Source organism: Ictalurus punctatus, chromosome 3, assembly GCF_001660625.3.
Source record: "Ictalurus punctatus breed USDA103 chromosome 3, Coco_2.0, whole genome shotgun sequence".
NCBI lineage: Eukaryota > Metazoa > Chordata > Actinopteri > Siluriformes > Ictaluridae > Ictalurus > Ictalurus punctatus.
The window spans coordinates 16,784,717-16,845,664 of NC_030418.2; the positions used below are offsets into that span (position 1 = coordinate 16,784,717).

General features: G+C 40.5%; 2 protein-coding genes across 17 annotated transcripts in view; both read right to left on the reverse strand.

Moving 5' to 3' along the window:
- kcnma1a (potassium large conductance calcium-activated channel, subfamily M, alpha member 1a) overlaps window positions 1-8,792 on the reverse strand; it is a 157,774-nt gene extending 148,982 nt beyond the window's left edge. For 5 of the 8 annotated variants that reach the window (XM_053679671.1, XM_053679668.1, XM_053679667.1 and 2 more), the window contains exon 1: window positions 7,849-8,792. In XM_053679671.1, the coding sequence (XP_053535646.1) occupies window positions 7,849-8,139 (291 nt within the window). In that variant the 5' untranslated portion in view covers window positions 8,140-8,792. The remainder of the gene's footprint in view (window positions 1-7,848) is intronic. The other 3 variants (XM_017464831.3, XM_053679670.1, XM_053679669.1) reach the window with 2 other exon arrangements.
- Window positions 8,793-14,158: 5,366 nt separating this feature from the next.
- dlg5a (discs, large homolog 5a (Drosophila)) lies at window positions 14,159-58,277 on the reverse strand. Of its 9 annotated transcripts, none has more exons than XM_053679672.1 (34): window positions 57,489-58,277; window positions 43,015-43,083; window positions 41,617-41,779; window positions 40,613-40,756; window positions 39,522-39,705; window positions 36,650-36,906; window positions 35,198-35,510; window positions 33,287-33,517; window positions 32,428-32,612; window positions 32,161-32,286; window positions 30,090-30,222; window positions 29,850-29,980; window positions 29,583-29,758; window positions 29,378-29,481; window positions 28,349-28,441; window positions 27,254-28,090; window positions 26,958-27,078; window positions 26,397-26,541; window positions 25,384-25,508; window positions 25,188-25,277; window positions 24,815-24,977; window positions 24,349-24,426; window positions 23,174-23,336; window positions 22,910-23,043; window positions 22,673-22,837; window positions 22,349-22,532; window positions 21,733-21,881; window positions 21,047-21,217; window positions 20,698-20,894; window positions 20,293-20,436; window positions 19,685-19,812; window positions 18,588-18,697; window positions 16,208-16,317; window positions 14,159-16,045 (listed from the first exon to the last, which is right to left on the reverse strand). In XM_053679672.1, the coding sequence occupies exons 1-34, from the start codon at window positions 57,784-57,786 to the stop codon at window positions 15,942-15,944; spliced, it is 5,925 nt and encodes a 1,974-aa protein (XP_053535647.1). In that variant the 5' UTR covers window positions 57,787-58,277; the 3' UTR covers window positions 14,159-15,941. The 9 variants fall into 9 exon arrangements, with proteins under 9 accessions (XP_053535647.1, XP_053535653.1, XP_053535652.1 ...); XM_053679678.1 differs by having other exon boundaries at window positions 41,617-41,770; window positions 58,074-58,276; XM_053679677.1 differs by having other exon boundaries at window positions 58,074-58,276.
- Between the last annotated feature and the right edge of the window lie 2,671 nt (window positions 58,278-60,948).

The window sequence follows — 60,948 nt, forward strand, 5'->3', positions numbered from 1 at the left end:
TGCTTTGATGTGTGACTTCGTTAAAATTACATTTGGTCCCCAGCTGAAAAAAAAAGAAAACGGTTGTAGTTTGAATCCTGGCCAAGATGAACAAGATTTAAAATGGGAGGTTTCCTTTTAGTGTATCTTATATTATACACTAATGAATCCGGAGTGTACAACCCAGTCACTGGCTTCAATGCCAGGAATCAGCAGTGGAAACTGGTCAAGCTTTGCCCTGCGTTCAGTGCATGCTCATACCAGGCAACAATGCATGACTGAAATGCAAGAGCTTAGCTGCACAGCAACCCACAGCCAACCCACGGGCTTCTTACACAAATGTCACCACCAAATGAGCTCTGGCCACTGCACTATAACACAGCCACCCATTACTGCTCCATCCTGTTCATTGTAGACTACACTTAACTAAACAGCTAGACATGCATCTACACAAGGGCTACAGAATAAGCATGCCAATGCACTATCACAGTTCCATGGGAGTGTAGCAGACCTCAACAAGTTTATTACACAAAGCAGTCTGATATACAAATATGCATGAAATGATACAGTATAAACCACACAACTGCACCTATAGTGAAGTATCAATTGTATAAATAAAGTTAAGCAAATCAATAGTCTGGGCACGCAGAACTGGCAGATTTCATGTCCGAGCTATTAGTTCTTAATTTGTAGTTGCCTGAGGGACAAGTTGGTTCACCATGGAGAAAAAGCAATAAAACCCTACCCCTTAATTAATACAAAATACAAGTTTTGATTTGGTATGTTTAAAAATATTGCGGTTCATGGTGATGCGACGGACCTCGATGCTGGAATTTGTAACACGTGCTGCGATTACAACCGCCTTCTGCACTACGTGTACTGGCTGAGGCATGATTTGGCTGTCTGTTTTCACTAGGTGCACTACTTTGCCCTCATGGATGCCAAACCATCTCTTCTGAATCAGGAACACACAGGTATGTGGGAACACTGACGAAACTGAGGAAAAAATGTTCAATCAAAGCGGTCATATAACTCTCCTACACACGGTCACTTCATGGTTAAACAACTTTTAGGTGAGAACAGAACACCAATTCTTGTAGCTGAAACCTTGACCTGCTTGATCTTGACCTGCTGACTGTTTGTCAAGGGTCCTTGTAGTGTTTTTGTTTTGTTTTTTTAAGTATGTGTTAAGCCCCACACATGCAGGAGCACTTTAGTGATACTATGTTCGCTCATTAGGGGTCCAAGCACTAAATATAGGAGCCCTCTATTCCTTGTATGTTTAAGTAGAGGTCTAAGTACACAATCTCAAAGTGCCTGAAGATATAGGGCCTTCAAACTGATTGTATGTTTTCTCTGTTTGCGAAGTTTTGTGTTAGCCTAGTTAGTTATGCTTCCAAGAAACCAAACAATGGGAGTGAGAAAGCACACTGGAGCTTTTAGCTGGCCAGTTGTCTAGCACATTTATGATTAAAAAAAAAAATCAGTCAGTGGATCATGATATTCTTAAACTCAGGATCGTGGGTTTGAGCCCCACTCTGGGCACCAAACCCAGCCACTGTTTGCCATTGAGTTGCATAAGTTAGGGCACTCAGTGCCGATCCCAAGCCCGGATAAAATGTGAGGGTTGTGTCAGGAAGGCTATCTGGCGTACTGTAAAACCTGTACCAAATCAAATGTGTGTATAATAAGCCAGATTTCCATAATGGAAAGAGATGATCTGCTGTGGCGTCCCCTATGCAGACGAAAGAAGGAGAAGAAGAGCAGCAAAGAGCTGCACTAAGAGCACACTATAAAACCAAGTCCAACCCTCCAACCCTATAAGTCCAACCCTCTGTCCTGCAGGTTTTTTATGTTTCCTAGCTGCTTACATGTTTCTGAATACACCTGACCCAACATGTCAGCTACATATTAAGCCCTCCAGGAGTTGGGTCAGGTGTGCTGGGAGCTAGAGGAACTTGAAACTGTGCCAGGCAGTGGGTTTCCAGGACAAGAGTTGAGAAACCAAGTCATAAGCAATCAGACCCCATGGGCTCTGTGCAGGACACACTGAGGAGGTGTTAAAGAGGGACAGCTGATCTTTGGGGGTGTGCTGTTCGCCTGTCGGCTCAATGGCAGCCGTTGCGTTGCCAAGCATGAGAGGGTACAAACATATACACAAGACCCTCCGAACACATATCTGCCATCCTGTCTGCATTAAAGGAAAGCAAACATCATCCCTCGGACACAGAAACATCTCTCTGTGCTTATTATAGATGCTGTAGGAAAAAAGCACTTGGTTGTATCAGCTCTGAGGGGATTGGAAACATTAGATAATATTTCTTTCAAATTGTGTTGTTTCTTTTAAACAAAAATTGTGCAATCCACCTAAGCGTAACAAGGTAGAATTAACTTTGGGGGTGGGAAAATCAGTCTAATTGCAGTGGGATTTGCCTTTTTAACTACCTACAAACAATGACTGCTGGCAGAATAAGCTGTCATTTTCATTTACAATTCTTGAAACTTGCTTACGAATGGTCATCTGGAAAATATGAGGTTTCCGCACAGATGTTCACAGTTTTCTCTACTCCAGTGATAAAGTGAAGGTGCTCTGTTTTACACACATTCTTGCTGAGGGAAAAGCAAATGGCCTAAATCAAAGCGGTGTTAACTGTAAACTCATGTGTCCCTTATGTTTCATAACAAGGCTAACCAGCATGTAAACACCAGCTAGACAAGACCCTGTAAGTGTAGCTCATTGTCTCTAACTTGGCAAGTGCTTTTAACAGGACCTAACTCTAATCATTTCAAAGCTGTTTACACCATTACTAGGTCAAAAATGCTACACACTACATGAATATTTGATCCAACACAGTTGGTGCTATATGACAAACACTGCAAAGTTATGACATGCAACAGAATCTGTCTCACGTCTCATGTTGCACCCTGCCTCCTGTTACTAGCAACATACCAAGAGACCAGACTAGTCTCCACATTCAGCCTCTTAATGCTCCTAATAAGTACTGGGTGTAAAAGCCTAGACCCAAAAGTCTCCCTGCCAGAATCGCCAGCACGCCACCATCTGTGATTATCCTCCTCAGCACCGTTCTCATATCTGAAAGGAAACCAAATACTGTAAGAGAATCTCAATAGCACAGTCATGAATTACCATCGGATACACATTTAGCAATCATTAGCACACCTAATTTACAAAGTGAATGGCAGGTGTTGTCCTTGTTTGTAACATGGCTCTCAAGGAGTCTGGCCGAATGAAGTGAAGAGTTTTAATTCCAGTGCTCCCAGTTGCTAAAGATCCAGACACAGGCCTGACTGTGTTTCAACAACTTCCCTCTGAAGAGGCAGAGGCACCGTGTCAGTGTCGAATAGGCTGCTTGCTCTGTCGGAACGCTTGTTCATGTAGGTAATTAAAAGGTAATGAATACTGGAGACTTCACAGACGTCATTAACCCTTTTCATTTAAATAAATAACAAGCCTGGCACACTCATACTGAGAGAATGATTCAAATAAATGAAATGTAACACCATGACATCATCACATCTTTCACAAACTGTTAACAAGGACTTATTAAACTCACAAACATTCAGTACGTTTACATGGACAACAATAATCTGATATTAATCCAATTAAGACAATACTCTGATTAAGAGACTATCATGTAAAAAGCTATTTTTGATTACCTTAATCCGACTAAAGTCATACTCGAGGTAAACACAAATCGAATTAAGACATGTGGAGCATTCCTGTTTTAGTCGCATTATCGAAGTGCATTACAGACATGCACACACCTTAATCACACTATTAACTTCGTGTGGGTGTTTACACCGCATTTTGTGACAGGACACGTACACACACGGCAGTGCTCAACCGTTTGACGGCAAACAAGAGAGCACAGCTTACCTACTATATAGTAGGTGAAATACATGTACTACATAGTAGGTAAGTACGTGGTTTGGGACGCGGCACACAGCTTCAAGCAGTCGTCTATTTGCACGTACAGCATGACAAATAATAACTGCACTTGAAGCTTTCATAATATTAAAAATAGAGACACCCAAAACTGTATACGGTACCATGACGAAGACGAACTGTATGTTGATACGTGAAATTCTGGAGGGAACGTCAGACAGCGTGGCACGGTGACGTAATGACGTGTGATGTTAATCAGTCTATGTTCTATAACATGTAAAACAGGAACATGAAAGGAGTATTCTAAAAGCAACTCATGTAAACACCTTAATCACAATATTGTCTTATTCAGAATAAGGTTAATAATTAGATTACTGCTGTCCATGTAAATGTAGTCAATGACAGACAGTTTAAAACAAATAAACTGCATGTAAAAATGTCAAGATCTGTATCATATTGTCAAATGATTAGATACCACCTTATTGGCAAAAATATATTCAAATCTTCTATAATCCAGCTACTAGAGAAACAAAAAAAACAAAAAAAAAATTTGTTTCCATGTGTACATGGTTACGGTTCATTTTAAGCATCTAAGATATTGTAAAATAACTTACACTTTCATCCCATTCATCAGTCATTCCTCTGCTTTATATTGGTCAGGCTCATAGTGAATCCAGAATCTATCCTGGGTACACTAGGTGCAAAGTGGGACTACACCCTGAATAAGATGCCAGTCCATGGCAGGGTGTCACACACGCGCTTGCACACTCATTCACACCTAGGGCAAATACACCTACTGAAATATTTTTGAGAAGAGGAAGGAAACCAGAGAAATCTGAGAAAGCCCACAATGGAGAGAACATGTGAATCTTTGCACATAACCAAAATAAATGAATAAAACAAATAAAAAAAACTAAAAACATTTTATGCCACATTTTTTATGAGGACTAGTCACTGTGCAATGCATCTAGGACCATTTTTACATGGCCAACCACTTACAGACCTGATGAAATGAACAGCTGTGTAAATCCCTGTGAGTCTGTAGGTTACTTTATGGTGTGCCTGTTTAGAGCCACCAGCTGCAGAGAGTGTACGTCATTAGACAGGATCACTGCCCACGTGAGAGAAGCACCAATACGTACAGCCAAACATGGCTTTCCCCACTGCTGACTCGCACCACATGACTTTACCAAATAGCATTTTACTGAAACCACTTCAGCTATAAAGGAATTTTATTAACACATCTTACCTAATGATACTGAGAGAAGGCAGAACTTCGATGATTTTGGATATAAAAAAATAAAGAACCTCCCTATAACATTACACATGGGTCAAAAAGAGTGCTCATGAGCACCCTCTATGTGCCCTTAACCGCCCAGTCATGAAACCCATACTGACATGGACTGAACAGTGGTCTTGAAATCAAAATCCTGGCAGTTATTAGCAAGGACCAATTACACACAGCGATGAGGCTGCTGAAAGCACTTTAGAACCCACAGTTGTTAAAAAGATATTAAAATAAACTTAAAGTCCAGTGGACTGCATTAATAATATAAACGAAATAAAATGACTCATTAAACTTTATACATTCGATTAGCTGATTTCATGTATCGATTGTGCCATGGTTATTCATATGTTTTAGTGTGGTCATTTTAGTGTTGAGCATTTTATCTTTTGGTGAAACTGACAAAATGGCTCTAAATGAAAAATATGACCAAATAAATTTTGTCAGCCTCATCACCAAAACAGAAAATGTTTCATGGTCATTAGCCACGTTTCCATCCAAGGGTTTTTTTTTTGCAATAAAAGGTTTAGTGCACTGAAATGTTTACCGATACAGCTGATGGAAATGCAAATTATCGATAACATTTCACAAGTGTCATCATTTTTTTCATTTAACTTTAGCGGATAAACTCTATGTTGATACTTTAAATGGTGTGAAAAAATTGTTTGGAAACAGTTTCCAATGGCAAAAAAATGGCACTCACGCAAAAAAAGTGTCACATGACAGAATTTATCCATCAGTCGGGGGAAGAACAGGGATGTGTGTGCCATGCAGTGCGCTGCAAACCTGTGACAAGATGCAGCAAAGAATTACGGTATGCAATATCATTGGCCTCCGCTTCATTCAGAAGCCTTTTCTTTAAAAGTTATGCATACAGCATATAAACGTCAATGGACAGTCGTTTTACTAACCCTGAAATTTTCCCCCACTACACTGTACTTGGCACAGACTGACAACTTGAACAGGACGAGAGCGATCAGCTTTCTGGTCAGAAAGCTCTCCAACACTACCTCCACCATGGGCAGGGTCGGAGTGGGACCCCATTTCAGATCGGGAGTTTAATGCCCAAGACCAGCCCATTTTTTCCATGGTGGAGGAAGTTTGAAGGTGACAGTTCAGTTCTTACTATCTAGTTATATTTATTACTGACATGTTTCAACAAATATATGAAGATAGATAATATGACATACTGAGTATTATTTTCTGCTACAAAAAGTCCAACCATAACATTGTGAAAAATCTTTTGCCTTTAAACAAATATAAAGTATTTCAGTAAGAAATATACTTTTCAGCTACCTCGCGCCACGACATATGACGACGGTTTGTTTATCTCTCCACGGTAACGACGCGAGTACGCACACGTGTATGTGTGTGTCTGTAAGTGTGAGAGAGAGAGAGCGAGCATGTGTGCTGAACCAAGTGGCGTGAGAAAACAGCACTTTTTAATGCATAAGTAATACAAATGTATTGTAATTCATTACTTTAGTCACACAATAATGTAACATATTATTAAAAGGTACACAATTTGCGATATACACAAAATTATCTCAAGGGAAATTATCTAAAGGGCTCAAGGGAAGATTTCTTTTGCGATACACCAAAGTAATATATGCGGCAATTTTTTTTTTTTTTAAGGATGGCATCATCACGCACACAATTTTATCACTAAAAGGCTAATTGGATGGAAACAGGCAGGAGACAGCAAATACCGCAAACTTTTTTTTAAGCACTTTGACTTTGTTGATAACAGAAACGTGCAAAAAGTGGATGGAAACTTGGCTAATGTAAACAACCACACAGACAGTTGAGTAAGCAGTGGCAATGCAAGATGGTGAATCTCTGTTGGTATTGCTGAATGGCTTCATGCTTAAAACAACAACAGGTAAAATGTGAGTATGTGAAAGTCTGGAGGACAGTACCAAATGTTGGCATTCACACTACCGACTGAGCCTTCAATGACTCACACAAATCCCAATGTTGCCAAAAGGAGATCCACAGTGTTTAGGGCACCATTTGGTGGAGTAAGGCCCTAGATGAGGATGCCTAAATTTTCTCAATTGGACAGCAACATGACTGATTGGAGGCTCACATTAGTTATTTTTCTGATGTTTGCAGAGCATACTATGCCAAAGAGACTGGTTTCTCCTTTCACCAGGTATTCTACTGATATATGGCTGAATATAACAACAACTTACATATTGTTTATTAAAAATATCCCCAGGCTGTTGTTCATTACACCATATCTCTGTATAAAGCATATTTACCATTGTAAGCCAAAGCTCTTCTGAAAAACATGCAAATGTGCGGAAAGATAATTACATAAGCAAAAGATAAGATGTGCAAATAAGCAACGTTTATGACATGCTGTGTGTACATCTATTTTTAAACTCGTACACAGAACAGAGCATTTGATACACTGATGAAATGAAATCAGTCACATTTCTAGATCCTTCGCAGTGAAATTAAAGACCAGGCCTAATCAGCAGTGGCTCTAGTGCTGAAAACGTCCAGCATTTACAAATGTGTTTGCAAAGCCCTGTCATCTTCCCTCTCCCAATATGGCAACTCTGAATATGCCCCATGTATGCTATTAAGCACTGCTTCCGATTAGATCATGTGTGCTCTACATTTTCTGCGTGTAAACGGAAAGCAGGGTGAGCAGGACAGTCGGGGTTACCTTGGTTTTGATGCTACAATGGCAGCAGACAGTCCACAGGTACTTGAGGGTCCTCCACAGGAGGATGATAAAGAGACCCCCGAAGAACGTCACCATGGACGAGGCGAGGAAAGCCCACCACATGCGCTGGCCATTGTTATCGCACGGCACGTCTGGGGAGAAGGGGATGATCACATCCATCCTGGATATGGAGACAGAAGAGTCCGAGTTTTTATTGTAGTTGATATTATTAGTCATTCTAGAGCTGCCGTCGCCGCCGCGGGAAAGGTTGCGATCTGCCACAGCTAGCATCGGGTAGCTTTGGAGAGCTCCTGCCAGCGCCCCCAGCCCCAGCCATCAGCCATATTGCTTCAAAAAGCCCTCTCTGCGCAACAGTGGCGTTCTCTAGCCCACAATTTCTCCTCGGTATGAACGATGATTTTTAACCCAACACGTCGCTTCGCGTGAGATCAGAATCAGAGAAACAGGAGGTCGGCGTCCTTCTGCGCGACGCATTTAAATCCGCATTAACGACGACTTTTCACTGCGCTTTTCACAAAATATTTGAAATGAACGCCAAACATGAGCCATGAAGGCATTTTATCTCGGTTGTTTTGCTGACTTTCCCAGAACTGAAGCTTTCTTTATAAGAGCAGAATAAACGGAGCTCTTCCATCAGCTCGAGCGACTCCAAGATCAAGGTCCTCCATCCAGGGACAGCGGCGACAACCCGATATTTCTCTCAGAGACGTCAAAACTTAATAATGAATGTCCGCCAAAAACAACAACAACAAAGGGTTTCAAACTCTTCACATGTTAGATGTTCTGCGACTCGAATAAGAAACGGCGTTATTACTATTCAATGTTCTGCGCTCAGTAGGAGCTGCTGACGGGGTGAACGCACGGTGCTGTCCCTGTCACCTGCTCCGCTTCCCTCACCGAGAGAGCGCGCGCGCACACACAGGCACACACATACACACGCTCGCGAGCGCGCACACACACAAGCGCGCGCGCACTGCTAGGCAGATTTACAGGTAAGAAGGCGGAGCCAAAGCACAGTATTAAAGATGGCCATGGTGGTTAAGAACAGTTAGGCGGGTAGGCTGTGTGTGCGTTGAGGTTGTGTGTTCTGGCTGAATCATTTCTGCAGTGCATACAGGCGACATGACGCACAAGTCGTTTCAATACAAATTCGTGTACATGACGAAAGCTTGCTCTTTGTTGCTCCTTCGCCCAAAATGCCAGTAAGAAAGCTCGTCTCTGACAACAAGGTGCACCAGACAGACCGGGTGCTGTCTCATCCTGGCGGTGAGGGGGTATTTCAGCGTCACGATTCTGCTCAAAAACAGCAGTCATTATAAATCTGATGGACTGAGATACAGAAGATCCTGTACTCTATAGCAACATGTCCGCTTCCCCGAGCCTTTAACGCGAATATACAGCTTCATACAGGTTGTCATGATCGTTTTGGGATATATAATATTTACCTACCAACCAAAACGTATTTTGACTGATAAAATGCTTCATTATTAGTAAATAAACGGAGGATTACCCCGTGTGTGGCCTCCGAGCCGTTAAGTACAATTCTAGCTTAGTTTACTAGTTTTTACTGGCGTTATGGTTTCCATCTGCTTTCTGGAAGATATTATGTTGCTTAAAGCAAAATAACCTCAAACAAAATATTTTAGAGGATGGATTTTGAAGAGTTAATCATTAGACAGACCACCACTTTGAAATAAAAAACAATGTCAAGTGTTTATACTGATAGTCTGCAGTAGGACAGACTAAATCCCTAACCTCTACAACAGGCTCTATCCACGACCATAAGTTCGCGCATGTGCGTGTTAATTATAGTGATATAGCCTAGTAATTTTGGACAGTACAATATAAATTTTGATTAGATTTAGGTCGTTTTTAATGGTAGTGAAATATAATAGCACATGCCGAGGTCATACTATGGTTAAACCTGATCAGAACTGTACTATAGCCTAGTGCTGTACAGTCTATATTATAATAATAATAATAATAATAATAATAATAATAATAATAATAATAATAAATTTGGTCTTAAAGCTCTAAAGCAAACCACAGACCAGCCTAACCTCTGGAGAAACCAGACCGCAGATCTTATTTCAGAGGTTTTATTAACCTCCCATTCATCTAGAGGGCAGATGAACTGCTGGACCACAGTTGAGAGGCTCTGGTTATTTCGCCTCCTGGTGGTAGACGAAGGAAATGCAATGTTAAATTGCGGAAGGTGTCTCGCTTTGTCATGAAAGTAATGTGGAAACTCAGAGATTGGGTTAGGATGTTGACCACCCTGCAGGATTGAGTTTTTTCTTTTAAAACCAGAAACGTGTGTGTGTTAAAATGACCACATTACTGGACTTTAGACTCGAGCTGATGTTTAGGGGGGGGGGGGGGGGGGGGGGGAACGCGGGGTAATTTACCGTTAAGAGTTATGTAGCAACCTCAAATGAGCTAACTCGGTGTTAGCTGTAAATATAATTATGTAAGACTTGAACCTAATCTTTAAGAATGATAAAAGTCTTACAAACAATACCATGTGTGTGTTTATTACAAGAAGCTAAGGTCAGCCATATTTCCCCTCAAATAACGTTAGTTAGTATACTTTTAACAGAAGGCTAACATTGGCTATCAAGCCAGACTAAAAAAAATATTGCTTTCAAAGGTTCACTTAAATTATAAATGATGTTAAATATCCGTACATTGAATGCAGTTTCAGTTGATTTCTTTGACTTCAGAAATGTTCGGGTTGTGCTGTGTCTCCTCAGACGAAGTGGAAAATTCTAGAAGGTGGATGTTGACGCACCGTGCCTGTTCCCTTTCAGGTCCGCATCCCCAGATTTTTCCCGTTATCAAACTGATTTCAGTCACGTTGACCCGACTACCTGACCCACAGAACTAAACCCACAGAGCTAAATCAATGAATGGTGATGTACTTTGTGGAAATTTATTACATTTAGTTCTGATTATTTGCAAAATATTGCCCGTCAGAGTATTCTTAAATTAGCCCAATTTGTTGTAAATTTGACAACCATGTCATTAACTGTCTGGTCCTTTACTCCACTGCAAATATTCATAGAGCAAGCACGGACCTCTATTAAGATGCAAACATACTTCACTTATACCAGGCGTGGGTATGTACACGCTCACACAGCTGCAACATGAGCAGCATCGCTGGCATACTCGCTTGCGTACCTTATGTACATCTGGAGGATTAAAAGCGTGTCCACTGGATGGTATGTCAGAGCCAAAATATCTCTGTCCATCTGGTTTCCAAGTTGAACTGTAATGTTTAGCATTTTCATGCACAGTGATTAAAGAGAGACGAGCTGTGTTTTTCTTCAAAACTTTCTGCCATGGCCATAATTGTTGCCACGGCCTCACCATACAGATGCAGCCCAAAAAATGGGAATATCGTGGAAAAGTAAAAAAGTTTTCCATAATTTAATTAAAAAAGTGAAACTTTCATATATTCTAGATTCATTACAGAAAGTGAAATATTTCATGCCCTTTTTTTTTTGTTTGTTTTAATCTTGATGCTTATGGCTTACAGCTCATGGAAATCAAAAATCCAGTATCTCAAAATATTACAGTAAAGAATCTATAATACAGAAATGTCCACCTTCTGAAAAGTATGTTAATTTATGCACTCAATACTTGGTCAAGGCTGCTTTTGCACGAATTACTGCATCAATGCGGCGTGGCATGGAGGCAATCAGCCTGTGGCACTGCTGAGGTGTTATGGAAGCCCAGGTTGCTTTGATAGTGACCTTCAGCTCGTCTGTATTGTTGGGTCTGTTGTCTCTCACAGATTCTCTATGGGGTTCAGGTCAGGCGAGATGGCTGGCCGATCAAGCGCAGTAATACCACGGTCAGCAAACCAGTTACTGGTAGTTTTGGCACTGTGGGCAGGTGCTGAGTCCTGCTGGAAAAGGAAATCAGCATCTCCATAAAGCTCGTCAGCAGATGGAAGTATGAAGTGCTCTAAAATCTCCTGTTAGACGCTGCATCGACTCTCGACTTGAGAAAACACAGTGGATCAACACCAGCAGATGACATGACACCCCAAATCATCACTGACTGTAGAAACTTCACACTGGACTTCAAGCAGCTTGGATTCTGGTCCTCTCCACTCTTCCTCCAGACTCTGGGACCTTGATTTCCAATTTAACTGCAAAATTTGCTTTCATCTGAAAACTGATTGTGTACTGAACCAGACAGAGATTAAAGGTGAGTAGCTGATTAGAGTTCTTCTCAGGTCAACATTTCTGTATTATAAATTCTTTATTGTAACATTTTGAGATACTGGATTTTTTGATAGTGAAGCATGATTCATCCATGTAGAAAATACGTTTCCACTGCTCCAGAGTCGCTTGTCATTTCAACAGGTACACTTAGTGAACTACTATGAGGATGAATTTATTGATATCTCTATCAATAATATGTTTATAAATGTAACTCTTAAGCTTATGTGCAGCTGCATGTGTGGAAACCCAGTTCATGAAGGTCCTGACAAACAGTTTTTGTGCTGATGTTGCTTCTGGAGGCAGTTTGGAACTCTGTAGCAAGTGATACGACAGAGGATATGCGATTTGTACGCACTTCAGCAGCACTCGGAGTTTATATTTGCTACCACTTTGTGGCTGAGCTGTTGTTGCTCCTAAATGCTTCCATTTCCCCATAACAGCACTTACAGTTGACTGGGACAGATCTAGCAGGGCAGGAATTTCATGAACTGACTTGTGCCAAAGGTAGCATTCTATGACACTGCTATGTTTAAAGTAATTGAGCTCTCCAGTACAACCCATAGCATGGTCAATGGTTGTCTATGGAGATTGCATGGTTATATGCTTGATTTTATGCACCTTGTTAGCAATGAGTGTGGCTGAAACACTCAGTAATTAGGTGCAGTATCCACATGCCTTTGGCCATATAGTACATCTTAGTAGGTTACTAATTAGTGGAGAGGGCATGTGTGGAGATGTTTATGGGCGGAAAAGCAATCCAGAATTGACCATCTTGCCACACACTTTGTCCAACTGTTAAGATTAGAGGCAAAGTAACAGATTTTAAGAATTTTACAGATACAGACTTTGCAAGGTGGGAAAATTCACACAGAATGAAGTCATATGTGAAGGACAGGGAAAAGCAGAGACTTCACGTAATGTTTTCGCTAAAGATGAAAGGCCCTATTAACTAGAAAGATCAGTGTCAGACAGTCTTGCATCTACTTAAGCTTAGATAAGCTGGTGGCAGCTGTCCAAACAGATAACCCACCAGGAGCGTAAAGTGACTTGTATAGTGCCAAAGCAGCACATGTAGGACATTTATATGCAGCAGTAGCTAGAGGCCAAAAATGAGCAAATAAAGAAAAGATGGAGCTTAGGGGAGGAGTCATCTCCTCTTTGACTGAAGTCTGCTAATCAGTACTGGTATATCCAACAGCAGTCAAACTACTGCATACACTGAAAGAGCTAACATACTTTGTTGGTATACATTATAACAGAGGTAAATGGCGAACACAAACCAGTCATCTGTTCAAAAAGAAACAAAGCCAAGATTTGATTTGCTGTTCTATTATGCAGCACCATGAAGAATAAATTGTCTTCATAGCAAGACCTAGAATACGTATGGCTGACTTCAGGTTAGGATTATAAGGCTTTTGCATGAACTGAAATATATGAAGGCCAGTTTGTCTTCTATACTAAACCAAACTGCATTAATTCTTTACTCTCTCTCAGTCTCACAAAGATAACACACAGTGCGAGTCAAATGAAAACTTTTTTTTTTTTTTAAACCACAGCTGGCTCAATTCATTAAGTGTTTAATAATTATGTGACAAACATAATGTGTGTTGGAAGTGGGGGAAAACTTGTAGTAGTGGGGTGCATATGGACTGGAGTTGGAAAACCCTGTGTATCTTTACAAAGAAAACCCCCCAAAAAAGTTCTTTGTGTGATATTTTAGTGGTAAATTCCAAATAAAACTACTTCAGTGGAAATGTAGCTCAGTTTAACCATTTCTAATTTAATTAAAAAGAGGGACAAATAAGGGTAAAATATTAGTCTGGCCGGTCTTCCTAATAAGCCCAAGAGGAGTTTTAAACCTCAGTTCCAATAATTAATACCTCATATTCCAGGTTTCCCTCTTAGTATTACTGATAGCTTCATCGGCATAACAGTGAAGCTAGCAATAAAAGCACTCAATGCTCAATTATGTCACCTGTCAATTGACTGGATGCCAACACTTGTTAGTTCACAGCAGGATGGAAACACCTTTCAAACAACACCCTCACTTGATAATATAGTGTGATACAGAAAATGACTTTTATTCTCATGTTAATTTGTTGAACATTATTTCATACAAATCACATTCTTTTGTAATATTGAAAATCCCAATCAATAACAGTACCTGTCATCTAGTCATTCTTCTTAAAACAAAAATGTATTGGCAGAATCCCTCTCATTTAATACCATATGCTACTTATTTAGGAAAAAAACAAAAACAAAAAACACCTAGATATGAATAGTACTTGAAAAAAAAAGTCTAATTTCAACCCAATAGACAAGACTGGGACTGCTTTTCCTTTGAGAAAACTGTGCAATAAGAAATCCCTTTTTTAAATGAGTGTAAATAATGCAAGGTTTCTCTTCTAATATAAGAATAGAGGCAATTAATGAAATGTATGGAACATGAACGATATTACTTTTGTGATTTAATATTAATTTGTATAAGTATAGTACCTATTTTGAACCTCTACTGAAAACCTAAGAACAGCTATTGTTTAGGGTCCATAATATTGCAAGTGCAAAACAAAAATAAAAGAAATGGACACATTGAATTTTGGCACAACATTAACTGGTGGGATTACTTGTGTGAATAAAGTATGCAACTGTGCCTGTTGAATAAAAAAAAACTTAAATATACATGGAAAAACGACTATCATTTCAACAGAGTTCGCATAAGAGACCCAATTATATTTACCCTGCACAATCTTCCTTCCATGGTGTTTCTCAGTGGGTACATATAAAAGTGACTGACGAACAAAAAAAAACAACAAGAAGAAACATACAAAAGGAACATGCTTATATCTGCTAAGACCTGACTGGACACCTGCTGCACTCCCCTAGGCCAGTAGCCTAGTCAAAAATACCTTTAATATATTCATTTATATATATTTATATTTTATTTTTATATATATATATATATATATATATATATATATATATATATATATATATATATATATATATATATATATATATATATTTAGTTTGCATACATACAGGTTAAGTGAGTGCCTCTACTTCAGAACTGTATTAGTGTTAGATTTCATGTTCTCTCAAACATTTTCCTCTATGAGAATGTTACCACAGTGGTCTGTCTAGCCCTGGAGTGCAATCTGAGGAGTTTCAAACACCAGACTTTCAATATGCCATTGTCATACGCTCAGGAGATCTCCAAAGGCACTTCCATTTGGCCCGTAAAATACTTAGTTACTGTTCACTTCAACCCCAAAACCATTACATTTACATAAGCAAGCTTACCAAAGCTTATTCTTTTATCTACAATGAATTTTCAGGCCCCTTACTGTTGTAGAAAACACATACACACATGCGGGTCATTTTGGTAGAACAGGGTTGGGATAGAGGGCTGAATTTGGGTTTGGAGTAGGGAGAGGTGACTTGGGATTTGACTTCATAAGATCAAAGGGAGAGGACACATTCAAGCAGACATTAAATAACAATTCACGGACTGACTCATCTGTAAACAAGTGTTTTAGATGCAGCATTACTAATCGTTGGATGTCTGTCAGGAAGACCAAAGGAAAACAATGAAAACTTCAGTGCTATAATCCTGCATTTGCGAGCACACACACACGTGCGCACAAATGAGAGGCTCCATTACAATTAGACATAAAATTTTACAATTAAACAGTTACAATTAAACATAAAGGAATAATAAAAGAAAAAAAAATGATGCAATGCTCACTGTAGTGTACCTTTGTGTGTAGTGCGAGTGTAAAAGCATAGTGTTTGTAAGCTCATGTGTGTGAGGCAGTAGGAGGAGAGGACTGGCTCAGCCACCTAAGGCGAGCCCAGCGGAGTCCACAGAACTTTACTCTGCTCCTGATCCACTATAGTCACGATTTGAGTGCAAATGTAGGGCAACGTGCCTCCTTGGACAATACCTGCAAGAGAAACCATCTTCAGTGTAGGTTTACGACAAGTCTACAAGTCTAATGCTGAACAGAACCATCTCCATCACAAACTTTGAAACAAATAAACAAACAAACAAACAAACAAACAAACAAACAAACAAACAGAGAAAAGACCTAAGTCAATACGCAAACCTGTGAAGAATTTGCTGTACTCTTGCTCAATCTTCTGTGCAACCTCAAACTGCTCCTTGGAATGTTTTTGAGAAACTTTATCCCGCAGATACACTGGATCTTTCAGTTCCCTATACAAGGCACAGGGGGGGGGGGGGGGGGGGGGGGGGGGGATCACGTCATGTACCAACATGATTATAACTATTTACAGGTATGAACACTAGCCATTAATACTGCTAGCTTCAAAAAACACAGGGAAAAAAATAAATTCTGCAACCTCTAAATGCTGTACTCGTTTGGTGATCTAGTTAGTGATACTGAGCATGCCAAGGATCCCGACAGGAGGCACGGCATTTACAGCTCCAGCTCCTGGGAATCCTTCAATTTATGGTGCTCTACTGGGATGATTTCATCATTAGTTATCTGTGTCATGCTTCACATAAATCTAATGACATTTAAAACCACACTTATTCAGCCCTACTGGGGTCTGTGCAGTTCTACGTGTAGTGTGAGAAGCAGTAAAACATATATTAAGATATATTGTCAGCTCCCATTCTCTTCATTCATTTGAATCACTGCAAAACAAACAGTGCATAGTCTATAGACCATCCATCTGCTACCACCCCACCCCCAGCTTTAAAAAAAAGGGTATATATCGTTCACAGAATACTGGAGCTCAGATAATAACCATCTGCACAAGAGTAGCAGCTTTCAGCCAAGTAGGGTGAACTGCTGCAGTCCGCGGTACAGAAGGCTCTCCATTTCACAAATGACTCCATGGGTCTCATTTATCAAAGCGTGCATGGAACATTTTCTAATTCTGTGCATAAGGACCACCAGTATGTGCTAGAAAATTGCCATATTACTTGTGTGTATGCACAGTTGTACGCTATGGACGTTGATAAATCCACCAGATTCTAAAGTGCTCTGCTTGTGCATAGCCATACTCATTTACATCAAGAAACTACACCAAGTGGCATATATGGTAAAAATTGTCCCTTTATAAGGGTGACTATGGATATGTGTGTGTGTGTGTGTGTGTGTGTGTGTGTGTGTGTGTGCAATTTTATCTGGAAAACTTGCAATGGCAGAAAAATCCTTCACTTTGTTGTCTTTTCTGCTGGCATACACTCACCGGTCACTTTAACACGAACACCTGTACATTTATCCAATCATCCAATCAACCAATCATACAGCAGCAGTGCAATGCATAAAATCGTGCAGATACTTTAGTTAAAATCAAGTTTTAATTCACATCAATCATCAGAATCGGGAGAAAATGTGATCTCAGTGACTTTAACCGACATGGCTGTTGATGTCAGATGGGCTGGTTTGAGTATTTCTATAACTGCTGATGACCTGGGAATTTCACACACACACACAACAGTCTCTAGAGTTTACATAGAATGGTGGGGAAAACAAAACACATCCTCTGTGCAGAGTCTGCAGACTGAAACACCTTGTTGATGAGAGAGATTAGAGGAGAATGAGTAGACTGGTCTGAGCTGACAGGAAGTCTGTAGTAACTCGAACAATCTTTATAAACGTGGTGAGCAGAAAAGCATCACAGAATGCTCAACACATCAAACCTTGAGTTGGATGGGCTACAACAGCAGAAGACAACATCAGTTTCCACTCCTGTCAGCCAAGAACAAGAATCTGAGGCTATTGTGGGCACAGACTCACCCGAAGTGGACAGCTGAAGACTGGAGAACACACACTTCAGGTCAGTCTGTGCCCATAATAACCTCAGATTCCTGTTCTTGGCTGACAGGAGTATTGTAGTCCATCCACCTCAAAATTCTATGTTTTGTGCATGCTCGGGTGCTTTTCTGCTGACATAACCGACAATAAGTGAGATGGGAGCTCCTCAGTTTACACGCAATTACACTTTCCAACCACTAGAAAGTCTAACCACTTTCTGCATATTCACGGCCAGTAGTTCTAAATATACTCTCATCCTCACACACAAGAATAACTTCATAGATCCCATTCTGTGCATAGAAACACGTATAGAATCGCGTGTAGAAACCTGTACAGAGAAGCGTGTAGAAACCTGTACAGGAGACGCGTGTAGAAACCTGTACAGAGACGCGTGTAGAAACGCATGTAGAAACCTGTACAGAATCATGAGCATGCCTCATTTACACACTAAACTACTCATGCACATGGCTGATGAATGAGACCCCTGGTCTCTGTGGAATATTTCTGAGTCTGTCAGGGATAAATCAGCCCAACAGGGTTTTGAGCAGAATTCAGGCAGCTCATTTGTTATTTGTGAAGACTGTAGAAATACCAAAAGACACACAAAACAGCAAAACTCCTGATACCACAATTAGTTATTTGTACTCTATTGTACAAACAAAAAGAAGGGTGTATGAAAAAGGATTTGGACACTTACTTTATTTGCTTTGCATTTTTGTAGCGAATGAAAATGACGATTGGATATATGTGAACGCTGTGAAGCCTTTCGATTGCATGGGGTGCAATGTCGAGCAAACAGTGACAGTCCTAAGAAAGAAAAATACAAGCAGAAAAGCAACTTCAAAGTTGTTCAAAGTTACATGAACAATAAATAGTTACAAACAGTGGAAAAATTGTCTCTAGCTGGTTTCATGAACATGACAATGAGTTTGGTGTTCTTCAGTGGCCTTCCCAGTCACCGGATCTGCATCCAATAAAACACCTTTGGGATGCGGTACAACGAGAGGTTCACAGCATGAAAGTGCACCTGAAAAATCTACAGGAACTGCATGATGCAATCGTGTCAACATGGACCAGAATCTCGAAGGAATGTTTCCAACATCTTGTAGAATCCATGCCATGAAGAATTGAGGTTGTTTTGAGAGAGCAGGGAGGCCCTATCCAGTATTGGTATAGTGTTCCTAATTAAGTGCTCCATGAGTTTAAGAATCAGCAAAAAAATAATGAGGATCTGCATATTTTAGTTCGGAACAGTTTGCACACATTTCCTCTAAAGTTTCTTTAATAGGTTAACACAAGTTACTAGCTAATGATTGTTAATTGAACTGACAGTGTAAAATTATGAAAAATATAGTGTCATTAAAAATAATATTTTTAAATTATTAAATTACTTGAAAATAATATAAAACTTGTAATAAAGAATTTTGCATCAATGCCTTGTGCATTTCTTTAAACAAACAAAGCAAGATAATAACGCAACTATAATTAGTTTCCATCCAGTCTGTCTTTAAGCTGTGTACTGTATGTCAATATTATTGCCATATTTGGACAAGAAAAACGTATCTCCATCATCACTGACAATCGGAAAATTATACATTACAATAAGCCTATAAGCAATGCATTTTCCATAATATTCATGCCTATTTTGCATGGCCAAAAATATGGATACTGACTATAAAGTCTGTTCATCACAGTCACAGCTTCATGGAGAAAAACATTATGTAAACCTAACCAAAGTTTAAAAGGTTTGTTTTGGGTCCTGTCTCACATATTTAACTGAAAAACAGGATAGACCTTGTCTGTGATCTCCTTGATGGAAGCAACAGTCGTGACATCGAAGTGGCCGCTCCTTCGTTTGTAGTCAATGAAAAGGCAGTCCTTCACTCCTCGCTCAATGGCTTGCTGAGAGGCCTTCATTACCTCTGAATCAACACAGAACAACAGATACAAAAAGTAAGCTTTTGGTCTTACCTGTAGAGGAACATTTTATGCTTGTTAGCAATATTAATATTAACATTACAGGCATGGGTCTGAGAAAATAAAAATCCATTTAAAGAAGAAGCTTATGAGTAAGGCTACATGTCCACTTGCAACTTCACCACGCTGCATCCTATTTATTTCAGTGGAGAGGTCTGCTGCATCTGAACATTGCAGACAGTTACGGAGGAACGAGATAATCTGCCATCTGCCTTGCTGTGTGGCAAAGGTTTGGCAAATATTTTTGCAAATGAGTGTGTCGGTCACATTTCGATTAATCGGGTGAAAGCTTTGTTAGATGGAAAATATCACTATAACCAAATCCATGTAAACCTCACAAAAACAAGCGGCAGCATGAGGCAACATAATGCAACGAGACACGTACAAGTAATACTGTGGGTTACTGTGTGCCAGTGTCAACTCACCGAGTACACATCTGCTGAATTTCCCTGGAGACTCTTTGACCAGCATGTCTTTAACCGGGTCCACTAGCGGGCCCAGCAGCAGCACTGGCCTAGGAGACGTGCAGTCCACCTTCTGCACTCTCTGATAGGCAAGGCTCACGCAGTCTAACCAAACATCACAAAACACGACACTTTATCATCTGAAACTGGAAACCTTGGATCAAACTTAAAGCTGAAGTAGGAAAAACGTATAGTTCAGAGAAACTACACAATATTCACTCATCTACTCTGAAAGATTAATTAACCAATATGAACTATTGATTGAATTACTGGAGTTAATAGTGATTTCCTGGATTATTCACGTGCCAGACATACAGCATACAATTGACGCACAGGCACAACACATCAACCTAGACATCATCTTACCCTCTAAAAACGGGATGGAGTCTGTGCTAATGGCATCCAGGGCTAGCAGGTCTTTGCCATCTTTGGAGCTGCTACGTTTGTGCTTCTGTTTCCTGCGAAAGAAAGATCTGCGCGCAGCTGCAGAGAGTGTTTTACTCGAACCGGTTTCATCTTTCAATTCAGTCATGCTGTGTCTACGATAGAATTCCTGATCCATCCTGCAACACATTGAAACCGGACCAGTTCGACCACCAATCTACAACTCTAATACAAATAAGATCTCTACATCATGCCCACATGGTGCACCATAGTTCACTTTAAACATAGAATAATCAAAATGGACCAAAACATATGCTATGGCTTCACTAACATGTATTTACTGGGAATTTGCCCCCTTTGCATCTTTTGTGCATTTTCATCAAGTTGCCAGGCCATCCAGGTGCCGAAGTTGCCGTTCGGTAGCGTGTCATCCACATAAAGAATGTCATCCTTCTTAAAGGAAAGATCCTGTTCTGTCTCAGCCACTCGGTCATAAAGTGCTCTGAGAGAACGAGAAATACAAAAAGAGAACGTGTGAGTGTGTTAAATCAAAGAGTATCAGCTTTTAGTGGGGACGCTAATGCTCCTCGGCCCTGTTCATTCAGATCGTATGGCTAGGTGGAGATTGCTCACTGCAGATCAACAAAGCAATTATAGGACAAGCCCCTGCAACAGCTGCACAACGAAAAGTTTGACTTATAAAAACAAACCAATCTATTTCTGAACAGCACACTGCTGTTCCCTTCATTGCCACTACAGATACTCAATCCCTTTTTGGACCATCTCATTAAAAGAGCCACTATTAGAATCGACAAATGGCAGACACTTACATAAAGTGTTTATAGAGGATGTCATTTCTAACTCAAACACACATATAATTAGAAATTATTAAGAGCTTTCCTTTACAGAGCTTCAACATTTTGTAACCATATTTAGACCAGTCCATATCAGAGACATTTGTCTATATGAAATTGATTAGTAATGAGTAAATATACAGGGGACGATGGTCCACAGTACCTGATGTAAAATCCATCACCAGCAGTATCTTTAAGCTGGTTAAATTCATCCACACGTTGCTGGACTTTCAATGTGGCTATTTCTGCAGGCTTGAGCATTTCCAGGTAAGCCTCTTCTGCAGTCTTATTCTTCATAACCAACGAGTTATACTAAACAAACAGAGGAGCGACACACACTCAGACAGAGGGATAAAATACGATGAAAAACAGTCAAATCTTTCATCTCCTAAACTCTAGACATTTCAAGACTATGACACCTGTGGAATGAAAACCATTCTGTATATTATCTGCCCCACAATCAATTACCATCGGTGCCAAAAGTGAATGTGCTGCTAGATGAGATGGTTTGTCTGGATGAGCACGAGCTGCAGAGCGTGCTCCACTCATTTGTCAGAGGGCAAAAGGCGACGGTGTCCGGGATGCTAGCAATTCACTTTCCTTCCTCAGAAAGATTACTCAAGTTCAATAAGAGTGGAAAGGAACAGAAGATCAATATTGAACAATAGAAAGTCATAGAGTTGCACGGAGATTGGAATAGGAGAAGAACAAAACAGCCTGGGAGAGGAGTTTTGCACTCGACTATACTGCAGATGCTTATAAGACCAAGGGCAGCTCACCTCCAAGATCATGTCTCCAGGCATTAGGACATCTGCCAACTTAGCAGGACTGTCCTCCTCCAGATTCTCCACAAAGATCCCACACAGATTCCCTCCACAAATCTGAACACCCAGCTCCACCTGAGTCTTCCTCACAGACACCACTCGGGGCTCTGGAATCTTCTTACTGCCCTCCGATGACATTCTGAGACAGAAGCATCAAACTTGATTTATTTATTTTTTTGCATCATTTATATAGAACTTTTTTTTTGACCATTTTAGTCGTCTTTTGGTTTGGGTATTGTCTTTGTGTGTTTGTTTTGGGGGGGGATGGGGCACCCTTACCTGATGAAGCTGTGTGGGCTGGTGGTAGGTGTGGTCTGTTTGGATGACGGAGTGAGGGTTCCTTCATCCTGCTCACTGAGTGTGTCTATGGTTGAGTGGTTATCTGGTGTGGTAGCTCCGCTGCCCTGAGGAGTGGACTGGCTGCTCACTGGCTCCATCCGAGAACTACGGCCAAGAGATCGGACTTAAACACGTGTCTATATGCAACCACATTAAACTCAGTTTCATGATGTATACCTTGAGCGGGAGTGGTTGCCCAGCTGGTACATGTGTGGGTTGTACTGTGCCATGATTGTGATGGTGTCACACTGCTGACCTATGACAAGACGCGCCTGCTGCTCGGTGGCATTACGCAGGTTTATCCCATTATACTGAGGCAGATTAAACACAGGAAGGTCACTAAACAGCCACAACTCAAATCACCAACACTCAGCAGTGAACAGAAATTATGCATTCAGAATCACTGCAAATGATGGATCACTTCTGATAACTTGTACTGACCTCAAGTAGCTGGTCTCCATACTCCAGGCCTGCCTGGTGAGCAATGCTGCCTCCAGTCACCTTGGATACAAAGATACCGCCATTCTCACCACTGACGATGGAGATGCCCAGAGGTTCGGCGCCTTTGTGAACAATCACGTTCCTGGGCTCCTCCAGATACGGCCTTTCGGAGCACAGACGTTACATCAGGTGTCACGATCAGATATCAGCTCTTCCACTTAGAACAGTGAATACCGACCCCAGTCGTGCAAAGTGTCTGATACTCCCCACTGATCTAAATGTCACAGACTGCACTGTACCCTAACAATGCAATGCATTATGGAATTTCAGGAGTGCACTGGATATTCAGACACGATTATAAACATGGTGCACTTAATAGGGAATGAGGTGTGGTTTATGTACTACTGGAGAACTATACACTGTCTTGGCTTCAGCTCACACAACTCAAGTGAGGATAATATGCTGATTTGAGGTGTTTCAGACATAAAACCAAATTAAGCTGTTTAGGAGTGCTTCAAGACTGGAGTTGGGAAACGCTGCCCCATAGAATGTGGTTCGCATTGTCTGCCTTGACAGACAAATGACCAGTGTGCGTCTTCATGCAACTGGCATAAAGGGATAGAACGTTAAGCAGACTAGATATACGGCACTAAAGTTACAAGGATATACAGCAACAACTCAAAAACAAATCAAGAGGGACATAAGCAAAGATCCAAAAAGGTGGGGATTTGTAGCTATAAACTCAAAAAGACCTGCAATGAGACCCATGCAAAAATGCCTTGAATAAAGGTTAGCTTACAAAGGTAAAAATATTCGGGGGGGGGGGGGGGGGGGGTACCACCAGTAATAAAGTTTTGTTTTGTTTTTTTAAGGAAAGAAAGAAGAAAATGAGAACATTTCAGATTCACCATTCAGTAAAATATTTATTGTATACATTTAATAAGAACAAACCTTTATACTACAAATAGCAAACACTTTGTCCTATATCCAAACCTGATCAACTTCTTTATATTAACTCATTTAACAAAAATGATCACTTCAGTCAACCAACTTCCATTCGATCTCTACAACACACAAGCAGGGATTTCCAAAGCCAGTCACACAGAATGCAGGTCTTTATTGCAAAGAAGCAGGTCAATCAAGCATTCCCTGTGCATGACTGACAAGAAACAAACCTCAGACTCCTGAGAGAGGAGAACCTAGGCCTAGCAGCCAGAGGGATTCTCAGAAATGATCTGTTACGGTACAGAGATCTGAAAGATTCATAGGAAGCAAAGAACAGAGGCAGAACAGACACTGTGTGAAAATCTACAAAGATGCAGAGAGACTCAGACTGAAGGAAGACAAATTTAAACAGATGAATGCAGCAAGAGATGTTGAAAACTTCATAAAGGAATTAAACAGAGAATGGAAGGAATGGCTGAAATAATGATCACATTTGAACTGACCTTAGAAAAAAAAAGGGGGGGGGGGGGGGGGGTGAGGTGTAATTTCTATCCACACATTCTGATCAGGTTTCTGAGTGAGCTGTTGCTGGGCAAGCGCTTGAGTGAACTGAACGGAGAGCTACACATACTTTAGACATATGAAAGTGAGCTGTTGCTGGGCAACAGTGCATTAGAATTGATGGGAGGGCCGTACCTGTCTTTCCTCTGGTCCCCTGTGGGTACGGGACTGACGGAGATCCGTGTGGAGATGGAGTTCTGGGACTGGCTGGAAGCAAACGAGGACGTCTCAAGATTGTGTGGGGACAGGGGCGGTGTGATGAGACTGGGACTGCTGCACTCGGAGTGGGACACAGACCCTAACAAACACACACACAGTCAACACAACTAGCCTTTTAACATTTGAAGAGATCCCAAATGAGTCCAAAAATGAATCGATAATCTTTGATTTAGTATAAAAATGTGGCTGTATTAGTCATTTTAATTTTTGTCAAGGTCAAAATACTGCAGTAATGTGCAATATCAATAAAGATCTCTTCAAAAGACCATTAATGTGCAGAGATGCATACCTCTGTCAGAGCCCAACATTGAACGTGGATACCGCGGTGTGGGAGGGATTTTTATCCTTTCTGTGCAATACTGTACATTACTGGATGAACCTGCAAAGCAGACAGAACCACTCAGGCACATGAAAGAATGCATGAATTATGTCCAAAAACTAGCCCAGATGGAGACAGATGAGAGTAATGAAAAGTAGAGACTGACCAAGTCTGGCACTGGACGGCAGCGAGTTGGTGCCATGAGAGGTTCGGCTGCTGCGGGAGGACTCCGAGTACTCAGCAGAACGCTTCTGGCTAAGGTCCAGACTCAGACGCCCTTGATGTTGGGGGCTGAGTCAAGACACAGAGACAGATGGAGTGTGTGTGAGTGAGTGAGTGAGAGAGAGAGAAAGAAAGAAAGAAAAAAAAAAAAAGTGTGAGAGAGAGAGTCACACACAGAAGAAAAAGGGTTAATGGGAACAACACAATTCAGCACTGAGGACTGCAGAACATTTTCACCCTCTTGAGATTATAAAATGGCCTTTGCGTAACCTGAATCTTTTTGTGACCTACTCTACACAATTAAAATTTTGCAGCCAGTGTTTGGAGTTATAAGTGTAAAGCTTTTAATGAACATAGTCTAATATATGACTGCAAATGATGCCTTGAAATAAAACGAATTACATTTAAAGCACTACTGTTAATGACACTTAAGTTTTTTTACACAGGTAATTCCTGCAGAATTATAGGTCCTGTATGCATCATTTCAGGTTGTTGAGCAGCTTTTTGCAGTGTCAATGTTTCTGCTGCAATAAAAGGTGAGAAGTTATTTATTTAAATTAATAGTCCTGTGTGTGTGTGCTGTGTCCACACATTCCTATGAAATACATTAGACTGGTGTTGGGTGGACCTAAAGCCAGCCTAATTATAAAGAGCTGGGCTTCCTTTGGCTTCGTAGCTTGCTTACTTGAAGCAGACAATTGTCCACAAGGGGGAGCTATTAACACTAGTGCCATCATAAGAGACCATTCTTAAAAATGCACATATTTCTGATGCTGACAAATACTCAACCAGCCCAACCCCACAGTTCAGCTAGGTTCTGAAAATAACCACAGGAGCACAAAGCACTTTGTTTTACAGAATGTGTATCCGTGCATTGCAGCACCTTAAAAGAGGTGTTTAGTGTATTCTGACAGAGGTGCACCAATTACAATGCAGCATGTGTAAGCCCTACAGTACCTGGGATGTGTGTGTTGATGGCAGATCTGGTTGATGACAGAGGGGCAGTTGCTGGTGTGCACTCTGTGACTGCGGACAGTGTAAACAGGGTTCCTCATAACTGCGGTCACCGCTGTGCATGGGGCCAGACCTCGATGTACTGAATCTGGAGTAAAGCCCAAACATTTCTCAATAAAGAAAACAAACTCTGTATTGGCTGCACTGTGCATTTCTGCCTGTGATTTTAGTGAAAAGTTTAATTCTGCAATCTAACGTCCAAGGTCAAGAGGACACAGTTAAGCCCTGGTCATGGGCTCCTTTGTCATAAATCCAACTGCTCCAGGCAACACATGAACAAAATCATATGGCAGTTCTGAAATCAGTTATGATGAATATTGATGTCTTGATTTTACATATACCTCTCCTTAGAAATGTACCTGAAAATTAAATTGTTTCATTTATTGATGGGATAGTGTATGCAGTAAATAAAGTGTATTGACTGCAACTGTTAATATGCAAGGATGAAAGCAGAAATGTATTCAGGCACTATCTGGAGCACTGCATTAGAACGGAGTGACTTACTGGGTGGCAGGGTCCCGTTATAGAGCGTGGGAACAAACCCTACGCTGTGTCTGTAAGGGCGGCTAGGAGATGAGCGCAACACATCCCTCTGGTCTAAACTGTCCCCATCGTTAGAGTAGCTCTGTTCAACACACACCCATGCAAGAAACATGAATTTGGAATAAATTATAGAAAATTAGACAAACATACACAGAAAATGAACAGTAAATCAGACGTATACCCCTCCCCCAACGCCCCACACCTCAATCTCAGGTTGTGAGGCTAACTGAAGCAGGTGTTAAAGCTTCCAAATTTACCTGAAAGCTCTGGAGGGGGATGGACTGAGGTGTCATCCTGCGCCTGAGAGCTGGGGCCGATTTGGGACGTGGCCGCTTGACCTCAGGCTCGTCAAGCCGTGTGCGTCCGATGTCCTCTTCACATGACTTCCTAGAGCTGAGCACCCTGCTCTCATTCCCGACCTCAGTGAAGCACAAATTCCCGTTACACTCTTCCTGCTGGCTCTCAGTAATGGTGGAGTCAGAGGCCGAGCTGCCCTGCTGCTTCGGCTTGAACTTGAATGAATCGCTACGCGTAGGTGGGGTTGGGGGTGTGGTCATAGTGTCTGTTTTGGATGGTTGTGGCGAATGGCTGGTTAGGAACTCCATTTTGGAGGGTGTGTCCGGCCTCTTGAAGGTGTCTGCATCAAAAATGGACTTCCTTTGCTTCGGAGACTTGTAGATGGATAGCTGGGCTGGGCTTTCTGCTACCATGGGAACTCCAACCACCATTTTGGGCCAGGTGCCACCGCTGTGCTTGGTGTCAGTTGCTGGCTCCAGGGTGCTGCATTCAGGCCCAGCTGACTCGGAGCGAGTGTAGCAAATCTCCTGGAAGGCGCTGGGACCATATCGGGCACACAGTGTGCTGGGGTGCAGAGTAGAGGGAGAGAAGGGCTTCCTCTCCTCAGAGTCAGCCCTCTGCTTCCTCCTTTCTCCTCCCGCCTCACCACTGTAAATGTCTGTCTGGGTGGAGCTATTGTGCTTCAAGTTCCGGCTATTACGAGAGTGGACCTCTGATATGTGAATTCTGCCATTGCACTTCTCTGCCTCCCTCAGGCTCTCAAATATGTTGTGGCCTGATGTGCTCTGGGGAAAGAACTGGTCAGGATACAGAGGTTAAATAGCTCGGGGTTTCTCTACACAAGACTTCTTAAGAACTCAATATTTTCATGAAATGTTAAAATGCAGCAAGCAACTGGCATGAGCGGCAAAAGCCTGACTGATTACAAAATACATCAGAGTTTGTATTTTAATTCACTTGCAGCACCTGTGAAGCTCTACAACATGTGGAAGTAGGATCTCCACATTTAGAAATGAGATCACACACACACACACAGAGCACAGAAATACACTCACCTTCATGAGGGAGAGGCTGAGTGAGTCCCTGCAGCCCCTTAGCAGAGCCTCACACTCTGTCAAAGATTTGTTATCCAGAGCAATTCCATTTATCTGGGAAGGGAAAAATATAGGGCAACACTTCATGAGGGAAAATCACCAGCACACTTCCTAACTCTATTTCCATTTCATCACGCATTTACTGAGAGAATGGAGACAGTTTATGTTTTTATATGCTTTAGTCAGTCACAGACTGTGTCCTTTCAATATCCTGCATTCAGACATTAAGGTTTACCAGTAAATTCAAGACAGAGCACATTCAGCAAAACATGAATGGTGGTTAAATGATGTGTAAATAATTTTACAAGATATAAACGGTTATAAAAAAAAAAGAAAGAAAGAAAGAAAGAAAAAAGGTAATTATCCATCTGCAATGAATGGATTTGTGCAAATGTTCTGTGAACAATCAAGCTGCAAAAGCTTGAATGTCAGGTTTGAGAACATTTGTGAAACCCTTCTGAGATGAAGTGGTTATCTGCTGTAAAACAACTATAATGTGTTCCTGTATCACTGCAGATTATGATAATGAGTCTTTATTCATCACATATACATATGCACAGTGAAATTCTTTTCTTTGCATACCCCAGTATGAAGCAGCCTTATCTTTGAATGTCTGCACAAATCATATCATTTCAATACAACCCAGTTTGTACTGACAGAAAAACAAGGAGCAATATTAAAGCTATTCAAAAAAAAGTCCAGATACTTGGGAAGGGTTGATGAATTTCTTAAAACTTTCTTGAGAGTCCCAGATGCAAGCATAATTAACCCCCAGGTGTTTAAGTAGTTAAATGATGAATTTGCTAACATTACAAATGTCAGGATAAAGGCTACATAAGACAGAACTATGTATACAATGTGCTCGTCGTTATTGCAATACTAAAACTGCATACAGCCACAATATTCAAATAAAGGAATGTTTTTATTCTGTACTTTTGAGACGAGTGATCTGGGTATATGGATGAATCATGGTTCATCACTCAGACTTACAGCAATGAGGCGATCCCCAATGTTAAGAGACCCCTCTCTGGCAGCTGGGCTGCCTGCTGCTATAGCCGTCACATACACGCCACCCTCCAGGCCAATGCCACTGTCTGAAGAGAACATCCACATGGGTCGAGTTAGCGAAGAGAATAGAAACATATCACACTCATTTTATTTAGCTAACACTTCCCAATGTGGAGTAAAGTGATACCTTTGTGCCCGATGAGATTAATGTGAACTGGAGTAACTAGTCTTCCTCCTAAAGACTTTCTTCTGCGCACCACCATATTGATCACACCTCCTCCACTGAGTACAGCTTTGATGACCTGCTTCCTGTCTTTGTTAGTAAGATCTATATCATTTATCTTCAGCAGCCAGTCATTCACTCTGGAAAGAGAGACACACAGCTGGTTTGGCCAAAGCACTTATGTTAATAAAGTCAGAATTGATAAACAAAAAAGCACTCAATATAAAATACCTTAACCTCCCATCTGCAATACTTCCTTTGTCCACCCTGGTAACAAAAATCCCACAATCTCCTGGTAAATATGGATCATTCACCCCCTCTGCAATATCAAACCCCAGTGCCTTCAGGTCCATGTCATCCTGCTCAAAGAACAACAGATGACAATAAGTGTACATTGCCTCATCTATAACACATGATCAGAATTAAAAACCTAGAGACAAAATGTTGTGTAGTGTTGTGTTAGAGACTCACTCTGTCTTTCTCAAACTCTACCACTTCAGTCTCCCATTCCAAGGAGTCTGTATCTATGGCTGAATCATGCGAGCTGTGTGCCAGCAGGGGGTAGAATGGTGTCTCCTTCTCCTGCTGACACTCCATCTTCTCCCTACAACACACAGAAAACAACACGGCACAACACAACAGCCATTACACATCAGTGCACACAGTGGTGCACACCTCGGGCAGACCGCTCCTTCTCGGATGACTCAGAGGTCAAAAGTGACAGTGTAGAACCTGTACTACCAAAACAGCCCTGTTTATTTTGCTGATCACCCATAATGACAAATAGTGAAAACTACACTCGTCGAGCATTTTATTAGGAACACCTCTACTCCAACTCATTAATACAATGATCCGTGTGGCAGCAGGGCAACGCAAAAAATCATGCAGATATGGGCCAGCAGCTTTGAGTAATGTTCACATCAACCACAGAATGGGGAAAAAATGTGAGGTCGGCGATTCTGATCGTGGCATGGGTGGTTTGAATATTTCTCAGCGTTTACTCAGAATGGTGCATTAAAGCAAAAAATAACCAGTGAGTGGCAGAGCTGCAAATGGAAACGCCTTGTTGCTGAGAGAGGTCAATGGAGCATGGCCAGACTGGTTGGAGCTGACAGAAAGGCTACAGAAAGTCAGATAACCACTCTGTACAATTGTAGTGAGCAGAAAAGCATCTCAGAATGCACATCATGTCGAAACTAGAGGCGAATAGGTTACAACAGCAGACCACTTGCATCCCTTCATGGCCACAATTTACCCATCTTCTAATGGCTATTTCCAGCATGATAATGCACCGTGTCACAAAAAACATAAGTCATCTCAAACTGGTTTCATGAACATGACAATGAGTTCAAATGTTCTTCAGTGGCCTTCCCAGTCACTGGATCTGAATCCAGTAGAACATCTTTGGGATGCGGTACAATGAGAATTGTGTGATGACATCATGTCAACATGGACCCGAATCTCAAAGAAATGTTTCCAACATCTTGTGGAATCCATGCCCCGAAGAATTGAGGCTGTATTGACAGCAAAAGAAAATCCTACTCAGTATTAGCATAATGTTCGTAATAAAGTGCTCACTAAGTGTATACCTATATTGTTCAATATTGCAACGAAGGATGGCAATATCTGAAATCTTGTTTAAAATGTTTTTGTTTTTTTTTCTAAAATTCTGTTACTATATATTAGAGGGTTATATCAGCTAAATGATCATGATCCTGAACTGATATGTGGTCATGGACAATTAAAGTCTCGAACACAGTGAAAGAAGAAAATCCTACAAAGCTAGCAAGCCGTTCCTGTGTTTCTGGTAGTGCTCATGTATAGAACCAAAGAGGAGTTGATTCACAGGTCAACTATGGTTTTAACTATGGTGTAAGCAGAACAAAATAACAGAGCAATGATAGTTTGGTAATGAGGTATACAGCAGTAGTGACCTGCTTGCGACCTACGCTGCATATGCACCGATTTAGTGAGCTAGCTAATGAGAGCTGTGCAAAAGTAGTTTAACTAGGCCAGACAGGACAGTCAGCATGAATTAACTTACAAAATGAAACAAACAGCTTGTTAGAAGGCGTAGGACACTTCACCTATGATCATCACCTTTATTTAAACATGAATTACCTTGTTTTGGAAAATCTATGTTTATTGCAGTATAAATATAATGTGCTGTCTATCAAACTGATAAAACTAACAAAGACCGAGTTTTAAAAAAAATAACAAAAACAAATAAATAATAAAAAAACAAGCTTAAAGTGGAAATAATGTTGCCTCAAGACCACATCCCCAAAGGTTTTTTAAAAAATTTAAATAAAGTTGTAGGGGAATACCGGGAAACTGTCACCAAGATATTTAGGCTAAACTACAGCAAAGCCTGGAGGGTGTGACTGACTTTAAAGACTCTGTGGGACCTTGAATATCTGGCATACATTGACCAACCACAAGAGGGAGCTGGAGGTAGCGGCAGTGGCCAACAAGCCACAACACAAACCTATTTCAAGAGCGCACATTTCATGGAAGGAGAGAGGTAAACCAAAGTGCTCACTTCAGTTCTTTCAGTTCCCTGACAGCGTCGTTCTTCTGTTTCCGCATGTCATCCAGATTGCGCAGGGCATCGGCCAGGTCACTAACTGCACGGTCCCTTTCTCTGCGCAGGTTATCACAGAGAGTCCTGCCACACAGTGTTTACAATAATGTTGCAATAAAACTAGGGCCATGCAATCCAATTAAAACATTTGTGCATCTCATTATTTAATTTGTGCAGAAGGGAAAAAACATTAACGATGTAACGTGCGTATGGAACTGAGTGTACCGGATACTTTCTCTCTCTGCCACAATCTTGTCTCTCTCCTGGAAGGCCCAGTCCCTGCGGCACTTCGCCACCTCAGCCTCCTGCACAGCCTCCTTCAGTTCCTGAGACATGGCCTCACACTGCTTCCTCAACACCTCAATCTCTTTATTGGCACGCTCCATGTCCAGAGTGGCTGTGTCTTGTTTCTGCTTACACGACACAAAATGTAGCTGCTGGGTACAAAAACTAAGACATAACATTTATCGCTTTAAAACTATTATTCTGTCTACTGCTAGAAGCTGTGAAACATGTCTTATGATTTCACATCCAGAAACATAAGCCCAGCACCAATCTAATCAAAACAGTCAGGGCCCTCTGATGGAGCTGAGCAGCAATGCTGACGTTCCATTTTATGTCTAATAGGAAAAGATCTTTGGTTTAAAGTGATTACTGCTGTAATATGATTGTGTTGCATTTGCGTGTATATATTATTCCTATAAATACTAACCCCTGAGAAGACAATGGTAGAAGTAAGGATCTATCTTATTACTTACAAACATACAGAGACAGATGCTGTAAAAAATAAAACATTAAATATTGGTGTCCTTGAGCAACAAGTTGTTTCCAGTCTCAGTTGTAAGTCACTTTGGATAAAAGCATCAGCCAAATGAGATAATTGTACAAAAAAGAAACCAAGCAATATTAACATAAAATATAAAGCGGTGTCTTAATTTGGAAACTCAGTAAACCTTTTAATGTAGAAACCTAAGAGGCCATTAGAGAATTTAATTTACTATTAAAATTCAATATTAATTCATTTGATTATTAAATAGCAAACTACTCAGTTTGACTCGGGTGTCATAAGCACATGTGTAAGTACCTGTCTGGCCTGGTAGTACTCCCGCAGTAGCTGATCTCTCTGTATAATGGCTTCAGTTCTTTCTTTCCTGGCCACATCTCGCTCCTCGCGCACTGTTTCGATGTCTTTGCAGGCCTGACTCAGCTCTTTCTGAGCCTCTGCTTTGTCCTTCACTTCATGGCAGTATTTCTCCAGCAGCTCGTTACGCTCACAGATGGCTCGGTCTCGATCCACCAGTGACGAGTTAAGCTCCTACAAAGTACAATATCATCAGCAAATGCACCGTGTCATGCGCCAATATTTATCTGACCAATAAAAGTTGTCTAACTCGTAGGCCAGTGAGGTCATGACTTAAAATTGTAGGGGACTACAGTACTACAGTATCATGACAATTTGGAGTGCTATATCTGCCTCATACTGATTTCTTCTGTTTTTGTGTATAACTCATAAGAAATAGTTTTAGAAATTAAAACAAAATCCAAGATAAAACAAAGGCAACCTGAGTAAACGCAAAATACAGTTTTTAAATGTTAATGTTAATTATTGAAGCAAAAAAGTTATCCAATACCAACTGGGCCTGTGTGAAAATGTATTTGCCCCCATAGTTACTAATTCCCCAAATCTATGAAAGTGTATTCATAATGGGGTTCAGCTGGACTAGACACAAGCAGGCCTGATTACTGCAAACCCTGTTCAATCAGATCAACACTTAAATAGAACTTTTTCAACAGCATGGAGTTGGTTAAAGGGTCTTACCCAGTAACACACTATGCCAAAAGTGAAATAAATTCCAGAAATGATGAGGAAGAAGGTGATTAAAATACATCAGACTGGGAAGGGCTACAAAGCTATTTCAAAGGCTCTGGAACTCCAAAGAACTCCGAGAGCCATTGTCTCCAAATGGAAAAACTCCTTCCAAAATTCCTCCAAGAGCACAACTACTACTCATCCAGCAAGTCACAAAAGAGCCAAGGACAACATCAAAGGACCTACAGGCCTCTCTTGCATAAATAAAGGTCACTGTTCATGACTCCACTATCAGAAAGACACTGGGCAAAAATGGCATCCATGGAAGAGTGGCGAGATGAAAACCACTGCTAACCCAGAAGAGCATTAAGGCTCATCTGAATTTTGCCAAAACACACCTCGATGATCCTCAAACCTTTTGGGAGAATGCTCTGTGGATTGATGAGTCGAAAGTGGAACTGTTTGGAAGACAGGGGTCCCGTTACATCTCCTGCAAACCAAACACAGAATTCCACAAAAAGAAAATCATAACTACAGTCAAGCATGGTGGTGGAAGTGTGATAGTGTGGGGATGCTTTGCTGCTTCAGGGTCTGGGCAACTTGCAATAATTGAGGGAAATATGAATTCTGCTCTCTACCAGAAAATCCTAAAGGAGAATGTCCGGTCTTCAGTCCATAAGATGAAACTCAAGCGCAACTGGATTATGCAGCGAGACAATGATCCAAAGCATAGGAGTAAGTCCTAGTCCTAGATGTAAGTGAAAGACTGATCTCCAGTTAGGAAGCATTTGGTTGCTGCTAAAGGTGGCACAACCAGATTTTAAGTTTAAGTGAGCAATTAGTTTTGCACATGGGTGATCAGTATTGGATAACTTTTTTTGCTGCAATAAAAAAATAAAAATAAAACCTGTAGTGTGTGTTTACTCAGGTTACCTTTGTTTTATGTTGTATTTCGTTTCAAGATTTAAAAGTATTTACTATGAGATATACACAAAAACAGAAGAAATCAGGATGGGGAAATACTTTTCCACAGAACTGGACCGTATATTGTATGAGGTAAGAACACATGGAGCTTGTTTCAGTCACTTGTTTCACAAATGCTTCTCTGTGACACAAACTGTTCTCACTAAAAAAAAAAAAAATTTTTAAAATAGCAACCTTCCCTTCCAGTATCGTCACTGTTACCTGTCTGAGTGCTTCCAACTCCTCGCTGGCCACCATCTTCTCTGATGAGTTGTTTTTGAGGCGGGCTTCAGCTGCTTCCAGTTCCGTCTGCAGCTTGTCCACTTCTTTGATTACCTGGTCCCTTTCACTCATGATCAGCCTATACTCGTTAAACACAGAGTCCCGCTCCTCCTTGTACTTCTCAGCATCCTTCACCGCCTTCAGCTGGAAGTTCTTGTAACGCGTCATCTCTGACTGCAGCCTTTCCATCTCTCTTTGCAGCTCTTTATTCTGAGATGAAGCTTTATTCAGCTCCTGTTGCACAGAATCAAACCTGACATGGTACAAGCAAACGGTCAGAGGTTTTTTTTGTGTTTTTTAGCAATGCTTTATGATTCTGTACTGATGTTTGATGCTGTGAGACAAGGTTAAATAAACTTACTTATTCTATAAACCAAAGGTTCCCGACCCAGGTCCTGGAGTACCATCTGTCCTGAACATTTGAATGCTTTCCCTGCTCTAACACACCCACTCAGGAAGGGATGCTAATTAGCTGAGAAGTTGAATGGAGCAGGGACACTCCAGGAACTGGGTTAGGAACCTGGGCTATAAGTAATTGTTGTATTTATATGGTATTAAATGTTCCAGGATGCACACAGATGGCTGGTTACTGTAAAAACCTTACTTGGTAAACATATATATTGATAGTTTTTGGGATGTGTTGTACTACGTTCTCAGCAGAAAACACAAAATAACTACAACTGATGCCAGAGCATCATGGAAAAATCAACCAGAAACTGTGTTTTCCAGAACATAGCACACCAAACAATATGAAGCCATTGGTACTCCACCTACCTGTATCAGTACAGGTTGGACATAATATTTATTTAGTGCTGCACTGTACAGTTAAGTACTTGGCCATCCAACTGGCCCAGCTACCATGGTTCTGTGTCTGTAAATCTGTTTAAACAGTTGGCTGTGAATGAAAAGGGGGGTGTCTGAGCATTTGGTTGAAAAACAGCACTAGCTAAAGCAAATAAGCAGAGGTTGGGAAACACTCTGGTTTTCCCTTCTCCTGTACCGATTCCACGAGTGAACAGTCAACAAGAGAACTTTTTCTCCTGCCAGCCTCAGCAAGGTAATTTACCACTTAAGCGTCAGAATGAAGCAAATAAATTTTACAATAATGAAGTATATTCAACAACTTCAGTCTTCTCTTTCAGGAAGTATGAAAGCGTTATTCAATCTAGTCAAGAAAGAGATCTAGCACCTGTAAGATTATCAAACAAGGTACACTTGATGTTTACTGTGAAGTTACAGTAAAAGCTTGATATGAATTTGTTGTTTTAATATAATTTCCCCCCTTTCACAGTCACTCATTTTACACTAGATTCAGACTATATAAATAAAAAGAAGTGCATTTTTATGTAACCAGATGAAAATGTATAGTCTCGAGTCCAGTTTGCTTCTTACCTCCGGATAGAGGTCGAGTACTGTTGTTGGTAGTGCATGGCTGTATCCCTCTGCTTCATTAAAGTGTCAGTCTGTTTCTGCAGCCGTCTATACTCTTCCTCCGCCTGTTCCAGTCGACTCAGATCTGTGTTGTGATTGGCTACCTTTTCACTGTATCGCTTGCTCAAGTTGTCATACTCTTTCTTCAACCCCTCCAGCTTATCCATTGCCGTGTCATAGAGTTTCAAAACCTCAGAGGACCCGTTCTCCCTAATAACCTGGACAGGAAACACGAGACAGCCGATCCTTTATTTATTATATACGAGAGCAAAAATCTGTTTGATCAAAGGCCAAAATAAGATACATAATGCAAACACCAGGTGGCAGCCATGTATTAAAAAACAGGACAGTATCTCTCTACAGCAGCAGAACACAAACTAAGTAGTTTCTGTTTTATATTTGATAGAGCCATCAAAACACAATGAATTATTCCCAAACAATCTACAATAAGGATATTACTCCAAAATCAATGCACTGATTAAACTTTACAGAATTTTTACACTAGCATAATTTGTCATTTTTATACATGTATGTAAACAATAAGACGTCACATCACTTTGTGCCTCAGGTCAACTTCACTCGGATTTGTTGTAGAACAGGCATCTGGGCCAAGACTCCGGTTCTTACAATACTGAGCAACTGTAAGTAAATGTGTGTTAGACTCCACTCCCATCTGTCTTTGCCCTTCCAGGCTGCTCTTTTCACTGCGAGTGATGTGTTTAACAACACTCCCGGGCAAAAGCAGGACCCACTGCACATTTGACACATTAAATGGCCAGTCAGTGCAGCTTCCATTACACAAACCACACAGGCCATGCTCACACAGCAGCCCTGCACTCTACTGCGGGTACTGTCATGATCATATTATTGCCTCACTGATGGATAAAAACCTCTGCAGAAGACACTGGGGAAGAAGCCAACAGCCCGTGAACATTTCCACAGTTTTAATCTGGAAGGAAGCCCAATAAATCAGTCAGCAGGAGGGGAAAAAATGAAAACGGAGTCATGACAGGAAGCCAATATGAGTGGCTCAGGGAGACGTGTCCATGTTTACACAGTTACATCTCATCAAATAATCTCCAAGATCAACAGCTTATGACTGACACCATTTAAGGTCAAATGAGAGATATGGTGCTTATGCTGTGAGGATTCAGGGAAAGGAAGACACCCTTGTTTGTTTTAAGAATGCTCACAGGCCAATTGGCTCAACATGTACTACTAAGTAGGGAAGCTCCGATCAGGATTTTTGCAGCTGATGCCGATTACCGATTTCTTGTTATCGTGATCGGTCCATCACGATAATGATCCCGATCATTCAAGCTTTCTATAAGTGACATGTAAGTTTCCTGTTGACTGTCAGTGTTAACTTTTTTTTTTTCAGATAAAGTAATACCACAGATGCTGCCTTGGTTATTTTATTTACAGTAATGTTGTAGATTGTTGTTTTAATTGAGAAGCAAATAAATAAGCACAACAGATATTTATTTTACAACGAACATTTTAATAAGCCTTTAAAAATACACGGCAAATGGCAAAAGTTTCATTGTTTCTTGAGACCTCGTAATAATTCCACACTGACGACATGACTGCAGCGCTAAAGTTTAATGTCATCATGTGTTTTATGTCATCGGTTCGTGAGATCGGTCAAATTTAGAGACTACCAATCGAGTCATAGAATGTGATTATAGGCTGATACCGATTGGCAGCCAATCGATCGGAGCGTCCCTAATAACAAGAGACAATGCAATGACAATTTAAATCACATTTCCTGGTTATCTTGAGGGCTGTCTGAAAATCTTATTTCACATATTAATATTTTCACAAACCTAAAACACTACAGACAGAAAATTCCACACTGAGAATATCCCATCATCCATATTCTATACTGCTTATCCTACACAAGCTCGCAAAGGAGCCTGGAGCCTATCCCAAGGAACTCGGGGCACAAGGCAGGAAACACCCCGGACTGGGCACACTGAGAATATTTGTTTGTGAAAATTAACAAATAAAGAACAAAACCAAAAGGCTTTTTCACACTGTGAAAACATACATTTTCAACATGATTAGCTTAATTGTTGGCACTGATCCAATACCCAGTATTGGTACAGGGCAGAACCGATATCAGAGGAGGTATATCGGATCTATAAAATGTTCACATATATTAAGATTTCACAGTTTTTTCTTATGTTAAGATTTATTTTATTATATTTATACTTCATTATATTTAGAAAGTAAGTGATTTTTGTGTCAACGAGTTTAACTCTGAAGAGCTTCAGGTTAGAAAAATAAACATTTTAAAGCTTAGTGGATTAAAATATATACTTCCAATATACTAATACCCATCCTATGGGTATTAGTATCAGCTGATACACAAAGTTTCAGTGTCACTATCTGTATCAGAAAAGAAAGTGGTATCGAGCCATCTCAAATGTTTACATTAGAAATCGGTAAATAGAACACAACACATTCTTTACAACTGCTAATACTACTACATTTGTATGAAAAAATGATGTGAAATAATTCTGGACGGACATCTTCCTGATTGTCCCCTACATGTACTTCTCAGAAAAACCTTTCAAATAATCTTGTTTTATCTTGTCTAAAATCACCATCTATAAACTAAACAATAAAAAAAAAATATTACGGTGCTGCCCTTACAAATCAACATTCAGTCTTTTTATCTTACACAACAACAGTAATCAGCATTGAGAGTTTAGCAACCAGCGTACTATAACTCTTCCCAGCATAACCTCTACCATCCATTGTGCCAGCTGGTTCCCTGCAGTAGACCATGCAGAGCTGCATATGCGCTGGATATCTGTTAGAGTCATACCTGTTGTTGCTGGAGCCTCATATCAGCCACCTCTTTCTGGTCCTCTGAGTGCAGTCTCTTGAGCTCCTCACAGCTCTGTTTCAGATGGTTGTGCTCTCTTACTAGCTGAGCATTATCTCTTCTCATCACCTCCATCTCCTCTTTTAGCTGAGACTGATCACTCAGGAGACGACTGTGCAGCATGCTGAAACACAATTCAGTCCATCTGTTATGAATTCTATTGCAAACTGCGCAGGAGCACAACAGGCATTTAATTAGGTTGACCTAGTGTGTTCACACTTGAAATTCAAATCTGCATTTTAAATGAGACAAGGGTCCCAGGTGCACCAGGGTGCCCAAGTATATGTGTTTATAAATTCTCCTTTTGGTTTATTAATTTTATTTTATTTTTTTTAAAACAGGAATGTAACTACCAGCTATTTTAGTGGCTAAAAGTGATTAACCATAGCCCAATCTGGCAACAGTCACTGGGAAACAATGCAAAGGAATTGGTAACTTTTTCACAATTTTAATTCAATCTAAATGATTTGTAATCATAATGCATTAAATAGAATTTTTTTTAATGTTGTACTTGTTCAACCAAAAATTTAAAGTGCATCATTACTAAACATTGGCATTGCCGTCATAAGAAGCAATATATAAAATGTGATAATCCTACATTTTTTCTCATTTCCATCAGTATATACACATTCCAATCAACTAGAGATGTCGGCAAGCGGCCACATGCCCCTACATGACTACATAATACCCAGAATTACAGTAGCTGGCACATCTGTGCATGTCTGGATGCCTGCAGAAGTGCAGATTAATACCGAAAGATTAGTCACAAACTAACCCTTTAACTAAAGCTACTTAAAACAGACATCATTTGAGAGAACACCCAAAAGTAATTCAGTGCATTAATAGGATACATCTGGTTTTTCAGGTACGCAACAGAGCCATAACACCAATTACTAATTAAATGCTCTGTTAAAAACATGTGGATGGATGTCAACAGTAGCATCGTCCTTACCTGCCTCCCGCTTTACAGGAAAATCCCACACGCCTACATAAAAAGCTGCGTCCTACAGCTAGCGACAGAAAATACTCACTGGTAGAAGTCGGCTTCCTTCACTGCCTCCTCGCACCTCTTAAGGGTCTTGGTATGCTGGTTCTGCAGAGACTGTAGATCTGCCATGGCCTTCATGCACTGGGTCTTGAGCCGCTCATAGTCGTGACTGGCTTTGGAATTTGGCCTTTTGGAGACAAGAGAAATACATCAGTGCTGTCTCACTCTGTCTGTAAGGGTGCTTCACTGTTAATACAGATAAAGGACAGACGTTTGCAGCATTTTAAGGCATGGCATCACGGAGAGAAAATGTTCCAGTAGACTAAGGAGAAACAAAGTCGGTGGTATTATATCAGTGTGAATGTAAATAAAAATGTATGTTATTTATGCATTAATTAAATACTGTGTCACATCCTTGCCAATAAGCTGTAATTTTTTGACAGCGGCAAGCGACAAAGCACAAGCACAGCATTTAAATAGAGATTTTCTCAAGTCTATGCAAATTAGGTACGACACAGTAAAGAAACATTTCCAAATGATTGGCTCAACCGATTCCTCAGACTAATCCCATGGCGTGCATGTTTCAACATTGCTTTACTTTCCCACTCACAACTTTACCTCCAATTTACTCTCGGACATGAAGAAATGGATAAAAAGTAACTATGGTTTCATGTTATCTTGTCATAAAATGTGTACAGACGCATTACGAAAAAATATAAAGCTTGTAAGGAAGAAGCAGAGGTCATTACTTCTGGTGTGTTTACATAGCTAGTACAGTTAAACTTGCTGTGTTAATCTGCCAACAAAGCTTGTACAAGGCCTAACACATAACATGTAAATCAAATGTAAATTAATTTCAAACAAACATGACGTGGCTACAGTTTCTCGTCAGAGCGCTGGACAGTGCACACCCAGACACAAGGAACATCAAGAGTGCTCACTACATGCCCACAGGAGACAAACTACATGTGTTGGAAGTGACGTTCACATGCTAGTGTGATCATAGGGTCAGACAGTTTAGATCCTGAGCAGGAGAGTGAGGGGCACCTGCAGTCATCGAAGGTAGTGCCGGGCGAGGCAAGGGCGAGCCGCTTGCGAAGTTCATCTCGTTCCCTGGTCACCTGTCTCAGCTGGAACAGGATGGCTTCTCCGTTCTCACTGGTCGGACGGTTGTCATTAAGCGCAGGCGGAGGCGAGGAGGCTTTGGAACCTGAAACATTGAGCACGTCACCGGCGCAAAGGCACTTTCACCACCCGATAACTCTAGGGTACATACCCAAATCTCACACAACAATGTGCTTCGAAAACAGGTCCCTGGGAACCCCAATATAGCACATTCCTTGACTGTTTCAGTTTAGGAAGGATTTCATAATTAGTAAGGTGAAATATTCTTAAACAAGTAGCCCAAACAAGGGGCTGTTTTAATAACTGTTCTAAAAATAGTAGGAAATAATAAATGCTTGTTAAACTAAGTGATTGAACACTGCATAGCCATGACTCGTACTGGAAAACAAAATTATGAACAATCAATAGTGCATGAAAGTCTTAATTAGTAACAAACCAACTTAATTTGAATTCACTTCTAAAGGGCTGGTTAGGTTTTCAACTTTCAGGAAAATAGGTACAAGAGCAGACATCCTGTACACTATGTAAATCATGACCTTAAAAAGATCACATTCTTCTTCAATCGTCTAGTCTGTGCCATGACAATCGGCTGCAAATATTTCGAGAAGTATTTCAGATTCGTGATTTTAATCTATGTGTACGATAAAGGCAGAGGACAAAGCACATCATTTGATAAGGACAATTTCAGCCTCTTTCCTGATAGCCTTTAAACTGCTATCTGCGCCGAGCTGAATTTGTTTTTGATTTTGCTGAATGTCCTACAGAAGATTTATCTGACAGGATTGACCACATTTGCTTCCTGCTTAAACTTAGGTGTGTCTTCTTTTCAGGAGCGCTGAAAAGGCTTTGGCTTTCTGAGAGAAGCAAAGAACAGCTGTCGTCAAAGCCTGAAAGAATCACACAGGAGGGTTTTGTTTTTCTTCTTTTGCCTCATCACTCGGCTTCTCAGACAACCCATGCAAGCAGAGACCACTGTAGATTTCTCTGGCAAAACTTTCAGACCTTGTAAAAAAAAAAAAAAAAGGTTTGTGCTGACTCATTTAGACAGAAGACAACCACAGAGCAGCAATGAGTTTGCAGATTTTCTTCCTCTGGCACTGAACCAGGTAAACTGTGCTCTGCTTCCCAACACACTACAGCCTGATCACCACAACACTCATTATCACTTCCTCGCTTTGGCAAGAATAGAATGGGGATTTAGAGCTGGTAAACCTGCCTGAGACACAAACATTTACACACATGCAGACACACACAGACACGGTGCAAGGCTGTGCGAATTTGCAAATGGTGAAAAGGCCAGCTGATAGGCCTCAAACATACCAACACTGCTGAGGGACGAACTGCTCTCTGAATCCGACGGCATTGTTGACAGGACACTGTAGGTAGACCCTGTACAGGAGAGGAAAGAGGACAACATGATGAACACGTAACTGTTGTTTTCAAAATAATCTGCTCGTCATAATCGTGCCACTAACTGGAAATAAATCATCCATGGTTAAGCAAAACGTGCAACCTTCTTAGAACAATAACAGTAATTATACTCAACTGCACAGGTAATACGGATATCTGCCAAATACACTTGGTAACAGCATACAGATTAATTAGTATATTTAAATATGGCAAGTAAGCAAACAGCAAAAGAGCAAAATATTTAGCGGGGTGCTTATTCAAATGTCCAAAATAAACTATTTCTCATCTGATTAAATTGGTATTTAAATAGGAGATATGCCAGTTTAAATTCAAATTAAATGAAATGTGCATCATTGTGTGAATTTTGTGAACATTTTCTTTTAAACTCCGCATGTAACAGAATAGCAGAGGCGCCAGCGACTGATATTGTGTTTTAAATGGCACTTGTTAAGTGGAGATGTACAGTATACAGCCATATTTCAAAAGGCACACATCCCCACTCAGCTTTTGTCTGTTTTTACTAGAGCTGAAACAACTAATCGATAAAACCTATAATAACTGATTATGAAAATCATTGTCAACGAATCTCATTAACTATTAGTTGGTCTTCATGCAGTACATTTATTCATTATGGTAGAATAAATGTAGACATGTAGTGGTAGACAAGTTCAAGTGTCACATTGATGGATAAAATAAACAAAAGACAATTCAGAGAGTCAAATTAAATGTCACACCAACAATAAAATGTAATTGAACCTGGTATTTGAACCAATTCCTGGGGAATGACAGGTTCTACCAATCAACCAGGGATTGCTAGGACTGCAGAATTCAGTGCTTTTGTGCATCCATGAAAAGTAATGCATTTTTTGTGTTTATTTATGCATTACTTTTGCACAAAAAAGATTGATCTATAAATCATTTGTATGAACATTTATACAAGACATTGGGTATTCATGAACATCTTGTAAATTCCGAAAATCGTTGCACGTTGCTACGTGCTCCCGAGTGTGAGCAAATTTACACGCAAGATGAATAACTAATGTAAACCTCGACTTGTTCGACTTCAAATAATATTTGCATGGATTAGCTTCTGAACTTTTATATATTGAACATACTGTCGATTCTATCATTTTGGAGTCTCCATCAAAAACATATCCTCGTGCTAGTTCACTAAGTCAGGGGACGAAGAATACGACTGAATATTTTGTGAAAAAGCAGTCGTTTTATTCATCATATTTGCATTAAATAAAGAATAATAAATAATATAAATAATAAAGAAAACAAGCCGATACAAATCGATACTACAACTAATCATTCAATTATGACAAAAGAAATATCACCGTATAAATGGAGGCTGTTCCGTCTGTGTACAGCCATAAGCCGTATTATACTGTATATTATTAAATATTTTATTGGCATAAAGGGGAGTCAAAATAGTTTCCACATACGCCTTTCAATCCTTACCCTGATCACTTATTTTGAATCAAAATAACTTTACAGTATCTCACAAAAGTGAGTACACCCCTCACATTTTTGTAAATATTTGATTATATATTTTCATGTGACAACACTGAAGAAATGACACTTTGCAACAACGTAAAGTAGTGAGTGTACAGCTTGTGTAACAGTGTAAATTTGCTGTATATTCTGACATTCAACCTTCAGTCAGTTCCTCCAGGATTTCACGATCGCAGAAACGCAAAATTAAGCAAACTCCACAATATTCCAGCAGCTTGCAATTTTTCAAAATTGCCATAGATTTTACGCAGATTTGCGCCATGACGCGTCATGTGACATCACAACATTCACTGAGTCAAAACCTTCGATTCACGTACACACGAGTACATATAAAAAGTCATATTTACCAACAAACATCAATGCTAAAGACCGTGCAAACCAATTTCATGCAATTGGAACACGTAGTGCAGAAATAATAAAAAAAAAAAAGAAAGAAATCAAATAAGTTAATAAAATAATTAGATAGTGATCAAAATTAATTTGCTATTAAACAGTGATCATTCTTCTGCACCCCATCGATCAGAACAGTCAATAAAGCTGCTGTACCGTTGCTATTTCTATACAAATCAACTAAGACTAAAACAATATTTTAAGGAACACATTAATAGATCTCTGCAAATGACTCTCTTGCTGGCAAGCATTACAAAAAAATATACACATACTAAAGCAGGAAGCACAATAAGTTTGTATCTCTGATGCCAGCACAGCTTAACCTAGAGCTTAGAACATGTTCATATTATTATTATTATTATTATTATTATTATTATTATTATTATTAAAGCACTCATTCAAAAAGAACATTAAAACAAGAGAAAGACATTAAATCGTTGGCCTTCCAATTCAGGACCCTTTCTCCGCCTGCCTTTTTTTTTTTTTTTTGGAACAATGAGTGCACAGGGGTGGCAAGATCATGTCTCATTATCAGTTCCCCTGTACTTCACATAAAAGAGGCCGAGCTTACAACCTCACGGCCTCAGGATACATCAGCTCTCCGCTTTCACACCGACGCGGGATGATGACAGAGAAACGCACAGATGTGCAAACCAAGCCTTGATTTAGCCTTGAGAGAACACTTCAGAAACTGCAGCAAGGTTTTTAAGAGGGAGCGTTTTAGAGGCTTTTCAGAGTATTGGTTTCTCAGTGTACGGGTGTAGCCTAGTAATTACTGATGTAGGCCTACTTACAAGAAAACACGCAGGAATGAAATGAAATACTATTTGGATGAATAACTGAGCATCGAATGAGTGCATACGAGTATATAAAATCACATTAACTTGGATATCTATAAGGGGTGTAACGATCCACAAATTTGGATTGATGAACCGTTTTTAAAAGGCGACGATTGAAGTTAATCGAAGAAACAATCATGAATCAATTATTACAGAAAAAATGACAAACAACTGCGGAGTAAAAATTATTCTGATTTTTAAACTGATGTGTAAATAATTCAGTAGCCTAGCACAGTGATTCGCCGGTAACTTTGCTGCTTTTAAAATAATCATTCATTTGACACCTTTGTCATTATCATTTGCAAATTAGCAGTAGGCCTATCCCAGATTCTGAGCGAAGTTGGTCACATGTCAGTCGGAGGCTTCTAAAGCGTATCATCATATTGTAGCAGATTCAGTGGTAACGTCAAATATCAAACTGTTGCCTTCTAAATTGTATCATATAATGCAGAAGCCTGAGGTTTACACCCTTTAAGATTTATTTAATAAAAGTTGCCATTTTAATGTAAATATCTATCACCTGGTACCAGTTAGTCTATGTGCAAAATGACCTTAATGTAGTAAAGGAGCAAAGGCACTAGCTTTTGCCACAAGACTCAGAAAATCAGTGCTGATTGCAACAAGTAAAAGACTTTAATTGAATTTCTTTTTATAAAAAAAAATACAAATAAAATAAACCTGACATCAGTAAAGCCTGAATCAAGATTTCTGCCAAGTCTTGTCTACTTGTGTCAGTCCAGCTGTCTAAACTCACCTCAGCTCTGTGCCGATGAGGTGTGGAAACACTGAGCTTAATGACTCCACAACACAGCATCAATATACCAAGGCAATGTTATATACCTAGCAGGTTCTAAGTTTATATTATGTCGGAAACTAATAATTATTTTGAATCACTAATGAATAAATCTCGCATGGCATGAGAATATTATCAAGCGGCTTATATAGACTACACCCAAACTAAACAAGGTAATATATTCCATACACTTCTTTACTGGTTCATACTTTGTTGTAAATATAGGATCAATGATGTTAATAGCTAGCTAGGAGGTCTTACCTGGTTTTCAAGCCCTGATTTATAAGTCAAATTCCAACCAGTCAAATTCAAAACAAAGGCCAATATCTGCTGGCTATCACGCCAACTGAAACAGCAAATTCACTTTGCTTGCTATGCACGTGTGAAAGGAGTAATTTTCAATTTGTGGACTTGCCTTCAGAGCTCGGGTGCTGACTACTGGTTTTTAACGGGGTCAGTGAATTGACCCCCAGCATCTTTGCCGTGAGCCGAAAGCTGGATGGCGATTTGACACACAATATACATTAATATGCATCGTGTATCGTACAGAAATACTTCAGAAATACTTCATCGCTTCAGAGTTGAGAAAATAGTTTAACTACTTATAAGTGAATTGATTCAAAAACAGCTTTGCTATGTTTGGCATGAAGTGACATGACCTGGGGTGTGGCAGAGCTTGCTTCATAACATAGACCCCCTAATCGATGAAATATGTTGCCAAGTACACACATGACTACAACTGCATGACAATGAAGTGGTCAGAAAATTTACATAAATATTACATTAACATGACAGTCTGCATGAAAAAAAATCCTGTTTTTAATTGCAAAAATGTTCTACTCTCAGACTGCTCGAAACGATCATGCTCAGTCCAGGCCGATCAATTGTGATGAACATGATGGCAATCTAGTTAAAATAAGGTTTATCCTAGGAGATATCGTTATCTATCATTATATCACAGTAGTAACATTAACCTTGCATTAACCCTAACCTTGTAGGAGGGATAAAAAAAAAAGGGAAGATGACAGAGCGTGAGAATTGAGTGTACACTTCAATGAAGAAGTAACAATATTCTAAGAGTAACAATATTCTGTTTAATTATGAAACCAGTAAAGGTGGCATTTTACTAAAAAATATGTAACATTTGCTGCTCTCTCACTAGCTGGTGTCAAATTGACAAGCACAATAGTGGTTTTTGACAATCAAATAATCCAAGCACCCAAAAAATAAACAAACTCCACTAGATCCACTGGTTTGTTAAACATCACATTGACTATGAAAGTCCTATTACTTTTGTCTAGACTCAGACATGATCAAATAACCTTTCATATCATGTCTTCATTACATTTGTAAAGAGTTTCTCATGCTTTGAAATCTGATCCTTTATTACACATATAAACAGACAGTATATAAAAACCAGTGAAGGGGATTCCAGCAACAGATTATATAACATGCAAGACAAGCTATCGTATGTGCGGGAATAAAAGGTCTCTCAACATATTGCTATTTTGGTTAGGATAAACACAGCTGGCTTACTAGATATCCAGCTTTTCATTCTTGTTTAAAACACCACATAAATGTGCTTATTGGAAAGCAATGAAATACTAAAAATGTTGTGTCCCACCACATTCATGGCAAAGGTGAGTAAATTTAAAATCCTGAAGAACAGGAAACTTAAAGAAAGAATGTAACAATTAACGTATCAAAAAAATTACGAGGCCTTTCCACTTGGATTCTGCTTAATGAAGGATCTCAATGATGCAATTCTGATTACTGTCGATTCATAGATTTTATTATTAATGATAATTAATCCCACCCCCCCCACCAGCACCATTTTCTTTCCAATTTTGCCACCACTTCCCAATTCCCAACCACTTAGCCAGCTCTCCCCGGTCACATGACTGCTAGAAACTGGGGAGGGTTAGAGCAAACATGTGCTTCCTCTGCGACACGTGAAGCCAACTACCAAATTGTTTTCAAATTGCTGCCCATGCTGCGTCACAGGACAGCGTGACACACGCGGAGGAACGCGCCATCCGCCCTCGTCCATGAGTATGAGCTCACAGATGTCAACGGCTGGTTAACGTCAAACTCGCGATCTTCCAATAATAGGACAAACGCTTGCAAATTTAAACTGATTTAGCGCCACAAGATGCGTGTCCCCAATACACAACAGATCCTGCTTTTTCTACGTTTTTTTAGTTATCAGTGAATCCCATTAAATCAGAATAACCTGATTCAAACTAATACCTTTGAATTGACCAGAGAAAATTTAGGAGTCTTCACTATTTGTATTCCAAAACGAACAGATCTGAGCTCAGCTCAGCTCCTATTTTCAGCCTGAAGTGCTCCTTGTCATCATGCCAGGCCTGCAGAGATGGCTATAGAGAGAGTCTGACAAACGATTCTGTTTACCCACATCTCAGGCGTTTACATCAAATTCATTCTGGCAGTGTTCCTTCTTTCCTGAAGAAGCCAGTGCTGTTTGATTAAATCTGGAGCGAGCCCAGTTCAAAGTCACCCCCTTTTCTCTCCCAGACAGCAGAAAGACATAGTGCACAGTGCCTCAGGAGCAGAGGCACCATACGGACCAGGAAGCCTTTGTTCAGCTAGCTTGCAGTTTCCCATGAGGCCGCACGGCAATGCTGTGGCACCAAGGGCAAGGTTCAGGAGACGCAACAAATCAGGATTCAGCATCGCTCACATGAAGTGCCAGTGTTTACAGTAGTTTTAAGGGAAAGGCCTGCAGCATAAAGCTCTCACATATCAGATGATGTCACCCATGTAGAGACCTTCCAACTTTTGAAAACGTGGTTGGACAGCAATGTAATCCAACAGTCACCAACTACAAAAGCAGATGAAATTACATCATGTCACCTATGACCAAATTTAAAGACACAACCAAAAAAAACAGATGATACTCAATTACAGGTGGTGTGGAGGCAAGACAACATGGAAGACAATATAGGAAAAGAAAGTAAAAGAGAAGAAAAAACATATTCTAAACAGTTTCCAACCATTTCCACCATTCACAACTCTTTAATCATAGGCCTCTCAGTTGTGGGCATGTGATGTTTTCATGCTCACCACCTCGTTTACAGGTATGACACTGACAAACAACATGCCTATTTCTGAACAACCTATAATTAGAAACATCTGAGCTTATTGTATAATCCTTTTAAATGTATACAGAGAATATCCCTGCACTTGAAGGCTTTTGTAGACTCGTATTAATGTAATAAATGTATCGATGTTAAACATTATACATGTAAGATGGTTCATCCTAAGCATTGCTTTACGTGGCTCTCTAAGTGATAAAAACTTATGTACATGATTGGTTACGTAAAGCCGCCAATTCAGATAACTCTAAGCTTCATACAAATTGGGTTTACAAAGCTATCAAAGAGCAACATCGTTAATTTCAAGTCTCCTTCTACACTACTTAATTCCTCCAGCTTTGAAATGCTTACTCTGGTTCTACCGAGTTTCTCGCCATTTTTCCCCAAAAGCACGGCATGGTCTTTTGCTCACAAAAGAATTATCCAGCTGCACTGGGCACCTACCAGTTTCAACATAATTTTTCCTTTCCAAACACACTGAGATGGGGGTGGACTGAAGGGGCATTGGAGGCATGTCTATAAAATGACTGACAAGAGGGCCATGCAAACACAGACACTCACGGCCCACGGTTTTCCAAATGGGTTCCTCAGCCACATAATACATTTGTGCCGAGTCAGTGGCTTTAACCGTTATTTTTATAACGTTCTACATACGTCCAGGTTAACTGTAAGAAATAAAAAAATGGAGTGTTGCACCTTTAAAAACAGTTACAAACAAATATAAAAAATAAAAAAATAAATAAATAAATAAATAAATAAATAAATAAAGTGTCATTCTTTAATGATTAAAAAAAATTGCAGTCATTGGCAAATTGCTGTGGGGTAGAACACTTTGGAACATACCGTTATTGGAAAATAATCAACACCCGTTGTTAATTATTTTATATCTATAACAGCATGATCAGTCGTTTTTTTTTTTTTTTAAATCCTTACTTATCTCACATGTCCCATACTGATACGACAACCAGTGTATCGGATCAACCGTCATACCGTCCGTTACTACGTGCAGGTCTAAATTTAGAAATGTTTAGTAAGTTAAACACGCATTATAAATCACTTCACAGTAAAGAATTAAAGCTACCTGCACTGTCACCTTGATAAGAGTAATGGTCCTGTAAAAGCACCAACTGGCCAAACTTAAAATTTGCCCTACTTTGCTAAATAGTGCAAACTGTTATGACTGAAGTGAAATACATGTCAGCATAAATAAACAAGGTCAGTCATATCAAATACTGGCAGAAATGTTTCTAAGCAAGGCACAGCATAGTCACGTTAGAACTGTACAGAATGAAAAGTTCCTGGAGCAAACATTCTCAGACTTCCCCCAAACAAGTTCAATATGTCGAAATGAAATGAAACCCATGTTGCACCAGGTAATAGTGTCTCGATCTGTTCCTTATAGTGAAGGTTAGATAAGGTTCACCACCACACGAAAATACATTTCCCTTTGTTCAGCACAGTGCACACAGCTGTGCATTACTGCCTGTCCCATGCTTAATAGCTGCTCTTAACCTATTAAAAGCTACATGTGTCAGGTCAGTCAGCCATGGGCGGATTAGTGGGCCCATTTTCAAAAGCCTCTATTACAGGGTCTGATTGTAGCCAGCTATCAGTCCAGTGTCAGTCATCAGGTCCAGAATACAGCACTGAAGGAACTTAGAGCAGCACTGTTTATTTCTATTGCTGCACAACCAGTATTTAGACTTTGGCATTTCCGGTGCATTACTCAGTAATTAAGACGCTTGAGATGGCTTGCAAATGGTAATTAAGTCTTTTTTTTTTTTTTTTTGATGGTACTGACTCATGGCGGACAATGCCACCAGACTCAACACCTTGTAGATACAAGAACCTATTCATGCTAATTTCATTTAGTGTATGCACACACACACATACAGCATAGCAATCCCATCCAGAATAATAAGCCCTGTTTCGCTTATGATTAAATTATATAAGATGAATGCCGACTCGTAGCAAATTTACAAGTAAAAAAAAGTTCCTACAATCTTCCAGGAATTAAGATTATCTTTCCATAATTTCAGGAATGCTCTGCGATTCATTCAACACAAAGCCAAAAAACATTAACAGCATATTCATTCCAGCGGTTTGGTGCAGTAGGTTGTATTAGTCAGGTCCAGTTATACAAAAGGCTGTCTTGCTGAGTTGCAGATACTGGATTAGACGCATGACAGCAGCTAAAAGTAGAGCAACATCCACTGCAGCAGCCCAACCAGGACAGTGTGCACAGCAGACAGCATGAAAAAAAGAAAAAAATACAAACCTTCCTGTCCTTGAAAGCAGGTATATTAACGTGTTACACACCTCAACGCTGCGAGTATAGCGCATGCTTCCGAATCAGCCGACATGCGAGCTGTTTGACTGGGGTATGATTTTTACTACGCAGGTTAATTAAACACACATATGACCGATAGATTTTTCATAAACCGTGCAGAATAAAGTCCAACTCAAAGCTGTCATAGAAACTCACTCACTCACTTTTCAGTAACGTTTACCCTGGTCAGGGTTGCAGTGGATCAGGAGACTACTCCAGGAACACACTGTGTCAGTCCACACATTCGTAAGCTCATTCACAGCTAGAAAGAAACCAGAGAACCCAGAGGAAACCCATATGCACAGAAACTCCATACAGGCAGTAACCCCAACTCAGGCTCGAACCAGAAGCTGTGATGAGGCATCGTTGTCCTCTGTACCACTGTGTCACTGCTGCCATCGAACGCTCCGTCTATTAGTAACAGTCATGTCGCAGTTAAAAGCCCATAATCAAGAGAAAATTAGCTTGTCAGACTCAAATATCTTCTCATCTCATAACCGAACCGTTGCCCAATGACTTTCTGACTTGTGATTTAAACATGATGTACTACATTAGAAATTTTGTTAGAAGAGAATAATCATGTTTGTTTCCCTTAATCTGTATTAAAGCATGTGACTGGCTCACCATACCTTATTGCATTACATTAGTTATCACCAACCTAGCTACTAGGTCCCATTTTTAAAATATGGCACTGGGCATCACATTGGCACTTCTACTTATCCAGTGGTCTACGTCAGCATTTCTCAACCACTGGGTTATGACCCAAAATTAGCTCTGCTACAACTGGTGTGTGAGTGTGTCTGAATGGGTGAATGAGACACAGTGTAAAGTGCTTCGGATAAAAGCGCTATATAAACGCAGACCATCATTTATTAGTTGCCCAATCATGGACCTCAATCAAGGTCTCTTTATGTAGTGCTGCTCTTACGTATGTGCTACCTCCATGCACCGTGCTAATCTGAACACAATTCAATGTCTGTAAAAATACATCCATTTATTTATTTATTTATAAAAGAAAGTATGTAGTCGATTCAGAAACTCCTACTTCGAGGGCAGCAAAATGTGTTCCCAAGTACAACCTGCAATATATCAAGTACGGTTTTACTGTTTTTCGAAACAGAAACAGATTAAATCAGTACCTAGTAATTGACAGGTGGGCCATGAATGACTGCCATTCAAAAAAAAAGTGGGTCACAGTGGGCGAAAGGTTGAGAAACCATGGCCTAGGTAATAAACTTATGATTGCTCAACCCCTGTAGAAAGAATTCTTACATTTTCTGACTCAAATGTTTAGACTGAATTTTGGCAAGGCTACAAAAGCAGATATTAAACCTTAGCAAATGTGCACAGATTCCTTGATTCCATCATCATATATAGACTGCATAAAAGCGCCCTCTCACAGAGAATAAGAAAAGGACAAAAGTGAGACATTATGTCCTGCCGTTGTTCTCTCTTTCCACAAGTTGGATCTATCGGGATCCGAGCTGACAGCCCCCATGGTCCATAAACAGAGCAAGCTGCTGACTGTGCACTTTGGAGTAGCTCAGCTTAAAACAAACGGCCTGTTGTCTCTGCTCAGCCCTCTGTTTGACTGCATGGAGGAGTCACCCTTTGGCCTGCTGTGAACAAGCCATTTCAAATTAAACAACCACTTGATTTTAAAACAGAAATGGATGGTTTCTCTCAAAGCCAACTCCCACAAGCCAGCCAGTGGTAGAACTCCAGCCTATGGATCACATCAAATAAATATTTAGACTGGAAGACTGTGGATAGAGCTGGGCAAAGATGCCAGGACAACGCTGTCTTTAACATGTTCAAGGGAAAAGTGTCGAAATCAGGACCTGCAGAAATTTGGGGGTGGGGGGCCTGCTCATGCACCTCATGAAAGTCTTGCTAATTAGCTGAGGAGTTGAAATGGGTGGGTTAAATGAGGCAGGACTCTGCAGTGCTGCTCCCCTCCAGGACTGGAGTCTGACACCTCTGAGCTAAATCAACATGACCGTCTAATGTACAGTGCAGAGCAAACATCGCACCAACGGTTTTTTTTGAAATTTCATTAAAAAGATGCAAGAGCTGTCAACTAGTCAAACGTCTAGGCTAAGCCCATTTAGGTCACCATAAATAATCAGATTTTTAGAAATGTTTCCAGCACACCCATTTAATTATCATATCACACATGAATCTCAATGACTTGAAATGCTCATCTTTTGCCTCCCTGTTTACGTTGATTTATGATGGTGTGTGTTCAATACACACTGCAGTGTGCAGCTCCTTCAGCCAGCTTGAAGAAGCAGTTGGAGCTTCCACCATACTGCCCTACACTAACCAAACCTGCCCCTCCTCCACCGCTCCCACTCCCAGCCTGTGTGTGTGTTCATGACTGCGGGTGTGTGTATGAAGAGGCTTGGCAGTGAAAAGAGTTGAGGCTCAGCAGTGGCAGCTTGAGAGAATGACTTCAGAGCAGGTCGCGATCACTGCAAATCATCATACACGTGAGTGTGTGAGCCAGCGAGGGAGAGGGAGAGCTTAGGCTTTCATCTGTCTATTCAGAGCTGGCTGGAGGACGTGGCCGCCCTTGGTCTAACACATCACACACTTGCCACAGCAACATAACGAAAGAAGTGCTTTAAAAAGGTTTGACAAAGACATACATTCAATATGTTCGGTCGTAAAATAATGCATTTGTTAGATATATGAGCTTATTGTAAGGAAATCTAAGGAATGCTAATAGGAATCGAAGACTAACATTGTGTAAAGGAATAAAACAACATGGTGTGCAGTTATAGGAACGTGACAAGGTGATGCGGCCTGACAAGAAGCACGATCGCTGTTCCCACCCTGATAAGGAACACTGTTCAACAACAGCACATCCTAAAGTGATTGATTCCGCTTAAAACACAACAGTTTGACACTGACTACTTTTACATGGACAGCAATAATCTAATTATTAACCTTATTCTGAATAAGACAGTATTGTGATTAAGGTGTTTACATGAGTCACTTTTAGAATGTTCCTTTCATGTTCTTGTTTTACATGTTATAGAACATAGATCGATTAACATCACACGTCATTACGTCACCGTGCCACGCCGTCTGACGTTCCCTCCAGAATTTCACGAATCAACATACAGTTCGTCTTCGTCATGGTACCGTATACAGTTTTGGGAGTTTTTATTTTTAATTTTACGAAAGGTTCAAGTGCAGTTATTATTAGTCATGCTATACGTGCCAATAGACGACTGCTTGAAGCCGTGGGCCGCGTCCCAAACCACGTACTTACCTACTATATAGTACATGTATATTGCCTACTATAAAGTAGGTACGTCCGTGGTTTGAGGCGCAGCCATGCTCTCCTGTTTGTCGTAAAACGGTTGAGTACTGCCGTGTGTGTACGTGTCCTGTCGCAAAACGCGATGAAAACTCCCACACGAAGTTAATAGTGTGATTAAGGTGTGTACATGTCTGTAATGCACTTCGATAATGCGACTAAAACAGGAATACTCCACATGTCTTAATTCGATTTGTGTTTACTTCGAGTATGACTTTAGTCGGATTAAGTTAATCAAAAATAGCTGTTTACATGATAGTCTCTTAATCAGAGTATTGTCTTAATATTGGATTATTGCGCTCTTCAGTGAAGTTTAATGGAGACTCACTCACTGTCAGGACGAGGATTTATGAATAAATCCGGATAAGGATATAAAGGTAAAACGGTCATTTCTGCACTGAAGATAACACGTCTGGAACACATTAAACAGCGCACACATCTGTCGCAGCATCCGACATGACAAGCCACGCTAATACACTTACGAATTTGTTTGAAACGCAAAACATAAAACACTCATGTTTCGGACGACCCAGATCGCGCACTTCTCCCGCAGCAGCAGCTCACTCTGTGACCTCCGCTGTTTTTCAGATGTGTTTTATTCATAGAAATGTCTTTTTCACCATCGTGAAGCGACGTCACTGACAGGGATTATCCACAGTGATGTCACAGACCCGACTAATCCTTAATGAAATTTATTGTCGATAATGTTAATGATCACTTCTTATCGATTTTATCGGGTTAGTTGTTACAGCCCTAACCCTAGTATAAACCTGTGATTTGAATAACAGTTAAACAGGAACAACAGTTAAAGCAGCACTGTTACAGAAACACCTTCTAACCACCGACTTCTTGTGGAGATTTAGGAATCACTGAACATATTTAAGACGCAATGTGGAAGATGCAGAAACGTGGACCTGAAGTCTCTTTCTTTTACACAATGCAAAGTGTGTGTGTGTGTGTGTGGGGATCGGAACGTATTTGATGCGCATGAGCTGACATTTCTCCTGCTTACGAGAATCTTCTATGCCTGCAGAAGCAGCACTCAGTGCCACGCTGAGAGGGCACACGCCTTTGCTTTTAACAACCATCAATATTGAACACGCTCTCTAAAAGAAACTCTTCCTCCATGTTTCATCACTTAAGATCCATTTCCTTCCACACAACTCGATGCACTAAGTAAAAGCTGACAGCGACAGTTTGAGAGACAAAACGGTATTCTAAAAATCAAGAAATCCGAACAAATCAGTGGAACGGCATCAGATGATCACCTCGTTCATCTGACAGCAAGACGAAAAGTAAACAAAAATGGCGATTAAGGAATATAAGTAAAAAAAAAACGCAAGTAGGGCGCACACGTTCATATTGAAAGGCAAGTGTTCCCATGGAAACCACCACGTCGATCAGGAACACGTGATGTGAAAAGAATTACATTACAGATGCTGCGCTTAATGTCATCAAGCATGATGTGGAGGAATGTTTGGGTAAACTAAGAAAGTAAACAACTTTTCATTCTCCATTTTCCAAAATTCAGATCTTTTTACTTCCCCCACTCCAAAGATGAAACAGTGTGAATTTGCCAAGAATTCAATATAAAAGAAATTGTGTTGCACTTTTTAAGATTCAGATGACCTGCAGTTCAAATTAGGTAAGTGTGGATCATCAGTATTAAAAAAAATAATAAGAGAACAAAATAAAAATTAAAAAACTCCTATTACCTACCATCTCCGATCAAATTCTGGCCCCATAATTATTTATTTTATTTTATTTTATTTTATCATGGGGGGTGGGGGGTGGGGTATACTTCCGTCCATCATATCTAATTACTCCAGTGATTCTACAGGGAAATACTGCACTAGAGGTAATCAGTACATTTCAGTGTAGACTGAAGGCTTCTTTCTGTAAGTGCTGTCAGATTTTCTAGTCTACTGTAACACTAGTGTGATTTACAGGGAAAGAAGAAATCTCACACCAAATCTCAGCACCGCTTACACTCGCGCTGCGTGAGCAGACATGGCGACCTCCATCCTGATCTCAGTGAGGAGGGATCCTGTGATCCAGTAAGTCTTACCGGAGTGATCTGCCGGTCCTCCCCCGTTGCTGAACAGGGCAGAATACAGGTGAGGGTAGGTTTTCTCCAGTGCCACACACAGGGCCAGGAAATGGTCGCGTTCCTTGCTCATGAGCATCTTCAGCAGCTGGTCCACTTTCTCGGAGCTGGTGGAGCAGTTCTGGTCCAGCTCGAGTGTGTCCCGCTCGCTCAGGCTGCCGGATTTGGCGAGCAGCTCGATGAGGCGCTGCGCATCCGGGATGGACTGCACCAAGTTCTGGTGGCACTGCTCTAACAACTCTTTGTGCTTCGGCTCCATTGCAATTCGCGCAGTTCCCTAGCTAACTGGCTAAGCTAGCTTCTTGTTGTGTCGGCGGAGACGGTGACCTCGACTCAAACCCAACAGAACCCCCGATAACCAAAGCAGGAACTCCCTTCCTTATGGTCACTTGTACGATTTGAGCGACTGTGCCATGATATACGATGGCTTAATACAGCAGTTTCTGATCACACCGAGCAAAAACGCACACGAAGCCATATTTGTTGCCTGAGGCTGTTGACTGCACTAAACAGCTAGCGCTAGGTACATTTCCCCAGCTCACTTACTTTCTAGCCACTTCTTTCCTCTTCCAGCGCAATTCTCCGAACAGCAGCATTTCCGTCCACTTTTATCACTTCTTCTTCGCCATTTATTCGGTAACGTGTCGACTTTAGTGCGAACGAAACTACCGTAACTGTTGGCGTTCCCTACTCAAACTGTAAGCTCCGCCATGTCTCAGCAGCTCCAGTAGCTGCTGCCTGCTGTCAATCAACTCGCCTCACAATAGCCATGTAAGGTAAAAGTGGGTGGGGCTTTACGCAGACACACCTGATTTCTCTCAGTGGGCGTGCACCTTTAGTCCACACAATGTTGTTTAAGTTTGCAACTAAATATATTTCAATCATGGTGTAAAGGAAGGAGTTAATAACAGTGAATTACGTGGCCATTCTCTACAGACAGGGATAGAGTACTGTTAGAGTACCGGGGCAGTGGTGGCTTGACGTTAAGGCTCTGGGTTACTGATTGGAAGATCAGGGATTCAAGCCCCAGCTCTGCCAGGCTCTGCAAGCTTACAACAAAATATAATCCAATCATGGCGTAAAGGAAGGAGTTAATAACAGTGAAATATGTGGCCAGGCTCTGGGTTACTGATCAGAAGGTCGGGGGTTCAAGCCCCAGCACTCCCAGGCTGCCAATGTTGGGCCCTTGAGCAAGGCCCTTAACCCTCTCACTCTGCTCCAGGGGTGTTGTATCTTGGCTGACTCCTGGGAATTTCACACACAACGGTCTCTAGAGTTTACACAGAATGGTGCGAAAAACAAAAAACATCCGTGAGTGGAGGGTCTGCAGCCTGGAATACCTTGTTATTGAGAGAGGTCACAGGAGATTGAGCAGACTGGTTTGAGCTGACAGGAAGTCTACAGTAACTCAAATAATCACTCTTTAAAACTGTGGTGAGCAGAAAAGCATCTCAGAATGCTCAACGCATCAAATATCAAGGTAGATGGTCTACAACAACAGAAGACAACCTCAGATTCCACTGCTGTCAGCCAAGAACAAGAATCTGAGGCTATCATGGGCACCAGCTGACCGAAACTGGACAGTTGAAGACTAGAAAAAGACCAGGAGTTTTCTAATCTTCAACTGTCCAGTTTTGGTGACTCTGTGCTCGTGATAGCCTCAGTTTCCCATTCTTGCCTGACAGGAGTGGAAGCCAGTGTGGCCTTCTGTTGCTGTAGCCCATCCACCTCAGGTTTGATGTTTTCTTGAGATGCTTTTCTGCTCACAGCGGTTGTAAAGAGTGATTATTTGGCAGCTTGAACCAATCTGGCCATTGTCCTCTGACCTCTCTCATCAACAAGGCATTTCCACCCACAGAATTGTTGCTCACTCAATGTTTTTTGCACCATTCTGTGTAAACACTAGAGCCTGTCATGTGTGAAATTTCCATGAGATCAGCAGTTTCCAAAATACTAAATACAGTTTATGAAATGCTCAAACCAGCTCGCCTGGTACAGAAAGTCACAGAGATCACACTTTTCCTTCATTCTGATGTTTTTTGTTTTTGTTTTTTTGCATTGAGCTGCTGCCACATCATTTGCTGATTGGATAACTGCATGAATTTGCAGGTGTTCCTAATAATGTGGGTGCATACGAGACAAAAAAGGTAACCTTTCATTCAAAATGAATTGCTCCAATATGGACTTTCTATATTAGCTTCATAGTTCATTACTTAAATCATTCATCTGCAGTAGACACAAGTGAAAACACTAGAAGCAAGACAGGAATACACCATGGATGGGATACCAATCCACCACAGGGCACCACGTACATGTGCACATAGGTTTGGGGTGCAAAACTCAGAAAAATACAATACCTGCAGACTGAACCAAGGAACTTGTAGCTGTGAAGCAACAACACTACCTGCTGTGTCACTGTCACATCCAGCGTCATGAATGTAAGTTCAGTGTTGGGGTGCCAAATGGGGTAGTAAGGCTTAAGTCCATGGCAGCAGCTGCCACTCTGTGACAACCCTGAATTGCCCAGTTATCATCAGTTCCAAGTTGTGATAAGACGCAAAATACTGGGCATTGCTGTCATAAATAAGTGATATATTACACCACATTATCACTTCACAATTAATGCTACCTAGAAGAAACACTGATGCTTAATGTACAACCATACACTTGTTTGTTACAGTAGTAGTAGACTTCTCATACTTCTGCCATTGCCTTGTTTGGAAAATTGTATTAAAAATTACACACGTCCATTTGTATAAATACTAATGCAAATGTTCTTGTTTGTCATTTTGAATGATGATAGCCAATTAATTATGAATGAAATATGTCATCCAACAGGCACGAAACTATATACTTCAGATAAATTCAAATCAGAACTAGAATCCTGCCCCCCCCCCCCCCCCCCCCCACACACACACACACACACACCCTCGAAAAAGTTTTTTTTTTAAAAAGACAAAATGATGAGCCTGCAAATAACTTGTTTTACAGGATGATGTTCTGACTGCAGAAGCACAAACAGAATATTGTTAATGACTAGTCACTCTTGGTTTAATGTCAGGCTATAATTAACAGCCACTAATTACAGATCACATTACTGTACACAGAACATCAGGGTACAGTTATTGTGTGGGTGTAGCGTATGAGCTTCAGGATGTCTCGCTCTCTGCTCTGTGCAATGCTCTTTGTGAGGATTCTCTGAGCTTTTGATGTCCACAGAGGAAGAACACTAAAGCCCCATTTTGATTTGCATTTCCTGTAATGCCCAATCGACACATACACAAATATACACAAATACAACAAAAAAAGGTCAAAATGTATGCTATTGTAACCAAAAAAAGCTACACACTACATTAAAGCTTTTTTTAAATGTTATATCTCCCAATTAACTTAAATGTTGCAGAAATATCTTATAAATAGT

Excerpts from the sequence above, each read along its gene's own strand:
- dlg5a (XM_053679672.1), bottom strand. The coding sequence starts at position 57,786 with ATGGAGCCGAAGCACAAAGAGTTGTTAGAGCAGTGCCACCAGAACTTG. Across the intron at positions 43,084-57,488 it reads AGGACCGGCAGATCACTCCG|GGTCTACCTACAGTGTCCTG; the intron begins GTAAGACTTACT and ends TCTCCTGTACAG. Across the intron at positions 35,511-36,649 it reads TACTCGACCTCTATCCGGAG|GTTTGATTCTGTGCAACAGG; the intron begins GTAAGAAGCAAA and ends GTACCATGTCAG.